Source organism: Lacerta agilis, chromosome 1, assembly GCF_009819535.1.
Source record: "Lacerta agilis isolate rLacAgi1 chromosome 1, rLacAgi1.pri, whole genome shotgun sequence".
NCBI classification, from domain to species: domain Eukaryota; kingdom Metazoa; phylum Chordata; class Lepidosauria; order Squamata; family Lacertidae; genus Lacerta; species Lacerta agilis.
The window spans coordinates 18025978-18098066 of NC_046312.1; positions in this window are offsets into that span (position 1 = coordinate 18025978).

Sequence of the window (72089 nt, forward strand, 5' to 3'; positions counted from 1 at the left end):
CGGCGGCGGCAGTCTCAGCAGCCCGGAGCCAGCCTGGTAGCGCAGTTGGCTCTGGCTGGCTTCAGGAGTTGCTCGCTGCTGTGGCGCCCGCCATTTTGCCTCACCGGAAGTCCCCATATGGTGTGTCTTGTGCCGTTGAACCAACATTCAACGCAACATTCATTCCCTACTAATAAATCTACAACACTTAAAATATAAATCTGGAGACATTAAATGAAATCCGGGGACATTCCGGGGATGGATTTTGTCTGGGGACAGATTTGTAAATCGGGGGATGGTCCCCGGGAACGGGGACATCTGGTAACCATAGCCTAAATGCCTTAGACTTATGGTTCCTGGAAGTTCTCGCAGCAGCCAACCAGATGTTCATAGGCAGCCTCAAAGAAGGACCACTTTTGACTCTGAACAAGTGGCATGCAGAAGCACATGGCCTCTGACAGGGAAGGTAAAGCATAGCCATCCTCTTTTGATGCCTTTAAAAAAATGCATTCATGGCCTCCCAGGTCCATCCATTGCCAGGTAACCTTAAATGAAAACTGCTTCCCCCTTTCATAACATCACTCATCTCTGAATACAATGTGACGAAGATGATGATAAGGACATTCATCTACCTAATTGCAACCTGTCCTCCGTCTGATGTGACAATTCGGGTTAATTTCCAAAGATACCTGCTTTCTGTATCCTGAAAAAATATCACTATATACCCAAAGCCCAAAAGGAATCTGGATCCCTCTCCCCTCCACACTGCCCACTTTTTCTCCGGGGGGGGGGATATTAACACAAATTCTTCCCTTTACAAAACCATCTTTTGATTGGTGTAAGTGAGAGCTCTTACCTTTCTGCATTCTGCTTTCCCACCTTCTATGGCAGCCTTCTCCAGCAGCGTTAACACATCTCAATTTATGAGCTCGTGTAGCAAGGGTCAATGTATTAATATGTTAATAATGCAATGCTTTGCCAATTATGCTGGGGGGTTTTATGTAGAGCCTCAATTAATTATGTTATAATATTTTGATGGCAGGCTGATGCTAGCGTTGCATAGCTGCAACGTTAAATGTTTAGGAGGATGATAGACTGGGATGCCTTAATGGCCATGTGGTTCAGTTTAAGGATTAAAAGGTGATCTGGACAGAGATAACACTTTTATGGCTGTGCTGCAATATGTTTCATTTGGGATCTGCTGTGACAGCAGGATTAAAGATTTTTGCTTATTATAAGAAGTAGCTTCCTTCCTTCCTTCAAGGCCACATTAGATGGGATGCTATTCACAAAAATGAATATTGCAATTTTTAAAATTAAAATTAATCATTGACCTGTTGTCTTCTCTTCACCACATTCCTAAAGTGGACCCCCCAAAAAAACCCATGTCCACTGAATATATCTATCTATCTATCTATCTATCTATCTATCTATCTATCTATCTATCTATCATCTATCTATGGGGGGGGTTAGTAGTCCCATCTGGGGGACGAAGCCTGGCCAATTTCAGACAAAGTGGCACAGGTTTTTTTAGTGTGTACTTTGTACCTTTTAAATGATGCTTTTCTCTTTGGGTTTGTAGGCAATTTGCATTAAAATGGGTATTTCAAATTTCAGAGGCACCCTGTGCAAGGCCAGCATTTGCCACCCCCCTCACCTCTCGCCTCCAGATCTGCTCAATTCACTACGACATAGTTATGGTGTCCTGCAGCGCCGCCTAAGCTTGGTGCCTTGTGTGGCAGCACTTCTTGCGCTGCCCTAAATCCGCCTCTGGATACGATCCTGCATAGTGCTTTTCTTCATGGATGGGCTTCTGTTCCTTCACAAGCAGCTTCCCATGCTGGGAAGCCAGTCACAGAGCAGGAGGAGCTAGCTCTGAACAGGATCTGACTCTGAGTAGTGCTGCTTCACAAGTAGCTTTCCTGCAGCAAAGCTGCTTGGACAGCATCACCACAGGATTTATGCATACCCCACAAGTGTCCTGGGAAAAACGGGGTACCTTGATTTTCCCCACGAGAGCATGGTGGTCATTTGGGGCTCTGCGATCTCGTGCAGGTCATGTGACTCAAACGGGGCACAGACAGGAAGACCCACATCCTGGTTTGGGACTGAACATGTGGAGGGCATGATTTATGCTTCCACTCGAGAGCTGTTGAGAGACACATGACCCTGAGTGAGGGTGACCATGTCAGGCAAGAAAGATCTCAGCCCTCTTTGTGTACTTTTACCCCCCCCCCACCTTCCCCACCTTCCTTCCTGATGCCCTGCCCCCTATCAGCCACATTTCACTCTGGGCCAATCCACCCTGATTTACAGTTATCCTTCCTGTGTGTAACCTCTTCTTCCGAGACCTTCTGAATTAGTCTCAGGTGAATCCAGTGCACAGCCCTAACAGGAAGTGCATGTCACTCCTGAAAGCGCTGTGATTGGAAGTAAAACGAAAGCCCGGGCAAAATCATCAAAGTCAGGTCAGAAGGAGAACCCAACCCCGTTCTGTCTGGATTTTCTGCTTGTGGAAAACTTGGGGGAATCTTACAGAAATATACTGGGGGGAAACACTAGAAGTCCTTCCAGACTCCAAAGCATTCACAAAACCTCAGCATCTGCCTGCTTCGCCTAGGACTGCCTAACCTTTTTCAGAGTCCTAGGTGGTCAAAATATATCTGATGTAGGGATGTGACTTCAGAGTTGTATCTCATCTGAAGTAAGGCAGAAAACTACAGTACTATATAGAGAGAGCAGGCATGTCCCAAAGTCCGTTTTGGGGGACTAATCTGGCCCGCTGTTCGGTTTAATCCAGCCCCTGTGGCAGTTTATTTCCTGGGGTAAAATCCTAAAAAAAAAATCCTCAACAACTTCAATCCTAAACAAAGCTCAAAAACTTTGGTTGGCCCTTTGGTCGGCCTTTACGGCCCTTCACTTCATCAAATCTGGCCCTCTTTGAAAAAAGTTTGGACACCACTGATATAGAGTCATGGGAACTTCATAAGGCACAAAGGCTTGTCTGTATTACCAGCCAATGCATCTGCAAACTGGAGTTTGCTTCTACGCAAGTATTTCTTCCTTGAGAAGTGATACTGCATATATACTCTGAGTGGGTCTGGTCTGTTTCCCCCATCACGCAATAAGGCCTAGACTCTGAAAGGGCTGCGTTCTCAGATGGGGCTTCTAGGAATGTGTGCTACAAACCCTATAAATATTTATAAGCCATTCAGTCTAAGACCTTGTAAGTTCCCGTTCTGAAGGAACACACACAATATCAGATGAAATAGACACCCTTTCCCCAGGGAATATTACCAAAGGGCTAATAAAATTAACGCCGAACCGCTGAGTTCTAATATATGTATTCTCAAGACTTATTTATAATTCAGTAAATGAAATCCAGTTGCACCCAATATAATGGATAGGACGCATGCTGTGTTTATCTCTTAAAAGGGTAGAGAATTGCTTGGAATTTAAAAACACATCCTAATTTTTTTGCTTAAGTGGTTTTAGTGATCTCATCTTTACTTTTCTGGGATAGGGGTCACATTAGTATACTCATGACCATGGCTGAACACCAAAAAGGTGATATTTTGATAAGGTGGAATAGGTAGAGCCCCATGTTCTCGTAAGGAATTAATGTTATTGAACATTACAACAGATATTGGTGACATCTACATCATACAAAGAGCATGACTGCCAACAGGAGTGAGGACCTTGTCAGCATCTAACACTTGTGCTCACAGATCTGCAACTCTTTCAAGCCAAAATCCGGGATGCCATCTTCCCAGACACCATCTTCCTGTTTTTTATTGCGAGAGCAGACAGCCATTTTGATTGCCGTGATTTCGCGTGATTTTCATCACAATGTCCCCCCGCCAAAAAAGGTGCTTTTTGGGCACAGCAGTCAAAAACATATATTTTGTGGCACCCCATGAAATCACAGTCCCTTAAAAAGCACTTGGGGGGGCACATTGTGAAATCGTTTGAGTTCACAGCAACCAAAATGTCTGCCTTTCTCTCGTGATAAAAAACAGGATGTCCTGGTTTTCCAGGATATTTGTGGGCTATGCTGCTGTGGTTGCTGATTTGCTACCAGTTCAGGTTTAAGGTATCGCTGTTAGTATATAAAGCCATAACAGCTTGGACCAGTTTACCTATGGTTGCACTCAACCTCTTTGATCAGCAGAATTGCCACTGCATGATACCTGTTCCACATTTGCCGGGAACTTGATTGTTTTGCGTTGCAGCGCTTATACTTGGAACACCCTGCCTATTGATATCAAGCACGTATTCTTTTCAGTGCCTTGCTTAAAAACTTTCTTGTTAGGAGGGGGGTGGCACTGTGTTCTAAACCACAGGAGCCTAGGGTTTGCTGATCAGAAGGTCGGCGGTTTGAATCCCTGCGACGGGGTGAGCTCTCGTTGCTTGGCCCCAGCTCCTGCCAACCTAGCAGTTTGAAAGCACGAAGTGCAAGTAGATAAATAGGTACCACTCTGGCAGGAAGGTAAACAACATTTCCGTGTGCTGCTCTGGTTCACCAGAAGCGGCTTAGTCATGCTGGCCACATGACCTGGAAGTTGAACGTCGGCTCCCTCGGCCAGTAAAGCGAGATGAGCGCCGCAACCCCAGAGTCCTCCGCGACTGGACCTAATGATTAAGCATCCCTTTACCTTTACCTTTACTCAACTGCTTAGAAATGCTGTTGTGAAGCCTCTCTCCCCATCATTCTCCCCGGACACTGAAATCCAGCTCCAGGTGTCTTCTGGCAGTTCCTCTCTGCGAGAAGTGAGGTTACAGGGAACCAGGCAGAGGGCCTTCTCGGTTGTGGTGCCTGCCCTGTGGAACGCCCCTTGTCAGATGTCAACGAAGTAAACAACTATCTGACTTTTAGAATACATCTGAAGGCAGCACTGTTTAGGGAAGTTTTAAATGTTTGACGTTTTGTCGTGTTTTTAATGTTCTGTTGGGAGCCACCCAGAGTGGCTGGGGAGGCCTGGCCAGATGGGTGGGGTATAAGTATTAAGTTGTTGTTGTGTTTTGTTCTTCTTCTTCTCCTTCTTCTTTCCTTCTTTTGATTCTTATTGCTTTAGCTTTTTGTAACCAATTTGTGGGTTGTCATTTTTTATTGATTCTTATTGTTTTCCCTTTTTGTTGTTGTGGTTGTTTAAGTGGTGCTTACTAAAACAACTAACTAAAATAAAGCAAAATGCAAATAATATACATTTAAAGTGCACTGAACATTTCTACAAGCATGCAATTCCCAGGCTCTCAAGCACATGCGACTCTTGTCATAGCAGAATTAGAAGCACCAGGAAGGACCAGCCTAGACCTCATTTCTTCCCCACTGCTGCCACAGCAAGAGGGTGAGAGCAGCAAGGGAGAAGAGAAAGGAAAGGAGAAGATACATAATGCAACCTTAGATAGAGGAGATTTACTGTGGTGTGAAAGGATAGCTGCCCTAGTGTTTGGATTACAGGTCCACTTTAGGAACATGCCAAAAATTCATATAAGAACAGGACAGCTCCAAGGCTTTTTGACACTGCAAATTCTCATGGATATGATATTTGGCCAACAAATGCTGTCATTTCTCCGTATTTAAAATCTCTGTCAAAATCAGTGCAGATTTCTAATAAGCAGCTTGTTACTTTGAGGTTGCCAGCTACCCGCCACTAGATGTGACCGATATATAATTTCTGTGCAAAGCCGGGGATTTGGGTAGGAAGAGGACCTGTGGAATTATGCAGTCAGAGGTGGATTTTCGCAGATTCTTTGAAAGCAGGACAGCCAGGGCGTCTGCTGCTTTCTGGTCATCCCTCTCAAGAATGCCGACTTTTTTCTCCTTGCAATCGCATGTATAGAATTACAGACAGATAGAGGTCAGCTTGAAGATTTGCGTTTCCATAGGACTTTCTTATCCTTCCCTTGCAGAAATTGGCTCTGAAGTGCCGCGGATACATGGGGATCCTTGTCCTTTCTGCTGTTTGATGGGTTCTGAGGCATAAAAAAACTCTGCAGCCTCTTCGTTCAAGATCCCAGGATGGATTTGAACTGCAGTTGGAGAGGTGAAAGGCCCAGATAACATGTGCAGTTGCCTTCCCCCAAAACAGCTGGAGCAGCATCCAGATCTTTTGTTCTGCATGCAGCTCAGACACACTTTATTCTAAAAAGAGGAGAAATGGGTTGCCTCACAGGCAGGGCTTCCATCCTCCTCTTTTGTCCCCCTCCCTGTTCCTCCTCCTCTCAGATAATAGCAAAGTGTCTCTAATTCAAACCAACTGAACTAATTGGTCCAAAAGAGGATGTTAACAGCCCAGTCTACTAGGCTGTGTTCAAAACAATTGTTAGCAATCAATAAATCCTGCCGGATTGTTTGATTTCATTAAAGATGTATTTGTTAACTAAGCAGCTGGCACCCAAACAGCTGCTTTGAATAGGGAGAAATTGCCATGTTCTGTTTTAGCACATTCTTTGCTATTTTCTTTGCACACTTCCGGAGACAATACCTACCATAAAATAAATAAATAAATAATAATAATAATAATAATAATATATAATAATAATATAATAAAATGACAAGGAAATTCAGACTGTCAGGGTTAGAATTATGGCAGGTCTTAAAAACAGTGTGCCAATGTCAACACTAAATTAGGCAATGGGGATAAAATTGATTTGGTTTGCATTTAAAGTCATCCCTTCCTAATTCACCTTTCTGAAGCAAACCTAAACATTGTCTTCTTTGAAATTCACACTTCCTTATTTTGCAATGCTGTTCCCCAACCAAGTAGTGTGCACAGCAATGCATATACTAGGATAAAGTGTGCGTGGAAATGCATCTATTATTAGTGAAAATAACATACAGAAACACATTGTATTAGTTGAAATTGCTTTGCAGAAATGTGCATGTTAGGCAAAATTGCATACAAACACGGGTATATTAGGAGGAATTTGCACCAAAATGCTAATGAATCTGCATGAGGACTTTTTTATTATTAAAAAATAACCACAAACTGCTGTGGAAATGTGAAGAGCTGAATTTAAGATTGGAAAAAATGAGAAATTGAGAAAACTGAAATGGGCAGCTTCACCCCTCCTTAGCTTGGATGGGGCGTTACTGGACATAACTTATGCTCAGATTGAAATGCAGTTCACAGTTTGCATTAATTTTATGATGCAAATGTATTTGACAAAACATGCTAAACAAAGCCCATTCTATCAGAAAAATGAGTATTTTAAGGGACAAAGCATACAAAATGTGTCATATACGGGAAAGTACATACACAAATGCATATTATTAATTGTGCCGGTTTCTTTGTTCGTTTGTTTCTTATCATAATCCACAATAAATGCGACTGAACATGGAAGAAAAAGCTGATCTTATCTCGGGGGGGGGGGATTCTGATGGTACAAACTCTTTTACAGTGGAATGGACCACATTGGAAGGTGAGAGGCTCGCTTGTATGTCAGAGGTTTATATGCAGAGGCAGGACGGCCCACCTATTTGTGTGAGTTTTCACAGAGATCTCACTCAGCTCAACCTCCACACCTGGCCTTTGGTTATATGTCGATGTCCAATGTCTATTGTGGTCCCTTTCTGGCAAACCATAAGGAAAATAAGACAGTAGACTTCTTTTTAAAAAGATAAAGGAAAAACCAAAACATCTCTCCCTCTCCCTCTCCCTCTCTCCCACCGCCTTAGTTGAGATTCCTGCATTGCAGGGGGTTGGACTAGATGGCCCTCAGAGTGTCTGCCAACTCTACAATTCTATTCTTCCCTCACCCTCCCTCCATGTAGGAGTTCATTTCATAGAGACAGAAAAGTTTCTGTAGAACTTTACATTCATCCCTAAGATCTTAGGCCCTGCAGTGCTGACCCCTCCTCTAACATCGTGCTCTCTTGGTAGCAAGTAAAAATTGTCGTACGACAAATGCAAAAAAGAATCTGGCGTAGATTATCTTGCTCAAAACTGCTTGACAGGGAACAGGGACTACTTGAAAGGAAAGGTGCTCTAAAGCATCCTTTTCTCTTCCTGCCACCCCCCCATCCTTTTTTCTTTCTTTTTTTGTACCTGTTTCATGACTTTTGTGGTATTGTAGGCTTTGGGGCCACATGACAGTGAAGTGCTCCAAAGCCTGCCTTTTAATATGCTCTGAAAGACAAAAGGCTTCCTGTGTGGGGCAGGGCTGGGGGTGGGAGACAAGATGGTTTATCGGTAAGGACTATGCTGAAAATGCCCTGTATCACAAAATTACTGCATTCACAGCAGCAACAGCGATCAAATAAGGTTTGGGTAAATGAAGCCTGTCCGGGTTCCATGTCATGGAGGCAATGAGAGATTTTACTTCCTTGGGTTCCATGATCACTGCAGATGGTGACAGCAGTCACAAAATTAAAAGACGCCTGCTTCTGGGAGAAAAGCAATGACAAACCTAGACAGCATCTTAAAAAGCAGAGACATCACCTTGCCGACAAAGGTCCGTATAGTTAAAGCTATGGTTTTCCCAGTAGTGATGTATGGAAGTGAGAGCTGGACCATAAAGAAGGCTGATTGCCGAAGAATTGGTGCTTTTGAATTATGGTGCTGGAGGAGACTATTGAGACTGCAAGAAGATCAAACCTATCCATTCTTAAATAAATCAGCCCTGAGTGCTCACCAGAAGGAGATCCTGAAACTGAGGCTCCAATACTTTGGCCACCTTGTGAGAAGAGAAGACTCCCTGGAAAAGACCCTGATGTTGGGAAAGATGGAGGGCACAAGGAGAAGGGGACGACAGAGGACGAAAGGTTGGACAGTGTTCTCGAAGCTACTAACATGAGTCTGACCAAACTTCGGGAGGCAGTGGAAGACAGGAGTGCCTGGCGTGCTCTGGTCCATGGGGTCATGAATGTTGGACATGACTAAATGACTAAAAACAACAACAAAGCCTTCTGGAACTCCCTTAAGAAATGTATCTAGTCAAAATCTGCTTTGTGGTTTTTTCCCTACAAACAGTATATAAATTTTATGAAATGATAACTACAACAATAATAATTTCCAAAAGGAACTGATGAAAGCAAAGAAAGCACCATTCAGAACTATGCAGTTTCTTCGGGGAGGGTCCCCATGTTGCCAACCACACCAGTGTGTTTCTAATAGTGCCCGTAGCAGACATTGGGTTGGGTTGGTGGTGCTCACCTGACCTCTAATTGGTTGTGTTGCTACTGCTTACCAGGAGGAGGTGGTGTGGCAAGTTGGCAGGGAGGCTAGCATGGTGCAAACATACTGGCAGAGCCAATCTGGTGCTCCAGTTGTTGTGTTTGCATCACACTGCCCTCAGCACCATCCTGACCCTCGCTCCCTACCCCTTGGTAAGCAACAGTGATGTGACCAACGAGGTCAGGTGAGTGCCACTGCATGCCATCAACTGTTGAGTCGTGTTGTATTTGTTCTGTTCTCAAATTTCTCAAAATTTCATCCTCTGTGAAAGAGACCTCCATTTTTCTGCCTCCTTCCCATGACTCATGAGAATTTATTTAGAATTTAGGGCAGTGTGTCATTCTGAGCTTACTTTTGAGGCAACCAAGGATAGCACATGTGCTTTTCTTTCCAGTAAATATTTTTTCCAAGCCTCCCCAGTTGATCACTCATCTCGATCTGGAAAAGTGATGGGAGGTGTTACTTCGCAGCATCTTTCTTTGAGCACGAGCACCCAGCAGAGTGCAGGCCACTGGTAATATGCTTTGTAGACTGAAAGAAGGGGCATTTACAAAGGCTCCTTGGCCACCTTAAGTATTAAGGTGCATCAAAAACCCTGTGCTCCACCCATGATAATGTCACTGACATTTTCTCTCCCCTTCAATCATTCTCAGATGCAGTTTAAATGATATAGGGAACAGTAAGCAAAAATACAGGAGAAACTTTTAGCATTGCACTAGTTTTCACTAAACCCAACAGTGATCCAAATTTGGAGGTTCCAGCTTGGATGACATGCCTGAGGAATGTCAAGGAAAGGAAACAGGATTTTGATAGGACTACATGCACTTCTAAAGCAAGTGGAGGAATTAACCAATGATATGATATGAACCATGTGTGGTTTCTGGAATGAAGGCACTATACTGTTGAATCCATGACAATCACATTATTCCAGCAATGGGAGGGGAGGAGGAACTGGACAGAATCATAAACACTTCTTTGCTTATGCAGAAAACCTTCAACCTCTAATTTCAATGAATGAGACACAAAAGACTCACCAGTCCTTCACTAGAGTTATGTATGCAATTAGATGTGCAGAGCTCCCTTTGATTTCCCTGAACTTGCATGTATACTGGAATACCAGATTATACAAGAGTTGTCACCTTTTTATCTATGGAAGATTCAGGCATTCACTCTATCAAAGGGGCAAAGTGACTGGGATACAAAGGGACATATTGAAACCACGTGAAATAGCTGATTTTTATTCCCGTTGATTTGGAGAGGAGTCAAGGTCTCAGTGGTAAGGCGTGTGCTTCACAAGAAGAAGGTCTATCACTGATCAGTTTCTACAAACCGCCTTACACTAAATCAACTAAATTATTGCAAGTGGAACAATTTCTGCTCATGTAACAGAACCCTCCCCCCATTTCCTCCTTGCACTGAGCAGAATTGGAAAAGGTGCAGTGGGGAGGAAAGGGCAATGTTATTTTGCATGAACAGAAGACATTTCACTGAAACAATGACTTAGCTGGATTCAGACTTCAATCATTCAACCCTTAAAACTTATATTTCCAGCGCTGAAGGGGAGACAGATGGAAATCTGCTTGGATGCATAATTCTGTCTCTCTTTCTCTTACACACACACACACACACACAGACATTTTTGGTCCGTAATTGTTCTGCATCTTACAGAATGAGCTCCTAAAAAGTGACGGAGATAGATCAGAACACATTCTATAAAAAAGAATTGTTTTCATTTATTTATCGTAGAAAACTAGACACCCCAACCCACATTTCCTGGCTGATGTGCTACACTGTGTTGTCACTTCAGAATTTGTCTTTCATGCATGCTGATCTGATTCAGTATGATGGGCACAATATATGTGATGCCACAATGCAGTGCATCACTTGGAAAATGGAACACATGATTACAAAGGAAGGGAAAAGCAACAAAGTCTATGACCATTTGGGGAAGCTCTTGGGAGAATACGTTTTTTCCACCCACCTGGAAAACATGACTCCATTTTTTTTAATGCATGGAACACATTTTCCAAGTGAATCTGTTAGCTACCCAACAGACGATTAGGCCATTTCACTCCAAGACTTTTCAGATAATTGATTTGGATCAGGACAGCTCAGTCTTCTCAAAGCAGAAGTCTTCAGGTTTTGAATGAATGAGGGAACACCCTGTGATGTGGGCTGCTTGTAGGAATGAGGCCAAAACCTTTGATTTGGTATTCAGGTTTTCCAGAATGAATTATACACACACACACAAGGAACTCACTGCAAGCTAAAATCAATTTCAATTTTCTTTTTTCTTGGGTTGTTGTTTTTTCAACTGTCCCACTTCCCAAACACTGAGACATGATAGCCGTTATTCTTGTGATGAGATCTGGATCATAGATCATCATCACACAGCTACTATCCCCAGGGTTTTTCTTTTCTTTTATTTTCATTGTGCATACCTTTGTAAACCAAAAAAAAAACTTTAATACAAATATTTTTAAAAAGAAAAAAAAAAAAAGAGAAAACTCCATACACAACCAAACCATTTTCAGACTGTATATAGATGTGACATCTGGGTGGTCACTGTGAGAACAGGATGCAGGATGAAATGGGCCATTGGCTTGATCCAGCAAACTGTTCCTAGGTCCTTAAAATGTCTCCTTCTTGCACATGTTTGTACATAATTCTATGATTCTGTGATTGGTTTCATTGGTCCTGAAATTTATCCCTTCTCCCAGAGGTTGCGTCTCTTTCTTCCCTCTTTCACACTATTTTTATTTGTCTGAAACAACACAACTGGGGAAGAGGAAAATGATTTTTTCCCTGTTAAGAACATGTTAAGTGCATTGGCTCCCTGCAAAATAAAGAAAATCAAGGTTATTTGGAGTTGTCTATGCTACTGAATCAGACTGCACCATCAACAAGGTGTGTTGAGGTGGATTAGAAAGTGCTCAACCTTGTATGGAGATCTGCTGCTTCAGACCTCTCCATCCTGCTTTTCTTATCTGAGAAATGAAACCAAGGTGACTACGGAAATTTTAGGTGCTCCAGTGGGGCAGGCATGGGAAGTGGGAGGTAAGCTTTTGTTTTATTACATTTACAGTGGTACCTCGGGTTACAAACACTTTGGGCTACAGACTCTGCTAACCTGAAAGTAGTACCTGGGTTAAGAATTTTACCTCAGGATGAGAACAGAAATCGCGTGGCGGCAGCAGGTGGCCCCATTAGCTAAAGTGATACCTCAGGTTAAGAACGGTTTCAGATTAAGAACAGACCTCCAGAATGAATTAAGTAGGTAACTTCAGGTACCTCTGTATTCCTTCATTCAAATTATATCCTGCCATTCCTCCCAAGGGAACTGCTTTGACAGACAGATCTAGCTTTTAATCACAGAGAATTATGTTCCCAGTGCACTCCAATCACAGTGACTTGGGGGTGGGATTTTGACTATTTAAGACACATTATTTGCACAAGTAAAATCTCTCAAGATCCACACAGGGAGTTTTAGTACAGGGAACCTTCAAATTTTATTTTATTTTATTTTATTTTATTTTAAAACCACACACGTGGAGTCTGGTCTTGCACTCCACCCATCTTTCTGAAATTTGGCAGGCTTTCATCTCTCACCATATTTGTGATTTCCATCCAGTTCTGGCAGAAAATTAAAAAAAACAGAGATATTTCTTTCTTTAAAGATTCGCTGCATGAAAACCCCTTGATGGATCTGCAGATACTCCTCTGCCTGCAAATCATCTGCCCTGAATCTTCATAATTCACTCCCCAAATCACTGAGCTTGGTGTGAAATTGGATCTGCCTGAAATTTTGCAGGGTTAATCCACTCGGAGGGTGGGGGGCACTTTTCCCACTTATGTGAAAAGGGTGAAAAGGTTATAGTCATTTTTAGATTCTCCGTTGTACATTGTGAGAGAGATGGGAAATAGGGTTCACTCCATTGACAGTTGCGACAGGCAAAACCCATCAGGCCTCCTCTTTCCTCAACTGTCACCTGGGAGCAGCCATTCCATCAGACTGCCTCAGTGGGAGTCATTGGAAGCAGGCCTCATACCACCAGCTTTGCCGAAAGCCCAGCTTCTTCAGGCACCTCCTCCTCCTGAAGTGTTCCACCTGGTCATTATAAGAACAGCTGTTTAAGAATGAGTTTGAATTTCTTTTCCTCTTCCCTCCGCGTTCCTTTTCCATTGCTTGTCATGTTTTCAAATTGCAAGCCTGTGGTTAGGGACTGTCTGTTTCAACACTCTGTGTGTAAACCACTCTGGGAGACTTTCTGGCTGAAGAGCAGGGCACAAAATGCTCTAAATAAGATAAAAAAAATGAAACTGGGTTTTGGATTTAACAGATGGGATCCATACCCAGACAAAGAATCAAACTGGAAAGATACAGAATAGATCTGAAACAGATTGAGCCGCTTCCAGATGCTACAGATACAAGGAGAACTTGTGGCCACTGCACACACCTATCAACAGGAAGTGAAGGGAGTAGGGTCGGGAGAAGAAGTGTGATTGTGTCTGCATTGCCGCTAATTCTCACCTTTGAAAGTAGTATGCCAACCAAAGCACTATTGTACTGTGAAGTTTTTGCTTCTCTGAATTTTGCAATGCAGTTCTCCAACCCAAGAACAGGCCGTTGGTCTGATCCAGAAGTCTCCTCTCATGTACTTTGCTGTCATATATTCCTTATTCAGCCAAACTTCCATCTGCCAAGCAATTTTTTTTAAAAAAATGGCCAAACTCTTTCTGATCTCCCCATCACCGGCTCTTTTGCGAATTTAATTATAATACACTACAACAGCATTGTCGGTGAAAGCATGGGGACTTTTAAAACCATGAGAAGAGAGAGGAGAGAGAGAGAGAGAGAGAGAGAGAGAGAGAGCAGTAGTTAGCCTCAGCTAAACGTAAAAAAGAAGTAAGAGGTAGAGCAATGTTAAAATTCATCCAAGGAATTAGTCTCAGTATCAAAGTAATATTCATAGGCCATTTAGAATGTCACCAGGCTTCTTAACAACGGTGATGGATGGTAACGGCTGGCGGGGATAATGTGACATGGAGAAGATGATCAGCCTATATTACATTTCTTTCTATTTCCTTATTTTTTTTCACATTTGCGGGTGAATTTGAATGTTTTTAAATGGAAGGTGCAAGCCTGTGCCAAGAAACATTTACACAAAGCTTTACATTCCCCCCCCCTCTCTCCTTCGGAAGCTGTGCCAATGGCCTCTGTCCCAAAAAGCTGTCCCGGCGTCTCTTATTCCAGTTTTGGCACAATTCTCAGCAAGGCTGGCCAATGTTGGCACATGATGGCCAGTGTTGGCACATAGTGATAACCAAGTGATGGTCATCTTCCTTTCTCTTTCTTTCTTTCTTCTTCTTTCTTTCTTTCTTTCTTTCTTCTTTCTTTCTTTCTTCCTTTCGACACATGAGAATGAAAGATGACCACATCTGTATCTGTATTAGCTTGAGGTTTGCGCCTGTGCCAAATTTTATCCTGCCTTCCCCCAACCCCAAGTGTTCTCCATCAATTAATACAGAAAGAAATCGCGTTTGAAAAGATGAAAGCAGAAAGGAAAAGTTGGTTACATTTTCATGGATTGGGCACGGGGGGGGGGCTTCCTTTCATTCTACAAATCTTCTCACTAGTGGTTTGCAATCCTGGGTGTTCTCAATTCCTTAAACACACACACACACACACCACACACACACACACACACACACACACACCATGATTTACTTGGCTGGGCTTTTATCTAGTGCAGGAAGCCAGAAGGGCTCTTTCGTCCGGTTATCACTGCTGTTCATTGTTATCTTTCACTTTTAAAGAAATCAGTCCAGAAATCTATATATTTTCAAGGAAGAACTTCCCAAACCAGGTGCTTCATTGACAGCCTTCCCAGCATTCTGTTCTCAAAGTGGCTGACCAGATACCTGTGGCATGGTCGCAAGCCAAACATGAGTGCCAACAGCATTCTGTTCACCTGTGTTTCCCAGAAAACTGGTATTCATAGTCCTACTGCTTCCAACAGTGGGCGTAGAAGATAGCCATCATGGTTAGTAGCCTTATCCTCCACAAATTTGATTAATCCTCTTTCAAAGGCATCCTGTGGGAGTGAGTTCCATAGTTTAACTATATGCTTCCATGGGCAAGTATTTTATCTGTTCTGAAACCAGTGGAACTGCAGTGCACTGTTAAATAGTTATGTGATGCTGATTTTAGTACAGACAGAAGAAAACACGGGTCCAATGGTTTCCCCACCCCCACCCCAGACTAATGTACATTGTGCCAAGTTCACAATTTGCATTTTTAGGTAAATGCTTTCAGCATGTCAGTCGGCATAAACAATACTGAGCTAGATCACCGGCTCAATCTAAGGCAGCTTCTTATGTTCCCTATCTCAGGTGTGCACCTTAAAAATGCCATGTGTGAAGTGGCTCTTAATCACTTAGCACCGGATGCTGACTCTTTCAAGGGCCTGCGGAAGTCCCTAGCCTTTCATTTCCTCTGCATGCCCCAGACTGAACCTCTGCGCAATGGAAATATTTTGTCAAGTCCTGCTGGGGCTCAGAGATTGAAATTCTGTGTTTGCATGCCAATTTTCCAGCTGATAACTTTTACAATTGTCAGGACATAAAGGCCTGAAAATGAACGCATTCCTAGATGACCTCAGTGTATAATTAGCCCATTAAAATTGTCAAGATGCTACTTTGGTTAGTTAAAAGATGTATCAAAATCATTCTGTTGCTGAATAATATGCCTTTACTTCACACAGAGAAGACAAATTTATTATTTAGCCTGTGATTAATGACAGAGGTGCCTCGACGTCGCAGCATTATATTGATACCGTCAAGTTGGCTACGGAGGCAGCTCTGAATCTTTCAGGAGCTGAACACTTTGTAGCCTTTTCCATTGGCAAATAATGGTCCAGCTCTGATGCTGCAGCTGCCAGTGACTCCTTTAAGTCTTTTGTAAGACCTATGTCTCAATGGAGGCCAGCAAGCAACTGAGTGGATGGTTCCAAAGTCAATAACCCAAGCTCAATAATCACTTCATCTCTTGCAGCTGAAGGACATGTGACAGCCAGACTCTGAGTTTTCTTGGGTCCTTGCCTGGAAGGTGGTGTTTTCCCCCTACTGTGGATAAGCTAACGTGCTCCATAGCAGCATGCTGCCATGGCTGGATCAATGTGGAGATGGCTCAGGATTTAGCTGCATACATTAGTGCTGTGCCAAAATCCACCCTCCAATTTCTAACAAACAAACAAACAAAAAACTTTGAGGAAAGAGGCTTCAGAAAGGTAGCCGTGTTGGTCTGCCATAGTCAAAACAAAATTTAAAAAATCCTTCCCATAGCACCTTAGCAACTAAGTTTGTTATTGGTATGAGCTTCATGTACATGCACACTTCAGATATCTCTAAGGTGCTACTGGAATGATTTTTTTTATTAGGCTTCAGAAAGTAAGAAGACCCTGCTGGATCAGGCCAATGGCCCATCTAGTCCAGCATCCTGATCTCACAATGGCCAACCAGGTGTATGTGGGAAACCCACAAGCAGGTTTCAAGCACAAGAGCACTGTCCCCTCCAGTGGTTACCAGCAACTGGTACTCAGAAGCATTGCTGTCTCCAACTGTGGAGGCCAAGCGTAGCCATCATGACTAGTAGCCATTGAATAGGCTTCAGTTTTTCTGCCATTTTCTCGGGTTACTTGAGAATTTCTTCAGCATTTCAGTCAATGCAGAATTCGGAGCTTGGCCTAAGGTGTTGTCTCTGTGTGTCTTTCCGGTAAATATCCCTCAAGTGCTCTGCAGCCTCCCCAGCTGCCCTGAAAAAAGACTCATGGGAGGATTTACCTCATGATGTCTTCCTCTGTACTTAATTGAGGCATGGGCCCTACAGGAAGGAAGCAGAGTGTAAGCTACTGGTGGGAAGATTTGTAGCATGAAAGCAAAATACAATCACAAACGCCTATGGGGCCTCTTCAAAGTAAGTCAAGCACAATAATATCCCAGGACCCCACCCATGAGGATTTTGCCAAAAATTTCTCTCCCCTTTGATAATTTTCAGTCATAATGTCTTTTCTCATTAATTGATGGATAATGGCTTTTTAAAGAAGATAGAAGAAAATAGCCATACAAAAACAATCTCCTTGTATCTTAGGAATATCTGAACTACTCATTGTGTGCTGTGTTTCCTTAGTTGCTTGGAGATTTTCAGCACAGAAATAAATGTCTCTAACAGGTGGCACCTGGCGTTGATGTGAAAACTCCCCAGGCAATTTTGGTGGGTTTCCTCTTTTTGGGTGATGCTTAAGTGATCCTCCTGCCTTCTCTCTCTCCCACCCTCTAGCAGAAACTATCTGTAGTCCAACTCTGGTTATCTGCAGCTAATCATGTGTAGCAGTTTCCAGTGCTCTGAACTGAGATGTGCCTCACTGTCTGCAATAGAAATTGGGCCCAATAAGAATCAAAATGTGTAGACAGAGGGCTGTCCAGATTTGCATCTGCATTGACCTCATCTGTATCACTGCATGACCTATGAATCTCCATTGCTGAACTGGGGTGACTATCCATACCAAGAAGTGGCCAATGAGCAATGGTGGAGACTCCCAACCTTGCATAGTGGGGCAGAGCTATGAAGTCACCCTCTTGGCATCAGTGCCGCTTTCCTGCACAAGGTGGGGCAAAGCAGTGGTGCTGTTAGGGCTGCCTAGGTGCACCCGTGGAGCCAATCTGGCATTTCTGCCACTGAGTCTGCTCAGCCCCAACTTGGTAGTGACACCAGTGTTGGGAGGGCAGCTCTGTCCCACTGCACTGCACCCGGGACTTTGCAGGCCTAGGATTGAGTTTCTTTTCACTTCTTTTATAATGTTGTGAGTCAAGGACCCGCCACCCACTTGAAGATAAGAAAGACACGAGGACACAATGTATTTAGGTTAATGGGCTAAAGAAGGCCACAACTTTTATTGGTTACAGCATGTGAGTGGTATTGGCTTAGGCATTGGATAAAACAAGCTATACATGACTCCACCCCACTCAGCAGGGAGTCCTTCAAGGGTTAACAACCAGAAGGTGGAACTTGTTGATGCAAATACAACTGGAAGCTTCCCCTGATGTCACCGGGGGTCGTGCCAGGGCCCTAGCCATCAGCAGGGCACCGGACAGGATCCACGACCGCCAGATCCCTTTAAACGGAATACAGAAGAAGAAGAAGAAGAAGAAGAAGAAGAAGAAGAAGAAGAAGAAGAAGAAGAGGAGGAGGAGGAGTTTGGATTTGATATCCCACTTTATCACTACCCGAAGGAGTCTCAAAGCGGCTAACATTCTCCTTTCCCTTCCTCCCCCACAACAAACACTCTGTGAGGTGAGTGGGGGTGAGAGACTTCAGAGAAGTGTGACTAGCCCAAGGTCACCCAGCAGCTGCATGTGAGGAGTGGGGACACGAACCCGTTCCCCAGATTACGAGTCTACCGCTCTTAACCACTACACCACACAGAGGAGTAGGCAATGGCCACAACCTGCCCTTCAATACACCAACACATATTCCAATGCCTAACCGCCAATACCTCAAAAGTTGTGATGATTTGCTACGAGGTAGGCGAGAAACCAAGAGGCTGGAGCCAATTTGCCAAATGGATAAAAAATTCCTACCAGGGCCCCTTGGGCAACCAATAAAAACCAACCAAAGCCCATAGCAATGTCAAAAGCACAGAAATGACCTAAAGGGAGGGTGGGTGGGTGATCCGACGAAATCCGGAAGCACAATGAGGGCTCAGCTCTGCCGCGGCCGCTTAAGTGCGGCTAAACCCTGCCCCCTAAGCCAGCCCAATTAGCTGGCTGCAGGGGCGCGGCGCGGCAGCTGGGACATCTGATGCAAGGGGCCGAAACGCCCCCCCCCCTGCCGACACGGGAACCGGCTCCCGCTCACAACTCCTCCCCTCTGGAAGGAGGAGGGGCTTTGCTGGAACTGTCAGCCAGGAATCAAGAAATTATCTCGAGCATTCTACACCTGTGACCCAACTTCTCCATCAAAAAATGCCAAGAAGTCTATCTATAAAAAATTCATACATAAATCTTTGGGGCATGTTCTGAGGCTGAATGTTCTGAAAAGAATGTGGGCCCAGAATTCTCCAGCTTGCAATAATTGTTCAGCAGAAGTTTGCTTTCTTCTACCCAAGTTGCATAAATTATTTTCATACCTATATATCTGTATGATAAATAAAATATATTCCTCTGGACTGATACTTTGTGCACATATATATATCAAGGGAGAGAAAAAGAAAGTGAGTGGGGAGCAAATGTATTCCCTCATTTTTGTGTAAAACATGGGAATGAGAGAAAATGTACACCACACACACACACACACACACACTTCCTTGAACAAATATGACCATAACAATAATTTCCATCAACAGTTTTGTGTTTCTCTCCTCCTCCTCTTCTTCTTCTTCTTTTTTTTTTTTTTTACAAACTCATAAATGCAAAGAACGCCTTCAATGATCAATGCCCTTTCCATCATCCTCATGTATATTCGATTTCAGGAACTATGCCGAGTAGCATAATGCAATAAGTGTTATTACTGGATGGCAATGGAGGTGATTAAAACTAAACATCACACAGGAGTTGGGGAGTTAACCTGAAAATAATATGAGCCCAATGCTCCAGAGAGAGAAAGCGGGAGAGAGAAAACATCATAACAGACAAGCTCTTTGGAAGTTCATTGTTCCAAGTCTGGCCACAACATTATGCAGTGTAGCTGAGAGCACCATGTCGGTTTGGGTTTTTAAAATATGTTTCTGACAGTGGCAGTCATTGTCTTTTTAGAATGCTAAAAAGTTCATCATTAGAAGGTGAGCCGCTGACTGTCCATTGAACATATTTTGACAGGGAAGGTTTAAGCTCTCATGAGAAAATAAAAATAGGCAAAGAGCTTGCTTGCGTTAGAAGTGATGTTGTTAAATATTGAGGAGCCTCCTTGGCTGTTGCTGACAGAACTGGAGAATTTACTGTTGTTGGCACCAGGGAGACCGATTCGTCATCAGATGGATGGATGGATGGCAGGCTGGTTGGCTTCTAAATTAGAAGGCTGGTGAGAATTTCAAGCAGGGGAAGACATTAATTAGCCCTTTTCAAATTCTCCCCAGGTTTAGAAATGCATAAAAACTTATGATTGAATACAGTCAAAACCAGTGGTAGGAAACTTGTGGGCCCTCAATATGCTGTTGGACCATAACTCCCATCATTCCTGAACACTGGTCATGCTTGGTGGGAGTCCAACAACCAGAGGGCTATAGGATGCCCACCCCGGTCCAAATGAATCAAAATCCAACTTTGGATATTGTCAGGGGTGTCAACAACCCTCGAGAAATGTAAGGCACAATGAAGCTTTTCCTAAAGCACTTCTGATCAAGCATTTTGCCTACTGAGAAGAGAAACATGTGGAGAAGGAAGACAGATCTCAAAAACCTTCTCATGTGGCATGCTCATTGTTGTTGGGATGTATTTGTTTGGAAAGGTTGGTACTTGTCCAACCGTGGCTTGTGAGTGACAGTAAGTTTGCCCCCCTCCCCATTTCAGGGGTGTACAGCCAACCCCTCAATGCAAGAGCCAGTGTGGTGTAGTGGTTAAGAGTGGTAGACTCGTTATCTGGGGAACCGGGTTCATGTCTCCGCTCCTCCACATGCAGCTGCTGGGTGACCTTGGGCTAGTCACACTTCTTTAAAGTCTCTCAGCCCCACTCACCCCACAGAGTGTTTGTTGTGGGGGAGGAAGGGAAAGGAGAATGTTAGCCGCTTTGAGACTCCTTTGGGTAGTGATAAAGCGGGATATCAAATCCAAACTCCTCCTCCTCCTCCTCCTCCTCCTCCTCTTCTTCTTCTTCTTCTTCTTCTTCTTCTTCTTCTTCTTCTTCTTCTTCTTCTTCTTCTTCTGTTGCATTTGGGTGAGGTGGTGGGCCAAAATGAATAAAAATGGTGGGGAGAGAGAACAGCAGAAAGTAGGAGAAATAGAGCAGCTTACAGAGGATATTGATGAATTCCAATGTACCAGAAACAGAAGTGGGAATTGCTGGTCTTCACTTATTAGTCCTATGTCCAGAATGGAAGTCAATCCAGCAAATGCAGTCCCCCCACAGAAAAGAGATAGCCCATCCTATTTTAAAGAAAGTTGGGCATTACAAGTGGCACAATGGGTCAGTGCATCTGGCTGTTAACCAGAAAGTTGGTGGTTTGAAGCCACCCAAGGAAAGCTTGGGTCAGGATTCCTGCATTGCAGAAGGTTGGACTAGACAATCCTCAGGGTCCCTTCCAACTGGTTATGAAGTATGGTTGAAACGTCATTTCAAAAGGAATGTGCTGCTGTCTACTACTTGCTTGAGGTTCACATTTGCTCTTGGTCTTCAGGAACTCTCCTGCCCAGAGTGAAATTCAAATTGAAATCAGAGATTCCTCTTTGGATGGAGCACATAAATGGAAGCCAAATAAGTTTTGATAATAGTAGCAAAATTTCTGAAGGGAATCTATGCATCCCCCATTTAGAAGAGATGCTCCATTGAAGTGCTGGTGATGGGCAGCCCCATATCTTATGGGAACACAGCCACAAGAAAGCTCTAATGAAAATAAAAGAGAGCAGCATACTTTCACGTGAATGTTCAAACTTTTCAGGAAGCTCGCTGTCAAAGAAGATGAGGAGGAAGAGGAGGAAGAGGGAGAAATCCCAGGCAAACTTAATTCAAGCCATAACTTACAGAAACTCAAATTAACCCTTGACTTGCTGTTTCCCTAGAAGAAGTGTCAGGAGTGCCCAGCTCCACTCTGGTAGTTATCTAATGAAATAATCTAACGGACTCCATATATCAAAGACCTATTGAGCAGAGTGATCATAATAACTAAGGGGGAATTACTTTCATGACTCACTTGAGACTTTGCCCCCTCATGACTTACGATCCATTTTCTCCCTAATGGAAATTATTTGTATTAATGATATACAAAGCCGTTGCCTGCTGCCTTGGCATGCTCTTTCCCTTACTGAAAAAAATAAGTGAAGGATAGGTGTACTGAATATGCATATGAGTATATATTAAGCAGGCCTGCACACATTTCATGAAAGAGAGCTATTTCGAATTCATATACCAAACCTGCATATGCTATGCCTCTCAAATGCTACCTCACGAATAGCGCTCTCTCACTTTGAAAATAAGGCTCCCCCTCTTTTTTTCCCTTTTAAAAATAAAACTGCAGCGATTTATTTAATTTGCTATATTTGTTCTTCATTATGGGATGGAAGTTAAACAAAACAAAATTTATCTTGAAAGGGAACATCAAATAACAAAGTGGCTGAACAGCAAACGATTGTGTTCGCAAGCCACTTGGTTATTTCATTTTCCCCTCAAGATGTAAAAAAATGAACCTTTTCAAAGGAAAACCATGCAATATAGTTATTTCACTATTGAAAGACCATAAATACTTTCTTTTAAAGCAATCCTTGGCTAATACGTTATCAGAAATGGTGTTATCTCTCCCTTCTATGATGTTTTTTGTGTTTTGTTTTTTTAATTTAATCCTTTTTTGCTCTCTTTAAAATGTTCCTAGCCATCGTGGCCATATGTTGTCGGGAAAGTGGAATGTATTTATTTTTTTAAAATAGAAATATCTGCTGCAGAACATGGCGGTGTAGGGTTGCCATATGTCCGGATTTTCCTGGACATGCCCTCTGTTTTTAGGCTAGCATGCCTGTCCAGGCGGATTTTTGCATTTTAAATGAAATGTCCAGGTTTTCAGGGTTTATTTATTTATTAGTGGGGCACACGCATGCCCGGTAGAACACTGTGCCCTGGAACCAGAAGTGCCGCAACGGGGTCTGGAACAACATCTGTAGCCTGCATTGGTGCCACCTCTTCTGCGGCTCCAGTGGTTGTGAGGCCCTCATGGCTAGCAACCAATGATATCCCCGTCCCATCCTCCATAAACCTGTCATCCAAGTTGGTGACCACCACTGCTTCCTGTGAGAGTGAGTTCTACAGTTGCGCCGTTCTTTTATCTGTCTTCAATCTTTCAACAAAGGCAGTGGACCTCAAGACTGGGGGGGGGGGGGGGGAGTGTGGCCCTCCAGGCCTCTCTTTCTTCCCCTTAGGACTCTCAGCAAGGCATCTCCCTCCCCAGGTCCACACACTCTCCCCAGGTCAGTCTTCTCACCTGCCTTGCTTCACACCTTCCTCAGGTGTTTTTTTTTGTGTGGCTGGAGTGCCTCCTTGAACTCCGATAACAATGCTTGCATGTCTGGATGAAGGATACAGAGGGGTGTATATGTGGCTGTTCATAGCAACTAGCCTACTATGCAAAAGTAAGGTTTATATACAGGTACGCTGTTCCACCCACTTTTGTCTCTGGCCCTGGCTGCCACTTGCATGTGGCCCCCAAAAGGTCTGTGACCCTGAGACTCAAAAGGGAGCCCCATTCCCTGCTTCTTTTTATATTTATTTCATTAAAAATTATAGAGGGTGGGGACCTCAAAGTGGTTTTAGACATTCTATTAAGTGCTTATGGTAATATATAAATTCCTGTCTCATTTTTGTCAGGGAGCGGGCCGGGGATATGACTGAAAGAATCCTACAATCAGTGTAGGATGAGAAAAAGAAACCCCTCAAAAGAAGCTAATTTTATCATTTGCTCAACAAACGGTGGTTTGAAACACAGCACTTTCTGTTAAACTGCAGGCTCCGCCCACCCCTGAACTATGCTTGTTTTTTTAAAAGTATGTCTGCAAGGAGGGGAACAAAAACAAATGGTCCACATTCCCAAGTCAGACTGGTGTGGACTTCCTTGTGGGCAGAACTTTGTATTAGAAGGGAGGGATTGCACATCAAGAGCAAAGGGCCATATGTTGTTGATTATCACAGTGATTAAAAGTGAGCTTCTTCCCCCTTCCCTACTCAAGAAGCCGCTAACCACAGGTATTTCGCAGGGGGACTCTGTGTCCTGCTTACTTCATGTGCACAAAACGAACTGTTGCGGTGCAGGGCATTTTCAGCCTGTGAAGTATTTGAAGAGCAAGCAAATAACCCTCTGAACTGTTCCAGTATTTGTGGAATGCTTTGCTCGATGAGACCAAGGTCTGCATAGCCCAGCCAGATGTCTCTGGAAGATCATGGGAAGGCTATGAAGGCAATGTGTCCCAGGGTATGGTCTGAAGGATCATAACCCTGTCAAACGTGGTCCGCAGGCAGTGAGAGAGATAACGGTCAGATCCACTGGCAGGATCCAGTTTGCCACTTTGGGTGTAGACGAAGGGCTGTTTAGAAATGTCAAGGGTCAGGTTGCTCACTGGATCAAGATGAGCTGGGCATGCATTGCCAATCCTGGCCTGACTGAACCTACCTATCAGCAGATTGTCTCGCCAGAGTGGTGCATTCTGGGTGGCTTCCAACAAAATATAAAAAATACAATAAAACATCAGACATTAAAAATTTCCCTAAACAGGGCTGCCTTCAGATGTCTTCTAAGAGTCAGATAGTTGTTTATTTCCTTGACATCTGATGGGAGGGCGTTCCACAGGGCGGGCGCCACTACCGAGAAGGCCCTCTGCCTGGTTCTGTAACTTTGCTTCTCACATTCTGGTGGTTCCCTCCCTGCGAGAAATGAGGTTACAGGGAACCAGGCAGAGGGCCTTCTTGGTGGTGGCACCCGCCCTGTTGATGGACTTCAGCTCCCTTGAGTGAGAGACAGCACAGACCATGATCAGGGATGGTGGCATTTGTCATCTTTCACCTTTTGGAGGGCCACAGCATCCCTATTCCTTTTTAAAACTGAGAGTGATACACAATTAAACAATGTGTGATAAAAAAGATGCAAAAGGACAATTTCGCAAAATCTTGCCAGTGTGAAAATTGCACATCTGTTTTTGCAGATAAGCAGCCCAGACATCAGATGCTGGTATTTGCCCAGGCTGAACAATCTCCAAGTATCAATAGGAAAATTTCACACATGCCTACTGTAAATAAGAATTGTGAGCTTATTTGACCTGAACATAAAATGATGTGGTTGTTCAAAAGTCAACCTTAATTGTAAATTGCTCTTTGAGGTCATCTTCACAAGTGCGCTTGGTTTTCTCTATCAACTACAAAGTTTTAGTTGTGGTGAAGAGAAAACTATAGCGTCACAGGAAGAAAAGATCAAAACCACACATGCTGCTTTGTCTGCATTTTTTTGTCTCTAACATGGTATAGATGGAACTTGATGCATAGTAAAGCAGAAGTTACCACATCCTCATTGCTGTCTTGTCTCCCACGTGTCTTTGCACCTTCATATGTAAGGTAGGTCAACAAAGCATCTCTTACTCTTTGCCTAGATCCTGATATCAGCAGACCTTAGCTACAGATTTTCAGGGTCGGGGAAGAAAGAGACTCAACACTGAACTGTTGTCGTTGTTGTTGTTGTTGCTGCTGCTGCTGTTGCTATTATTATTATTATTATTATTATTATTATTATTATTATTATAACTTAGACACTGCCCTACAAAAGGTTTTTTTTAAAAAAAAGGTAAAGGACCACTGGATGGTTAAGTCCAGTCAAAATTGACTATGGGTTTGTGGCACTCATCTCCACTTTCAGGTTGAAGGAGCCGCCATTTGTCCTTAGACAGATTTCTGGGTCATGTGGCCAGCATGACTAAACCGCTTCTAGCACAACAGAACACCGTGACAGAAACCAGAGCACACAGAAACACCATTTACCTTCCCGCTGCAGCGGCACCTATTTATCTACTTGCACTGGTGTGCTTTCAAACTGCTAGGTTGGCAGGAGTTGGGACAGAACAATGGGAGCTTCACCCCGTTGTGGTGATTCAAACTGCCAACCTTCTGATCAGCAAGCCTAAGAGTCTCAATGGTTTAGACCACAGCGCCACCCGCCCCCCTTTGCACTGCCCTATACCCACAATATAAAAACACAAAATACATAATCAAAATAAAAACAAATGCCACCCATCCAAAACACACACACACACACACACACACACACACACACACACACACACACTTTTAAAAAGGGCATTGGATGTCAATCAGCCAAAGGCCTGGTTAACGTTTTTGCCTGGCGGCTAAAGGTATATAAGGAAGATGGTCAAATGTTTCATGAAATGTTTCATGGACAATTAGGCCACTCACTATATTCCTGGACTGGCTGCCTGACATGACCACTTGACTCTTGCTAATGATCCTGGATTGGTGCAAGGCCAGTCTTTTAATTTTATATCTTGGGGTTTGAAGGCTTAATGAAAATGTCTCGCTGACAATATGGGAAACTTCACTTGTTATATTTCAAGGTGTTGATAGTGCTGTTGTTGTTGATCTTTAGTTGATTAGTCGTGTCCGACTCTTTCTGACCCCATGGACCAGAGCACGCCAGGCACTCTTGTCTTCCACTGCCTCCCAGAGTTTCATCAAATTCATGTTGGTCGCTTCTATAACACTGTCCAACCACCTCGTCCTCTGTCGTCCCCTTCTCCTTGTGCCCTCAATCTTACCCAACATCAGAGTATTTTCCAGAGAGTCTTCTCTTCTCGTGAGGTGGCCAAAGCATTTGAGCCTCAGCTTCATCTGAAGAAGAAGAAGAAGAAGAAGAAGAAGAAGAGGAGGAGGAGGAGGAGGAGGAGGAGGAGGAGGAGGAGGAGGAGGAGTTTGGACTTGATGTCCCACCTTTCACTTCCCTTAAGGAGTCTCAAAGCAGCTAACAATCTCCTTTCCCCTCCTCCCCCACAACAAACACTCTGTGAGGTGAGTGAGGCAGAGAGACTTCAGAGAAGTGTGACTAGCCCAAGGTCACCCAGCAGCTGCATGTGGAGGAGCGGGGAAGCGAACCCAGTTCACCAGATTACGAGTCCGCCGCTCTTAACCACTACACCACGCCGACTAAAGTTTCTTTAGTGTTGTACAGAGCTCTAAATAGCTTAGGACCCAAGAGCATTTTCCCCAGTACCTACTGGTCCATGTTCTGAGATTAGCAGGGGTGTTCCTGCTTGTAATTCCACTGGTGGGCATAGGGCAGTGGTCCAAGTCATGGCTTTCTCAGTGGTGGCACCATGACTGTGGAACTTCCTCCTCAGAAAAGCGTGGTTGTTCCCTGCACCGCAACACACTATAAGTAATTAGGCTCCAGTGAACATATATCTTTGCCCAGGAATTTGGTCCCTAAGTTTGCTCTGGATTTTACAAATTCTATAGGATGCAACTGGGATGGCCTGGTCTCTTTAACTGAAGCAGCAGGTTAGGCAAACAAGTGGGATGCAGCTGCAACATCAGAGCCTATACTTCAGGGAGGAGGGAGAACGGTGACCACCATTGGGGGGGGGAGATGGACAGTGTTTAGAGCGAATTCTGCAAAGTGACCCCCTTTTTGGATGGAGCGGGATAAGGAAAAGGGGGGGGGGAATTCGGACATCTTTTTCAGAAAAAACATAGTCTGAGAAATCCTGTCTCTGCTCACGTTCAAAATATGACACACACCCTTTCCATTCTGTAGCAGTCAGAAGTTTTCCATCTCCGTCTACCATCTTATTCTGCATAAATGCCTAGATCAATTTTCACTTGGACTTGCTTCTGAGTAAAGATGAGTCGGCTAATGCCAAAAATATGTCCCGTTCAATGCAAAAAGTTTTGATCACAAAGTGAATGATTCTCCATTTAGATATACATTGTTATGGAGTCATTTTCCTATTCTGTAGAAGAAGAAAAGAAAATTGACATTCCTCTCAGGGTAGATAATGGCAATATAGAAAGACAGATTGACAGAGAGAAAATTAAAAAATTGCTGCTGGTTTTGAGCTCCCCCCAAAATCCTTCAAATGAATGATGTTAGCATACATTCACCCAGCTGCCCTTCCACTCCCTGTGCCAAGTCTTTTGTATACAATAGAAACATGCCATTTCATTGCTCCTTGCATCTACTTTCAAGCAATTAAGTTTCTTCATTTCCATCCCAACTTTTATTTCAGCTTCAACTGTGTCCTGTAATTTGCTGAAAGAAGAAAAGAATATTTTCAGTCCACAAATCTGCTTCGGCATAAACACAGTTGCCCACCCGTGATTGTGTGGTTGAGTCGGCAATTTTCCTTTAGTGACCTTGCCGTGATCTGTGGAAATATGTATAGTGAGGCAACCTTTTCTCCTGAGCAAAGGTTGGAAATCTCACTCCATATCGACACTGACTGCCTCTTTGCTGTTTTGTTATTTATTTGTGCATTTCCTTATTAGATTAATCTTAGTGCTGGGGAGAAATTCAGTTCAGTTCATATTTTAATCAGGGCAGCCGAATTGACAATTTCTGAAATCATAGGTGAACCTAAGCACAGCTATCCTTCAAAATTAGCACTTTTCTGAATGTTTCAGTACAGCTTTCCAATGGTGGAATGTGTACTGGACATCTCACTCTCGTGTGAAGCACAGTGGGTAGGTGACTTGTGTCTGAAGATGGATGACCCGTATCAGAGCCTGGTTCATTCTCAGTTCCACGTAGGGATGAGACAAAACTTGTCCTGTTTCTTTGTTGGGTTTTAAAAGGAAAAAAATCCAAGTGGGGATTCAAATGTAAAAAATTAAAAGTACTTGTGAGTTGTTCCTGGGGGTCCAGTTGTGCTTGCCTCTGTCAATTCAAACTTTATTTGCGTAGCCGACTGGCCATATCATCTAAAAGACAAACACCAACAAAAATACAACAAATATGGTTACCAATAAAACGTTGTAACCTATTAAAACTCAAGGTAATAGCTCCTTGGAACTTAACATAAATAGTAAAATGATAATAATAATGATAATAATAAAATCCTATGTTGGGAATCCGGACTACACTGTTGTCGTTCAGATAGCAGCTCTCAATCTCATTGCTCTCTCGATAAATCTGGCAACCTTCTCTGTTATCGAGCTGTTCTGGTCGGCTAGAAGTGAAAACAATTTGGCTTCACAAGAGCGGCCCGGGATGGCAGATAGGAGTGGCATGATGGTCTCATCTCTCAGATCTTTATATAGGGGGCAGGACAAGAGTACGTGTGACACAGTCTCTACATAGCCGGATCCACAGGGGCATAGCCGGATCTCGATTGGAATTTTTTGGTATCTACCTTCAAGAACAGCTGAGGGTAACATATTTAGTCTGGTCAGTGTAAAGGCCCGCCTAAATTTTGGGATGGTTAGGTTGGACAAGTATGGTGCCCGAGATTCAAAGTGGGAGTGCCTCTGTCTTTATAAAATGCTTTTTATTATTTGAAAAAGTTTTAAGAAACATTGTCCAGCCGCTCACAGACTGGAGTCACTAGTGCGGCACCTCACACTTTGATTAAAAAGAGCAAATCTCACCATCACTTTCAAAAGGAGTTGTAAAGATAAAACAAAAGCCATGAGTTCCCCAGGACTCAGCTATCTATACAGCTGCAAATAAAATGTTTCAAGTGTGTTTTAAGTGCAATATACAATGTGACACTAGATGGCGATGGTGAGCCTTATAGAATATTCAATGTATTCTTTAAAAAACGCTTTTAAAAAAGCATTTTCAGAACGGTTTTTTTTTTATGTGTGTAGATTCCACACCAATCACCCAAATCTCTTGCTATGTGTGCCTCTTGCCTTTGTACTCTCTTTGGTCACATCCGCACCATGTATTTAAAGCACATGGCCTTCCCCCAAAGAATAATGAGAACTGTAGTTTACCCCTTCCAGAGCTACAACTCCCAGCAACTTTTAACAAAATGCAGTGCCTAGGATTCTTTGAGGGAAGTCCCTTGCTTTAAATGTATTGGGGGAGGGATGTGACCTTCGTCTGAATTAGAAGCCAAAGAATGGAACATTGAGAGGGTTTATTGCAGTCAACTGCTAGGAATCTGCCCCTGTAAAAATGCTCCGTCCTTCTCTGGCTCTTTGTGACACTCATACTTCTGTTTTTAACTAAGTAGTCAGTTATTATCACATCAGTAGCTGGTTATTACATCCCCACCTCAGTTGAGTGCTGTGCATATTCCTGTTAACCTTTCATTATAAATCAATCTCTTTAGCCCTCTAACCACTGCTTGAAACTCTCTCCAATCTCTTAATATCATTCTGGTAATAAGATGCCCAGAAATTAACCCAATAATCTCCGCCGGCTTCCCTCAATTTAGTGGGAAACAAACGACCGCCTTCCTGCGTTCTGTTTTATTAGCTTCCATTCACTTAGATCGGCAGTATGTTTTATTTCTTTGTTTCAGCAGAAACTTCATTTCTCTGAGTGGCCTGGGGAACATCTAAAACTCTTCGTCTAATGAGGAGACAAGATAAATGGAAAAATATTGGTGCAAACCACAACCGAGAGAAGCCCAAGCTTTTGAAACGATTGCAACCTCAAGCCATCTAGGTGTACTCGCACGGGAAGATTTCAGCTTGCCTGGATTATGAATCAAGCTACAATAATGGGCATTCTAGGCCAGGATATTGCTAAAAGTGATAGGAATTTGTTTTTGTATGCCACAACAGCAGCTAGAGCTTTGATAGCTAAGAATTGGAAGACAGAAGAACTACCAACAATAGAAGAATGGCAAATGAAAATGATGGACTATATGGAGCTTGTAGAAATGACCGGGAAACTCCGGGACCAGAGAGACGTCGCAGTGGAGAAAGAGTGGAAGAATTTTAAATTGTATTTAAAAGATCATTGTAGGATTGAAAGTTAGATATAACCTGAGGATAAGATAGGCTGTAGAGTAGAAGATAGATGATTAAGTTAGAAGATGATAAGGATTAAGATAAGATGTAAGTGTGAGTAATTAGGCAATGTTATAACAAAGTTAAGAGGTATGAGATAGTAATGAATTTAATGTTAAAGATAGAATAGAATTATAGGAAATTTTGGAGGTTACAAAAAAGGTATATACAAGGGACGCAGGAGGAGGAGACAGGAGGAAGTCCCACTATGATGTGAGGAAGGATCATAATAGAAATGTAATAGGTTATTTTTTGTTGTGTTTTTGTGTATGTTGTTTAGTGTAGTTATGTTTTTTTCTTTTATATATGTTTTTAGTTGAAAATTTAATAAAAATTAATTTTAAAAAATACAATAATGAACAACTTGACTGCCCTGCCTCTGAAGATGGGTCAGAAACTTCAGTTGGTACAGAATTCAGCAGCCAGGTTGCTCGCTGGGGCAAGACAGTTTGAGCATATTACACTATAAAATCATAGGGTTGGAAGGGACCACAAGGGTCATCTAGTCCAATCCCTGTAATGCTGGAATCTTTTGCTTAACATGGGGCTGAAACCCACAACCCTGAGATCAAGAGCCTCATGTTCTGTTGAAACAAAATAAAAAATTCTTTCCAGTAGCACCTTAGAGACCAACTGAGTTTGTTCTTGGTATGAGCTTTCGTGTGCATGCACACTTCTTCAGATACACAGAAGTATCTTCAGATACACAGAAGAAGTGTGCATGCACACGAAAGCTCATACCAAGAACAAACTCAGTTGGTCTCTAAGGTGCTACTGGAAAGAATTTTCTATTTTGTTTCGACTATGGCAGACCAACACGGCTACCCACCTGTAACATGTTCTGTTGAGTGAGCTATCCTAGCTCAATCCTGGCCTGACTACACTGGCTGCCAATTAGTTTCTGGGCTCAATTCAAAATTCTGGGTTTGACCTACAAAGCCTTAAACAGTCCCAATTCGCAATACCTCAAAGACCGCCTTTCCCCATACGAAGTTCATAGTCTACGTGCAGCTTGGCAAGTGAGCAATTAGTGTTTTGACTACAGGCTAGGGAGACAGAGCACAGGAGAAATTTGCCCGGAGATAAGAGGAATTTTATTATTATTATTTTGTTTCGGCTACGGCAGACCAACACGGCTACCTACCTGTAATACGAGGACCTAGTAACAGCTCGGTGATTGGCTGAGGTCTCTCATATAGCCAGCATGACCTATGACATTGTTTGGTTGGTTAGGAGTATTCTGGAGTGCTTGGAGAGTGCTGAAATTTGTGGCTGTATATAGTAACTTGTATATAGCTTGTGTGTTTACTGCCGTATATAATAAACTACAAAATCAAGTTACTAGTCGCTAGCTTTGTTCCTGATCGTCATCCTGACTGAGAAGTCTCAATCGTTGCCTAGGAAAAGCTGCACTACTCTGCTAAGTTGTGCATCACTGAAGAAGTTCAGAGGTGGAGAGACTGGTCCTAGTAGCATGCGAAAGGACTTCAGAAAGTGATCACAGGCTTCGGCGTTTTGACACCAATGCAAACCTAATGATCATCATCTGAGGACCTTCTTCACGTGCCTCCTCCACAAGAAGTCTGGAGGGTGGCAACATAAGATTGGGCTTTTTCTGCAGTAAAAAGGTAAAAGGTAAAGGACCTCTGGATGGTTAAGTCCAGTCAAAGGCGACTCTGGGGTTGCAGCGCTCATCTCGCTTTTAGGCCGAGGGAGCCAGCGTTTGTCCACAGACAGCTTTCCGGGTCATGTGGCCAGCATAACTAAACCGCTTCTAGCACAATGGGACACGATGACGGAAACCAGGGTGCACGAAAATGCCGTTTACCTTCCCGCCGCAGCGGCACTTATTTATCTACTTGCACTGGTGTGCTTTCGAACTGCTAGGTTGGCAGGATTTTTCTGCAGTGGCCCCCCATTTGTGGGATGGTCTTCCCAGAGAGACTCGCCTGGTGCTATCATTGCCTTGCCAGTTGACCGTTCCCCAGCTCAGGTCTGAGCAGAGGTAGACAAAGCTGTCACCTTTGGTTAACTTCTGTTTCTCATTTTTCTGACCTCAAGTTTAGTTCTCGACTTTTTCACATCAGTTTGTGATTTGTTTGTTTCCCTAAAGAAAATGTCACCATGAAATTTCAGCAACATTTTGGTGTGATTTTCTCCTTACGTGCATTTTTGTATGCAGTTTTGCTTAATTGCAGGGGGTTGTGCCTGATGACCCTTGGGGGGGTCCCTTCCAACTCCATAATTCTATAATTCCATGATCTGAAAGGAAGCAAACTCTTTCTGTCTCAGTGGGGCTTACATGCACAACATCAGGTTGTTGATTTATATAAATTTGCATATTGCCCATGCCTCAATATAGCTGCCTCCTTTTTCTGTTTGCTTCATGACAGAAAAAAATTGTAAGGCAAGCTACATTTCATACAGAAAAAGTGTGCAACTGCTGGAAACAAAAGACTTCCTCACTATTGTGTTTTTTTGTTTGTTTCCTGTTCCTGCAGCAGATCTGAACCAAAACAGCCTTAAAAAAACAAGCATGTTTCTATTCCCACTGATTAACATTTCATTGCATGTATGAGACTTTTCCCAGATAATCAACTGAAGTTTTACTTGGGTTTTTATTTAACTGAACCAAATGAAAGCCCAACCCTATATAAATATACTCAGAAGTAAGTTCCAGGACTGCAGGGTTAAATGTCCAACTCTGTGGGGGGAAATGCAAGCAGAATACCCCCCCCACACACACACCTTTAGCATTATGGGCCCTTTTCAGAGCCAAACATCACTGGATTTCCAGATACCAAAACAGTATCTTCACTGCACAAAAATCATCCCTCTATTTGTCAGTTTTACACCTAGCCCAGATTAGAATTGGAAACAAACTGAGTCGAGGTGAGCAAGCTACCCTGTGTCAGACATGGTTGCCCAACAATGCAAGTTGAATTGGATTTCCGCTGAAGATATGAGACTTAGATGCTAATGTGTAGTTGTACATCATTTAATTCTACGATAATTCTTTGGAAAAGCGGATTCCTCTCCCTTTGCAACAGATAGGGCCAAAAGCTTAAAGTTCCCATTTCCTTTGTTGCTGGCTATGCAGTGTTAGCGCCAAAAGGAGCAAATCACACTATCAAACCACATTGATGCATGGTGTTCGCTCACTGACGTGAATATGATGGCTGTATAGTGTGGCTGGTTCCTCTGTTGGAACTGCGCTCCTGTGGGGATATTAGCATTTGGAATTGCATAGTAAAGTCATTCTTCAGCTCTCAAGGGCATGTGTCTGAACTTGCATGGAAGATCTCATCCTTGCATTTCTCTCTCTCTCTCTCCCCCTGTGATAAATGAGCATGGTATAATGAAAATCACAATATTTTTTATTGCCAGCCGTTATCCCAGAATTTTTTATTTTTTTTATCCTGCAGGCTTCTTTCCGTGAGGTGAAAATGCGCTCTGCGCTTCATTTCAGTGTGGTCAGAATGTTATTGGAGGTTAAAGCATTCTCTTTAAAAATGAGATTTATTTATTTCTTCTTTTTTTAAAGAGACGTTTAATTAAGAGCCTAAGCTTAGCAGTGCCTTGACAATATTTCGGTGTTCAAGGTTTGGGTGCCTGGAAATGATTGTTTGAAGCTTTCCGTTCTGCACTTACTTTGAAAAGAAAAGACTAATGAGAACACACTCAAGGCTGGCTTCAGTTTAGCATGTGCTCGTTTTGAATATGTGGTGAGGTTGTCCTTTCTGTAACATTTGCCTAGTAAAGCATAGACAAAGGATTATTTCAGTTAGGCTGTAAGGAGCTGCCTTTTGCCAAGACCACTTGCTTGGCCTGGCAGCAGCTCTCCATAGGCTCAGACAACTGTCTTTCCCGTGCCCTCCAACATTTCTCCGATGAAAATAACACATTTTTCGCTCCATAAGATGCACTTTTTTCCTCCTAAAAAGTAAGGGGAAATATCTGTGCATCTTATGGAGCGATTGGCGGTCCCTGGAGCCGAATTGCCCAGGGGCCAAAAGAGGATGTGTTTTTTATTTTACAAAGAGAAAAAGGGGTGTTGAAAGGACCCCGCTCAGCAGCTGATCAGCAAGAGATCGGGAGAGAGATAAGAGTCCCCGGCTCCCTTTCAGCCCCGCCCCCTTGCCCAGGCCTCCATTGTTGAATGTGCTACAGAGGGAGGTTGTTTGTTTCCCCAGCAACATGTGACTGGCTGATTAGATTATCTGTCTGGAAACTGTAGAAACGGCTCCCTTTCCTTAAGGAGCTGTAGAAATGTGAGTTGAACCCCAGTTGGGTTAGCTTCTGTTTAATATTTACGCTTCATCTTTTATTGGTGGGTTATTTTTGAAATTGAGACCTGCAGTTTTAATTGAATTTTTAAATTTGTATTTTAATCTGTTATTTTAAATTGATCGTGTTTATGTGTTTTATTTTGCTGTGATTTTAATTGATGTTAGCCGCCCTGAGCCCGGTTTTTTGGCTGGGAAGGGCGGGGTATAAATAAAATTTTTATTTATTTATTTATTATAAAAACGGGGCTTTTCTTCTTTGCTTTTCCTCCTTTGCAAAAGAAGCTTTGCTTTTTCCCCTTTGCAAAAAAGCTCCACAAATCTGAGCTGATCCTCAAAAAACCAGGGCTTTTCCCTTTGCAAAAAAGCTGCGAAACTTTGATCTGATCCTAAAAAAAAAAAACGCTTTTCCCTTTGCAAAAAAAAAAAAGCTGCACAAATTTGAGCTGATCCGAAAAAAAACCAGGGCTTTTAGAGGAGGAAAACCAGAATTCCCCCCCCCTTTTTCCTCCTCTAAAAACGAGGTGTGCCCTATGGTCCAGTGGAGGTGTGCCCTATGGAGCGAAAAATACGGTAGGGACATCCTATTTTTCTTCGATGATGATTATACCCTGCACACCTGACTGTGTTGTCCCAGCCACTCTGGGCGGCTTCCAATATATATATAAACATAATAAAACATTAAACAACTTCCCTGTACAGAGCCCTGCATTCAGATGTCTTCTAAAGGTTGTACAGTTACTTATCTCCTTGGCTTGGGGGGGGGGGTCACAGAACTCTATACCCTTCAACATTTCTTCGATGGAAATAGGGATGTCCTAAGGAAAAAATGGGACCTTCTGGGATCAAATCAGAAATGGGGAAGGCTTCTGTAAATCCAGGACTGTCCCTGGAAAATAGGGACACTTAGAGGGTCTGCTTTCTCCTCCCCAATTTCTGATCCTTTAAATCAGATATGCATGCAGAGGATGTGACTCACCACTGAGATACACTTTCTCCCCCAAGGAACATAGGAAGCTGCCTTATATCGAGTCAGACATTTGGTCCACACAGTTTAGTATTGTCTGCAACTGACGGGCAGCACTTTTTCAGGGTTTCAGACCAGGAGTCTTTCAATCCCTGCTATCCCTGGAGATGCCAGGGATTGAACCTGGGATCTTCTGTATGTAAAGGAGCTGATCTACCTCTGAGCCACCGCCCTTCCCCTAGTGGTGTAGTAGACACTGCAATGATAGATTTCCAAAGAACAGAACGGCAGTATAGCTCTAGGCACAAGTTACTCATGTTCACGGCACAACCATGCTGCCTCCAGAGAATCCTGCAGTTTGTTAAGGGGGCTGAGAGTAGCCTCACGGGGCTACAGTTCCCCGGATTCTTTGAAGGAATCCACGACTATTCACGTGGTATAAGAGTGCTTTAAACTATGGTATTTTCACTTCACAACAGGCTGGATAATTCAGTTCTCCTGCATAGTTTTGGTGGGGGGAATATCCTATTTAACACGTGTCCTGAATATGCAGAAGAGTTTAGTCTCAAATCTGTTAATCTGGTGCTTGTTTCAGGTCCTGATCATATTAGAGGGCTGTAAAGTAATGCTTTCCGTTCAGGCGGTATCAGACTCTCCATTTCCCCCCCCCCCCTGATAATTTTGGTTTATATTCTGGCAGCAGAGCAAATGTGATTTGTTTGAGTGATTGCCTCTTGCATTTGTGTGTATATTTAATCAGCAGCAGACTTAAGCATCAGAGCAGGGCACGCATAAGTGTGTGTGTGTGTGTGTGTGTGTGTGTGTGTTTTGTAAACTTATATTGTATGAGATTGCCCCTCACATTTTCTGCAACTCAAAAACCCTCGGAGTGTTTTAAAAATCCACAGGCTTTATAGAATGATTTCTTTAAAAAATAATAAAAGTGACTTGTTTTTTTCTTTTTTTCTTTCTTAAAGACGTTGGGAACAATTCACACAGCATTACTGTTCTACAACTTTCGATCTTTCTGATGCGACTTTTGCTGAGTTAGCGCAAGCTCCACCGATTTGGGAACATAGGAAGCTTAGTTGGTACTGGTTCAAACTACAGTGGTACCTCGAGTTACAGACACTTCAGGTTACAGACGCTTCAGGTTACAGACTCCGCTAACCCAGAAATAGTACCTCGAGTTAAGAACTTTGCTTCAGGATAAGAACAGAAATTGGGCGGCGGCGGCGTGGCGGCAGCGGGAGGCCCCATTAGCTAAAGTGGTACCTCAGGTTAAGAAAAGTTTCAGGTTAAGAACAGACCTCCAGAAAGAATTAAGGTCTTAACCCGAGGTACCACTGTATAAGTCCATCTACCCTGGTATTACTGACATTAGCAGCAGCGCTTCAGGGTTTCAGGAAGAACCTGAGACCTTCTGCAAGCACAGCAGATGCTCTAGCACTGAGCTATGGGCCTTCCCTGCATCCCATTTCACCACCCAGCTCCAAGCGGTGCACCAAGCATTTTATCGCTCCTGCCACTCTCCATGCATTCTTAGTTTCGTCTCAAGCTGATTGGGTAAATGAATTTTATTCAATCTCAAGATTCATGTTCAGCCATTCAATAACCCTCCTTAATGAAATGTTTTCATTGTGACAAATAAAAAAAAGAAAAAAATCTGTAATAGGCGCTGAGATATAAAATCCCCTTTTCATAATAAGGTCACTCAGACAAATCTAGCATGAAAGAAAGCAACTGCGCTGTGAAGTCCCAACAGGAACTTGAGTTAAGGACTTGAATTGAGAAAGCTGGACGACTGTCTCACCCAGGAATTCCATTCTAGCACAAGCTTATTCACTGGAGTAGTGGAGAGCTGGTTTGCACTAGCGGTTCAGACAGAAGCTTATCGCTGACAAGCCACGGACAGTTATCTGTTTTAATGTCTTTTAGTAAGTTCCAGGAACCTCAGGCCTCTCTTTCTGGCCCACAAGTCATGCTAGTGGCTTCAAGGCTGAGCTCACCTTGTCATCAGGAGAGGCGTGGTTTTTCTTTGCATCACCCTTCTTTGCAGCCTTCTTCTTCTTTGGAGGTCTTCAAGCAGAGGCTTGAAAGCCATCTGTCAGGAATGCTTTGATGGTGTTTCCTGCTTGGCAGGGGGTTGGACTGGATGGCCCTTGTGGTCTCTTCCAACTCTATGATTCTATGATTCACAGCTGCCCTGCTTCCAGAGTTGAAAATACTCCATTAGAGGTGTTGTCTCATACATACCCTCCAATACTTCTCTGATGAAAATAAGGACGTCCCATTAAATAATATGATAACAACAACAATTTTATTATTTGTACCCTGCCCACCTGACTGGGTTGCCCCAGCTACTCTGGGCAGTTTCCAACACAGACACACACATACACACACACACACACACACAGACACTAAAACATTAAACACTAAAAAACCTTCCCTATACAGGGCTGCCCTCAGATGTCTTCCAAAGGTCATATAGTTACTTATCTCCTTGGCTCAGGGGCCACACAACTCCATACCCTCCAACATTTCTCCGATGAAAATAGGGACGTCCTAAGGAAAAGCCAAACGTTCTAGAATCCCAGGATTGCTTCTGTATATCCTATATGTACAGTAATATAGTTGAAGTGCAAGGATGTTCAGAAAGCATGGGACCCTGGAGTGGTCACAAGGAGCTGATCATCTGTTGCGATGGTGTCTTAACTCCAACTCTGTTATTTTGTTTCTCTTGGTCCTGATTATCCTTCTCAGGTTATACACCCTTCGCTGAGGAGGGAAAGATCTCAGTGGGTGCTGGCCCTTGGGTCTTGAAGTGAGCACCCTGTTGCCTTTCAACCCCCACCTGGTGTGCTGCCCATGTTGGTACGCAGGGTATGTTTAATGTGAACTCTGCAGAAAGGATAGTCCTGGTTCCTCTGGATGTCCCAGTTGAGAGGTCCTGGGTTCCAAAATTTCCTGGCTATCCAGTTCTTTCTTGCCATTGAGGATGTAGCCCAGTGTTTCCATCACTTTTGCAACCCAATTGGCTCATCTCCATCTATGTCTGAGTCCTAGTTGCTGTTTGAAGTCTGGGAAAGTAGTGTCATAGGAGAGGATGTTTATCTCTTACAGTACGTTCCATAATGTAACTGGCACAGCAAACAACCATGAAGCTGTCGCTTTCTTACCATACTACAAAGCTTCCAGGCTGATGATAATTCTTTCCAATGAAATGGAAAGGAAGAAAAGAAGAATGATACATTTGGGGTCCTGTGCACACATGTATAACTAGGATGTGAGGTTCATTAAACAAGCATAAAATGATGGTTTACAGCCAGGACAGAGCTCTAGGTGTTGTTAGACTACAACTCCAATCAACCCCAACCAGCATGGCCAATGGTCAGGGATAATAGGAGTTGTAGTCCAATGATATCTGGAGGGTCACAAGTTTCACATTCTTGTTGCATCGGATTTGCCATGAAAGTGAGTACCAGGAGGTAATCACTTTCTTATAGTACAGACAGTGTGAATGTTTTGGACAGGCCTAATGATAGCATCTGTCTAACTCTCTGTCCTTCTGTTTCAAAAGTGTCCATCAACTTAGTGGCTCTTTGCCACTGTTTAGTTTCGGAATGAAAACCATCACCCGTACATCCAGGCCTGATGTGCTGCCATAAGAAATCTCTAATTTAATAAATAGTCATAATAAAACATGCCCACCTGGTTATCACCATACAAAGTGAGCCTAAAATTTACTTTGATTTAGTACTAATCCACTGAGAGTTTCAAGCATTTGTCAGAAAGTTTAATGGAAGCTTTGAAATTCGGAGGCGACTCTTCTTTGACTTACAAATTCTCTGTGCCTCGTGGGATTCTCAGAAACTATTAACATCTTTTATTTAACGTAATAAGCTCTAAAGATAGGGATATAGCCATGAGATAATAGCCTTTGTGAAATCACTAGGAGTGCTGGGGTGAATCGATGGGTACTCAACATAATGACGAGATCATCAGCTAATGCTTCCTTTTATTGAGATTTAATATTCTAATCACTTTTCCAAGAAATCATCTTTGCATTGAAAGGCATGGGCAGCCTCAGAGTACAAATGTTAAAACAATATTATTTTACCCTTGTAGCATTGTAGATAATTAGTTTTCATAGCAGCTATACGTATTCCTACAATGCATGGCTATACATTTTTTTAAGGCTATAAGAATTTTAAAAGGGTGAATTTTTATATTTCAGTTCTCTATCAAGCAAACCTCTGTTCACTGAAGTCCTTAAAACCATCTAATTACAAGAGGAGAAATATGGTGGAGGGCTTAAGAGCCCCATCAGCATGTGGTTCAAACATGAATCTAGAAAATGGAGACTGTTAAGACAGTCAACTTGCTAAATGGCCTATGAGTCGATCCTTTGAAGTGGAAGTTATATTTATTAACAATTTTGACAATGGGAGCAGCTCGAAGGAAATGATATAGGGCTGGAATAACCACAACTATAGACCCGAGAACTTCTGAGAGATCATCTGGATTCTAACTACAGATTGTTGCAAGTTGGGAATTTAAAATGCATCACTTCACAGCTTGTGTGGGGATTTCTGAATCAGATGTAAAACTAGATCTCTTTAGTTTCAGATGTGCAAGAGGCTCTCTTACAATGAAATGCTTAATAATAACTGGTGCACACAAAACTGGGTGGATGCCAGTGTAGAGAAACGTGAAACCCCTGGAGGGGGGGGATGTAAACATTATTGGTTTTTCCTTTGCAGTTCTTCAGGTGCTTTATCCAAAGAAGAACTTCCAAATTCACCTGAAATTTCCCTTTAGCCCAAATTCAGTGATAGGTCTACCATGCCTTGACATTTAATGTTGATTCAGCTCCCAGGTCAGTAGACTCTCAGAGAAGAAGAAGAAGAAGAAGAAGAAGAAGAAGAAGAAGAAGAAGAAGAAGAAGAAGAAGAAGAAGAAGAAGAGTTTGGATTTGATATCCCGCTTTTCACTACCCGAAGGAGTCTCAAAGCGGCTAACATTCTCCTTTACCTTCCTCCCCCACAACAAACACTCTGTGAGGTGAGTGGGGCTGAGAGACTTCAGAGAAGTGTGACTAGCCCAAGGTCACCCAGCAGCTGCATGTGGAGGAGTGGAGACGCGAACCCAGTTCCCCAGATAACAAGTCTACCGCTCTTAACCACTATACCACACTGGCTTAATTCCCCCCAGTCATCTCTGCTGGCATCAAGCAAAAGGATGCACAATTGTATTTAATCACCAGAACTGAGATATTTCCTCTAAGTGTTGCAAACACTAGAGGATTTGATGTCCTTTTGGGGGTCTTCTTCTGTCCCCCATACCAGCAATTTTGGGTGGCTGAAAAGGCCCTACTTGACCTTGAAGTTCCTGGTGCTAATTCGACTGAACTGGATACTCTTCCACTACGGCAAGGATGTGGAACCTCTGAATCAATATTGGACTACAACTCCCATCAGCCCCAGCCAACACTGCCTATGGTCAAGGATCATGGGAGTTGTAGTTCAACAACTCTTGGAGGACCGTGGGTTAGACCATCACTGAAGCAAGGATTGTGAGAGAAGAGTGTAAGAAATACCTTCCTGATTCAGATGAAAAGCAAAACTGGGATTATGGGGCCTGGATGGAGATAACCAGAATATCCAAAGAACAGAGAATGGCTATCAGATGCAGCACTTAGTTCAATGCAAAATTAATGCATAAATGGTCATTGGATGTGTGGTCCCCATGGAATCAGAGGAGCTGGGGGCTGGATGCTGCCTCAGTTCCGTGAGCCAGACCCAGTATCGTCTGAGCTGGGTATTTGCAAACCACCGAAGGCATTTCCATTTTCTCCTTGGTGCAACAGAGGGTTATAAACTTAAGAAAGAAAAAGTTGTAGCAATCTTCAATCAGACTTCGGTGAGCATACCGAATCATGTTCTCTTCAGTAACTAACCTTTAAGTAATTATATATAGTTTCAAGCGTGTGTTTGTGTGCGTCCCCCAATGTGTTTCTGAGCAGATTACAAGAAACAAAGGGAAAAAAGTTGGGTTTGTGTGTTGTTTTTTATAAAATGCATCCATTTAACATATCCCCACTCCTGTCCTGTCCTCAACAAATTTTCTTTCTGTTTACTCTCAATTACAGGGTTCTCGGAGCCTAGGAACATAATCTATATGGAATGTTCTGACCACCACGGATCCTCTCCATAAGTCTCCAGCTATCTTTCTTTAGCAAGGAGAAACAAAGTCAAGCATGCCCATATGCAGACTTGGAGCCTATATTCTCCAACTATAGAGTCCATACTGCACCCTGATTAAGTTTGAGGCAGATACCAGGGAGATGTCTGGAGCCGGAAGCCCTGAAAACGTATTGATCAGTCAGCTGGGAAACCTTAGATTTGGGGCACAAATGTCCTGAGGACATCATAGAGAGGCTTAGAGGGCCGCATTCAGCCTCCAGAACTGAGGATCCCAACCCCATGGCTACTGGATCATGACTCAGAGGCCCTGCCCCAGTGTTGTCATCGGCCACCCACAAAGTTATCTTAAGGCTTCGGAGGGCAGTGAAAAAATAAGAAGTAGTAAAATGAGCTTACAGAAAATGGCTAGTTGAATTAATATAGCATGTGTGGGTTACATGAGCCTGGGGTAGGGGGAATCAAGTCTGTGAAGAGAGCAGCCTCCAAGCATTTAGTGGTCATAACAATGAAACAATGCCAGTAAAACTGAGTATGGTGTGTGTGTGTGTGTGTGTGTGTGTGTGTGTGTAACTAAATACAACTTTCAAAATCATTCCAGTTTGGCCTGTTTCTGGAATCATTTTGATGGGCCAGATGTTGTGGTAATGATGCAACAGTTACTGCCCTCTGAAGGAGAAAAAGAGAAGCTAGGAAATGTGATGGAAATGCATCAACAGAGGATGCTGGAATGCATTGATTTATTGGGCTGAGGTTTAGCTTTAGTGCATCAAACCAAAGTGAAGAGAAGGTGCTACTATCTTGACTCAAGGGATGTTCAGTTCCTGTCAGCCAATGAGGGCTTCATGGACATTCCAGTTTCCACCATGAGAAAATGCACGAGTGAGATTGTGTCCCCTCTTTCTTGTGCTTCTCGTGCAATCCCCGGTGTGGCATGTATTTTACAAAAGCTGAATTGACTTCCAGTTCCATCCTGGAAATGATTCAAGGTGTTGCTTGTTACCCTGAAAGCAGGCTTGGAGAAAAACCCATTTCAGCTGAAGGGCATATTGTGCCAGTGGTGGATGAGGCAAGAGACAAAGGTGGGTGGAACAAATGATGGGATACATTCCAGTCATGCCATGGTCAGAGGTTTTTACACCAACACACAATACACAACTCTCCCCATCCTCCATCCAGGCAAGCAAGAGGCATTGTCACATCTCAAAGAAACAATTCAGCCAGCACCTAAGGAGAATGTGGAGAAGCACCAGGGAGGATATGGTGTGTGTTTGGAGGGGGGGAGTGTGGTCCAAGTGGGGAGTGTGGCCAGGCAGAGTCCCAGAAGCAAGGCAGAGAGAAATGGAGGTTCCCCATCCCTGCCGTGAGCCTTCAATGATTTGGGCCCATAAGTACCGCTCCGGCGGGAAGGTAAATGGCATTTCCGTGCGCTGCTCTGGTTTTGCCAGAAGCGGCTTAGTCATGCTGGCCACATGACCCAGAAAAACTGTCCGTGGACAAACGTCAGCTCCCTTGGCCAGTAAAGCGAGATGAGCGCCGCAACCCCAGAGTCGTTCGTGACTGGACTTAACTGTCAGGGGTCCTTTACCTTTTTTTAACCAAAAGGGCAACCTCTCATATTATCCTGCTCACTAGGAATGCATGAATGAATGGATGGATGGATGGATACCTTTCCACTGCGTATCAGTTTTGTCAATTCCTTCCACAATTAAAATAACAAAACAAAGCATTGACATTGTATGACCTTTCCCCCAAAAGTACACATTTGTAGATATACAGTGGTACCTTGGTTTACGAACTTAATCCATTCTGGAAGTCCATTCTTAAACCGAAACTGTTCTTAAACCGAGGCACACTTTCCCTAATGAGGCTCCTGCCACTGGTGCCCTTCCACTGTTTGGCTTCCGTTCGTAGACCAGAACACTACTGCTGAGTTAATAAACTGAATAGTTCGTAAACGGCTGTTTTTAAACCGAGGTTCCACTGTATACCTTCTGTCTCCTTGTCAAGGCATTTCCCTTTATAAAACACACATTTTATACTTCTTTTTGAGGGATAAAGAAGTGAAACAGCATTTTTTTTTAAAAAAAAAGTCTGTAGGCACAGGTGGGGTTCTTTCTTGCTCTTTGAGTGTAACATGAAGATCAATGATCTCTCTTATTGTGATGAGCAAGGTGTGAATCTTGAACTCTCACAATGTTTATGTATGTATGTATGTATGCATGTCAGCAGATTTGTCTTCCCACCCTTCTATTGTAGTCAGTCACAATGTTCAGAGCAGCTAACTTTTATTTTATTTTTTAAAAAAGGAAACATTCGCAAAACATTAGCAATACAATAAAACCATAAAAACAAGAGTCAGGAGGAGTATATGAAAACAAGGATTAGTCTACCAATAAACTTATCAGCCTAGCAGGCCCAATGGCTGCCAGAGTAATGAAAAAAGGTCTTGGGCTGCAAGCCTAAACATACCTACAAATGGGCATGCTTATCAATAAACATGTATAGGATTTCTCTGTTGACTAAGGCTGCATTCACACAACAGTTTCTTCTGTTTCCCTGACATTTCGCTAACTGTTAATTTCCACTTTACAGTTTAGTTTTCACATGTAATGATGTAAAATCTACTTTTGGAAATCTAATGGAATACAAAATGGAAGTTTAGCACTCATTCCTGTGTTTCTTGTTTCCGGCGGGGGTGGGTGGGGAATCCATTTGCAGCCCCAATAACCCAGATAATGGCAAGAGTGAAATGGTGAAATTTGAAGTGGTATACTGGCCTACAGATCTTTCCTGCCATTTTCATGAGTGAATCATGGGGGAAACAGAAGCATGCATATACAGAGAAGGTGTACAAAGAGGAGTATTGAGTAACTCACAAGTGTCCTGGAAAAACTGGGACACCCCATTTTTTTCTCATGAGAGGATGGCGGTAATGTGATTTTGTTATACACCCACCAACAACATCACTGGGCAGGTGTGGATACACACACACACTTGCTGGAACCACCTTCATGTGTTTTCATATCGACACACTGCAGAGTAATGCAGAATCAATCTGCAGTTAGCTTTTGTTAATGGAACGAAACAAGTTTCTCAAGAAGCACTTCTCAGGCTTTAAAAAAAATGCAATAGATCTCAGTTCTGTGTGCACAGAAAAAACCCATCTCCATTCATTCTAAGGTAAAATGTTGTGTATACTCAGTCCTGCTATCACCCCTCCCTTCCACAAATGGCTGCAAACCCAAATCCACCATGGTTACTGTAAGGTCCTCTGTTGGTTGCTCATGGGTAAGCAGGCAAAACTCTGAGTTTTATTGTGCAAACTATGTACAGTGCAGAGCTAATAAGTTCATGTCTGTATCAAGCATTGTCAGAATCCGGGAATGGCCCCTTCCGGTTCTGACCCCAACAAAAGAACTTCGGTATACGGAAACCCCGCCTCCCATCCTTTCGTTTCACCCCTCAACGCCTTTGGGGCACCAGAAGCTGCGTGTCTCTTTCCTCGCCCCTTGAGCGAGAGGAGTGTGAAGGCTCTTCAGCATCCTCAGAGCCTTCTCCCTCCATACCCTGAAAAGCCTGCCCCTCCCCGCTCGAAGCCTCGCTGCTCCCTCGGCTGCCAGAGGAGGTGCTGCTGGCCAGGTGGGACTGGGGCTCTCTGTAGCATCCTGAGAGCCCTTCCACCACCTTGCGCTGCACCGGGGACAGTTCCCTGACAGTTACCCTTATGCCTGCCATCTGATTCTTAATCTAATTTATAAAAGAACTATTTTTAACTCTCTTTCACTTGCTCTGAGCTTTTGGGATGAGTTTAGTTAGGCAATTATAGATTTAATTTCTTTTTAAAATATATGGTAATTAAAATAATATGAGCAGGCTTATTGATTTCAGTGGTCCTTCTCAAATGGGTAACAGTCAACATGTGGAGTTTGAGAACATCTGGCCCTTGTTATTAGTAATTCTTATGAACTGAGACATGGTAACATGCAAACAAGCCATAATTTGCAACTGTCTGCCTGGGAAATGTGTAGAAAATGTGTGATGGGATGCCATTGTTCACAAGCGGTGCAAGAGAAAATAGGGTTTTCTTTTCATTTGTTTAAGGATGACCACAGCTATTGAAAGAGCGTCAACAAAAGAAAATCATTCACACACCCAGAATTACTCAGAGCCAATTTGATTTCAGAAAATAAAATAAAATAAATAAATAAAATAAAATAAAATAGGAAGAACAGCACTGTCAGATGATGGCTTAGTTACATATGCTTGAGTGTGACTTTTAAACACCACAGCAAGGCATGGGAACCTCAGTCCCAAGGACTGAATGTGGCCCCTCAGGGATCCTTGTCTGGCCCTCGGGATTCTCCCTAGGCCACATCCTTCACTTCACCCCACAGGCTCTCTGGGATTGCTCAACTAGTAGAGCATGAAACTCTTAATCTCAGGGTCATGGGTTTGAGCCCCACACTGGGCCAAAGATTCCTACATTGGAGGGGGTTGGACTAGATGACCCTCATGGTCCCTTCCAACTCTACAATTCTATGATTTCTTGAGGGCTTTCACCTGGCTGGAATGTGTCCTCCAGTTGTGATTATGCCTCTTGCTTGCCTGGATGAGGAGTCAAGGATGGATGGATGGATTGATGGATGGTGTGTAAAATCTCAGACTTTTACATAGCTGGAATGTAGCTCACTATACAAAACTAAGTGTCACCTATCCCCCCCCTGCCCCCGGCTACTATCTCCTGTGGTACCCACTACGGCCACATTCACACCCAATGTTTAAAGCACTATGATGCCACTTTAAGCAGTCCTGGCTTCACCAAAAGAATTCTGGGAGAATTCACAGAGCTACAGAATATAGAGTTCCATGAGTCGAGGGATTAATTGTTAAACCACCCTGCAAAAAAAGATGGCTCTGGGAGGAGAATAGGGAACTCCTAACAACTCTCAGCACTATTTTCCCCAGGATATTTTGGGAGAAGTTGTGATTGCTCAAAGTTGTATCATGGTGCTTTAAATACATGGTGTGAATGTGACCGACCACTGACACGAGACCCCTGAAAGTTCCCTGGAAAGTAAGGACAACTTTAACTCAAAAAGGTTCCCCCCACCACCAATATTTTTAATTATTATTATTATCATCATCTAATAATTTAGATACTGCTTAATTACTCACTTGTTTAAGCGATGTACATAAAAACAATCTGCAGAAAATGGGACAATAAAACAAGGCAACATGAAACACTACCTTCAAATGCCTGCTGGGAATAGAAAATCTTGGTCCTGCACCTGAAGTTTAGCAAAGAGGGTCGGGAGGGAGTTCTGCAGAATGGACCCATGGCACTGAATGCATGGCAGTGATTGGTGGGGTTGGGCAGCAGCATTTACCTGATCTCTCACCACTGGCATCACTGCAGCTCACTGCAGAGGGCGAGGCAGTGGAGAGGGCAGCGCAGTGCAAATGCACCAGCGGAGCTAATAGGGTTTTCCTGCTGGAGTGTTTGCACCATGAACTTGCTCTTGCCTTGCCCCTCTCCTTAGTAAGTCTCAGTGAGCTGGTGGTGGGAGGTCAGGTAAGCATCACTGCCTTGCCCAGCCCTACTGACCACTCCATTACAGCCAAAACAGCATCAACCCCTCCAAGCACTATATCACCAAAGCAACAGCCACACACTTAAGAGATACCTTGGCATGGACACTAATGTTGTCTAGGACATGATTAAATTAATCCAGAGTTCACAGCCTTGCTGATCTCTTTGCATAGCCTTGGGAAAGCATCGGTACTGGGCAACCTTGGCTTCCGTTCCCATTCGCAAAACAAAACTTATCAGTTCGCTGCTCCACAGGCTTGTTGTGCAGATGGGAGAGATGTTTCAAGGTGCTTTACGGAGAAGGGTGAAAATTAGATATATTACTGAGATCCAGAGTCTGGGTGCAGCACTCCCTCAAACAGGCCACAGAACAACCGTCGTACCAACATACCTTAGCAATCTCAAATTGCTGCGGACGTGTGTCTGTCTTGCCCTCCAACAAAGGTTTCACAAAGGCCAGAGGAATCAGAATTAGAAGCAAAGCAGAGAGAACGAATGAGGCGGGCTGGGGTGTGTGTGTGTGTGTGTGTGTGCGCGCGCGCTGTGCGCAAGCGGGCAAGGAAGAGGTACTGAAAGGGAGGGGTCTGTGACACATTGCTAGCTCAGCAGTTCTTCAGATGTGGTCTGGCATCTGGTTCATAAAGTCAAGCAAATCGGCTCATTGTAGTCATTTATACAGACATACACGCATCTATAATGTGCTGCAGATATATACATATTTCTTTCTTTCTTTTTGAGAAAAACAAATCTGTGGGCAGCAGAAGTCTTAGAGCACTGCAGCGTGGATGATCTCCAGGGATAAGGAAATAAATAAATAAAGGCCCCCAACTTAATCGCCTTTTGAGAAGGATTTTGGGCAAGAAATTCCCTTTAATTCAAGGCACTGTTTCTCTCTCTCTCTCTCTCCCCCCCCCCCTCTCTCTCTCTCTGTGTGTGTGTGTGTGTGTGTAAGACAAGGCAGCTGCGGCCATTTAAAAAGAAACTTCTGTGAGATCGAAGAAGCTGTCGGTTTCGGTTCTCCCATTTTCTCATTTCCCCCCTATCTTAAATTTGGCTCTCCACATTTCTGTGGAGCAACCTGCACAGTAAAATCCCCATACTTTTCGTTGCAAAAGTTGTTGGGCTCATCTTCTCTGACCATAGCCCAATGGCAGTGGCTGGATGCAAGTTGCACCCCAAGAACATGCAGAGTCAGAGGTTTCCCATGTCTGTCGCCAGCCAACATTACCTTAACAGGCATGGCCAAACATGGCCCTCCAGCTGTTTTGGGACTACAATTCCCATCATCCGTGACCACTGGTCCTGTTAGCTAGGGATGATGGGAGTTGTTGTCCCAAAACAGCTGGAGGGCCAAGTTTGGCCATGCCTGCCTTAGAAGAAGAGCCCTCTCTGCTTTGGCAGGTTTTCCTTCTGAATAATAATAATAATAATAATAATAGAAGAAGAAGTGTGCATGCACACGAAAGCTCATACCAGGAACAAACTCAGTTGGTCTCTAAGGTGCTACTAGAAAGAATTTTCGATTTTGTTTTGACTATGGCAGACCAACACGGCTACCCACCTGTAACTGCAATAATAATAATAATCAGGTAAGTCAAGGCAAGTTTACATGCCGTCTCAATTACACTTCCATATGCATAAATGGAAACTGAGGGACATATGTGAAATATTGAAAGGGAAAGGAAGATTATATAAGGTTGCAAGCACAGTGGGATGGAAGCACAATTACGAGAGTGTCTACATCTTTACATCCAAATCAAGTGGCACTCTGAATTGTGTGAGCGTTATTGATTTCAAAATTATTTCACCGTAACCAGGCATCGGGGGAAACACGCTGCCACCTCCTCAGCTTTTTCATGTGCAAACATGATCGTATTCTGTGTGCCGCTGAAATTCACATTCTTCAGCCTGGAAAATAAAATGGATTACAAGAGAACTGAGACATTGTGAGTGAACTGCAATACATCTCCCATGATGCCCTGAGCTTTGTGGCCTGACACGTCAGGGTGGCTGAGAAGGAAGGAGGAAAGGAAGACACAAGTTGCCCTCCTCTTCTCTTTCCGTCAATCCCCCCCCTTTCCCCCCCTTTTGCTCGAGCCACCATTTGGCAAAGGGTAACTGCAGAGAAGGGGAAGTGAAAGTTCAGGGCTCTGCAGAGAGCTCTCGGTGGGAGATTGGCAAGTACTTTGGAACTCCCTGCCTATTGAAATTTGGTCAGAGGCCTTGACTGTTTTAGATGCCTGCTACTTTTTTTTTTTAATTCTCATTTTGGCAAAACTGCCCAGACATATATTCAGTTACCTATGCTTGCTTTAAACCTTTTATTTCTGAGTTACTGCAAGGAGAGCTTCACATAACTTGCCCATCTCCTCTTAAAATGAATTAACAGCATAGCTCTCTAAGAAAAATAAGAAATAGATTGCAATAACAAATAACTACCTTTGCCTTAATTAATTGCCATGAATAAATAAATAAATACCAGAAACACACGGACACATATACACCATGGAAAATTCGAAAGCTGATAAAAGGCAGCAGCTTTGGAATTTATGGACTTTCTCCAAAAGGCCTTTAAGCTTTCCCAAGTGTTCAATGTCTCATATGCTGCGGCTCCCACATCTGAAACCAGTTAATGGCAATTTCTAGCTATCAGGGTGTTCCTTCTGCACCAAAAGGAGTAGCAAAATCTCTGCTTTAATGCATTTTGTCTCCTGTCAGTCCGCTAAAGGTCTTCAGTTGAAATATACCTGCAATCCCGTGTGTGTGTGTGTGTGTGTGTTTTGTAAAAAGTGCACTTGTCAGGACAGTCCAAAACACAGTTTAGCAAATGAAAACAACAGTTGGCACCTGGGGTGTTCAGAGCCTGAGGTCAGAGGTAGATGTTACCAAGGATGTAGAGCTTACAGAGGAAGCACAAGTCCCATGTTTTTAACACTCTGCTCCCCTCACTCCCTAACCCTGGTAGGATCTAACAAAAATGGAACACATGACATAACATCACTATGTTGCCCTCATTCCACATCACTGGCTGTCACTCGCAGAAGTGGGGAAACTCAGAAAATGATCACCTCCCACATTTCTTTCCAGCCTAAGACAGTTCTGATACCTCTAAGAGGTCTAAGAGTTTCCTGGAAACTTAAGTATATTCCATACAGTGTTGTCACAAAACATACTTCTGCATATGGTGATCAAACAATGGTTCTTGCTCTCTACTGAGAATCGTGCCCCTGTCCCCAAAATATGGCTGTGATCTGTCAGGAGACCAGGGAGTACCACAACAGGTTTATCGCTGGCTTCAAAACAACATTTGAAGAGTCTGTTGAATCAGATCAATAGTCCATCTAGTCCAGCATCCTGTTCTCACAGCGGCCAATCAGTTGCCAGTGGGAAATCTGCAAGCAGGATATTCAGAGACAGTAATGTTTCCAACTGTTGAGGCAGAGCACAGCTTCATCCTGTTTGATACACCTCCGCAAATCTCTGTCACTGTCTCCAATTTATAATTTGTGGATGGGCTGGGTAAATGGGGGGGATGGGTTATCTCTAAGACAGCCTTTTCCCATATACAGTCGTACCTTGGTTTTCAAACAGCTTAGTTCACGAACAACTTGGAACTCGAATGTCACAAACCCGGAAGCAGGTGATCCGGTTTGTAAACTTTGCCTCAGAAGCCGAACGTCCGGTGTGGCTTCCGCGGCTTCCGATCGGGTGCAGGACGCTCCTGCAACTGATCAGAAGCCACACCTTGCTTTCTGAACAGACTTCCAGTGCGCATTCTGTTCGAAAACCAAGGTACAACTGTAGTATACTCAGGTCACTGCAATCTTCAGATGGAGATAGTAGTCAGAGGTGGATTTAGGGCAGTGAGAGTGCTGTGGTCACACTGGGTGCACAGTCAAGGAGGGTGCCTTCTCAAAGCCCAGTAAGCGCTTGTCCGGCTTTGGGAAGGAGGCGTGAGGACTCTGGCATCTCCCATCAGATGTCAAGGAAATAAACTATCTGACTTTTAGAAGGCATCTGAAGGCAGCACTGTTTAGAGAAGTTTTTAATGTCTGATGTTTTATTGTATTTTAAATATTTTGTTGGAAGCCACCCAGAATGGCTGGGGAATGCCAGCCAGATGGACAGGGATTGATTGATTGATTGATTGATTGATTGATTTTCACCTGTCTAGCTGAGTCCTTACTGAAGTTTGGTTGGGCCTTTTCTGTTGTGATGGTCAGTTTCTGGAATGAAATCCCTGTGGATATAAGGAGAGTTTAATGGAAACTAGCCAGTCCCCACCTCACCTGCCTGCCTTCTTACAACCAGGTTTGAGGTACTGCTTGACAGCTTCATCGTCCTGAGTTTCATTGTTGCCCTGGTGGAACTCAGAAGAGAGGAGGATGGAGGCTAAACCAGAATCAGTTGGCACTGCCTCTCACTGGCTCTAGGCCAACCTGCTGCTTAGTCTCCCTGCCTTCTGTCCTACCAGTCTCAATGGGCTCCAGCCACACTAACTACTTTATTTGAACCCCAACATCAGATGTTTCCCTTTCCCAGTTTTTGCATGCTTTTCAACCCTGAGCCACATATGTGAATAGCTGTATCTTTGGGGGATACTGAGCAGCCCATCATAAATCCACTCCCAACACACACACACACACACACACACACACACACACACACACATCCCTACCTATCTTTCTACAGGAAGTAAAAGCTGGCTGTGTCTCAGCACTGTATTTTGTTGGGGGTTTTTTTCTGGATGTGGAAAAACCATCACAGAAGTGCCAACTTGTCATCTGTAGCTATGCTCAAATTCATTTTGCATAATGTGAATGGGATGCACAAGTAAGGAGTTCAGTGCCTCATGCTGTATTAGTGTTCTGCTCAGGGTGCTATAGACTCAAATCTCATTAAATATGGCTGTTTGAAATGACTTAGACATTGAATGGCATTGGGTCTGTATTATCAGCACTTACAGTAGGTCCAGAGGCTCATTGTCTGGGTTGTATCAATGCACAGTTAGACTACCTTTCTTCACTTATCTGAGAAAAGCTCTCACTAGTTAAAATTAGAAATGCCCTGACAGTGGATTATCTCCAGCTCCGCTCCCACCCATAGGTGAGATGGTAAAAATCCCTGCTTTTTTATGAGGTAATAATTACCAACCTTTTGGAGGAAGAAAATGGTCTGTCTTTGCATTTCAGATATAATGCACCATAGGCCTTCTCATCGTGCGATTCAGCACTCGGCGACTCGTCACAAAGAGACAAGAACAAGTGCTGTGTTGCACGGGGAATGTGAAGCCCACTCTCTCCTGTCTCCACTTTGCCAGTGAAGACTAAGGTGGCTGTTAAAGGACTGGAGGAGGGTGTACTCTCTTGCTCCCTGCAGTATCCAAATGATTACATGCCCCCACACTCCCCCCACACAAAAAAACCTCAGCCCCACAGCACTTATATTTTCAAGCGAACCATAGGAAAATTACCTCAGATGCCAGCACACAGGGCTTATTATCATAAAGCTTTTTTGAGGAATTAGAAAAGTGGTTTCTGTGCAGGTTCTGGAGAACTATGGTGCTCCTTGGAAGCTCATTAGAAGACTCTTAAGAACATAAGAGAAGTCTGCTGGATCAGGCCAGTGGCCCATCTTGTCCAGCATCCTGTTCTCACAGTGACTAACCAGATGCCTCAATGAGAAACCAGCAAGCAGGATCTGAGCACAACAGCGCTCTACCGTCCTGTGCTTTCTAGCTACTGGTATTCAGAAGCGTTACTGACTCCAGCTATGAAGGAAGAGCATTCTGCTAATAGCATTAGATATTATTCATAGAATCCTTGTCGGGGTTTGGGTGCTGGAGCTCCTCGTGCACAAACTTGGACCGCTCATGCACGAGGTACCAGTAGAGGGGAAGCGGCCAGCGTTCCACGTGCTTTTGAGCACGGGCGCCGGCCAGGTCTCACAATCTGAAGGTTGAGTAAGCCGGGTGATGACTCCGAAGGTGCATGAGTTCTTAATTGCCTTTTAGAGAAGAATGTTGCCTCGAGAAATAGAATATGCCCTGACTCTGAATAGATGGACCAACTTAAGGAAATTAAAATTTTTACTCTAAACCCTTTACTCCCTCTTTTACCCCAAAGAAAGACAGACACCGGTTATATCTTTAGTGGCCTTGGCAGAACCCGCGTAGGCTCGTCCCCTAAGCTAAGTTCTCCTAGACTCAAAGTCCCTGCGCGCCCAATCTTCCGCGAGGCTAACTAAATAAACTAAAACCGAAATATCTTCCGCAAGCCTAGCCCTAGGCTAAACCTAAAGAAACCTAACTAAAGCTAAACCGAATGATCTTCCGCGATCTAACTCTAACTAAAGGAAAAACCCATCCAACCCATCCAGCCCGCTCCCAATACCCTTAAACTAAACCCTGACTTCAACTGAAAGAACTAAAGAAGAACGGAAAAGAACGTGCCTAAGCGGGGAGCCTCAGCCTTTTATTTAGGAACAAACGTGACATCATGATCAATGCCTCAACCAATAAAATCACTGTTGCTGCCCTCCAAAAAGGCGGGAAGCAAGTTTAACGCTCATTAATAACTTTGAACATGACCGGAACTATGAAATAAAGGCGGATTAATCTCATTGGTGAACCAAACCATTCATTCTTACTTTTGCTTTCGCTTTTGCGCGTAATAATACCAAAAGTAGTTCCTGAAAACCTTATCAAACAAACAAATAAATGTGGATCCTATAGCGGATCCGTGCAGCGTATTCCGACAAATCATAGAGTTGGAAGAGACCACAAGGGCCATCCAGTTCAACCCCCTGCCAAGCAGGAAACACCATCAAAGCATTCCTGACAGATGGCTGTCAAGCCTCTGCTTAAAGACCTCCAAAGAAGGAGACTCCACCACAATCCTTGGCAGCAAATTCCACTGCCGAACAGCTCTCACTGTCAGGAAGTTCTTCCTAATCTTTAGGTGGAATCCTCTTTCTTGTAGTTTGAATCCATTGCCCCATGTCCGCTTCTCTGGAGCAGCAGAAAACAACCTTTCACCCTCCTCTATATGACATCCTTTTATATATTTGAACATGGCTATCATATCACCCCTTAACCTTCTCTTCTCCAGGCTAAACATACCCAGCTCCCTAAGCCGTTCCTCATAAGGCATCGTTTCCAGGCCTTTGACCATTTTGGTTGCCCTCTTCTGGACACGTTCCAGCTTGTCAGCATCCTTCTTGAACTGTGGTGCCCAGAACTGGACACAGTATTCCAGGTGAGGTCTGACCAGAGCAGAATATAGTGGTATTAGGACCCATCTGTCATTTCTACTTCTCCCTCCAGCATCTTCTCAAAAGAAAAGAAAAGAAAAGAAAAGAAAAGAAAAGAAAAGAAAAGAAAAGAAAAGAAAAGAAAAGAAAAGAAAAGAAAAGAAAAGAAAAGAAAAAGATGCTTCTGATAAACAGAAACTCAAGTTGGGTAGTTTTGACCACTCCTTAGATGAAGAACCATCCCCCATCATCTTCAATGTGGCTGATGGAAGTTGTGGCTTCTGCACTATGCAAACCTGGCCTGTTTTTCTTCTATCACAACTGAGTAGCACCTACCAGTAAAAATATTGCTACAGCTCTCCCTAGGAGGGCTGTATATCTAACTTCACTTGATCCAAAATTGTTAGTGGCCCGTTGACTCAGTGGCTGGGGATGACTAGTACAATTACACATTCCTGGGCAAACGCTGCCTCTAGGCAACATTCTCATGGATTGATACCTTCAAATTAGAAGTGTGTAGAAATGTAGGAAACTGCCTTATGCAGAGTCAGACTCATTGATCCATCTAGCTCAGCTTTGTCTACATTGCCTGGCTGTGGATTTCCAGGGTTTCATGCAGGGATTTGCCAAGTTTGGAACCTGGGGGCTTCTTCATGAAAAGCCAATGCTCTACACAACCTAGTTCCACTTGACCCACAGCCCTAGTCCTATAACTCGGTTAAACGAAACAGACCACACTGTAAACCGTGCCATGTTGTAAACTGGCCACCAGCCATGAGTCTCAAGTGGACATATATTTGGGAAAGTATTTTACTCTTTCCGTCTTGAAATGTCGGGTCTTGAAAATAATTGCCAAAAGAGGTGAGGAGGGTCCAAAGGGATTGCTTTGTTCATCATATCCTTTTGTCTTCAGTGGAGTCAAGCTATATATTTGTGGCAGAAAGCCAGTGCTTCTTGAATTTGATTCATATGAAAATATAGAAACGCCCGCCAACCATATTGCTTGATGTGGGTGAATTAAAAGGGTGAGCGAGAGCACATTTTCATAGCTTAGAGGACTATGAATATGCTCCCAAATGAATACACAATCTAGAAGGCTGGCTTCATTTGTAGAGAAATATCTTCAGCTTATGCATGATCATACCTTACAGATAAGTTATGTAAGAAAATTACTCCCTCTTTCTCTCTCCCTTCCTGAAACTAAGTGGATTCAGATCAATAAAAGCCAGCAATTAATAGGGTCTACTTTGCATTTCATTCCACCCTGTTCTTTCCTCCTACCAGCTTCTGTTAAAACTTCCCCTTTTGTTTTTGATCCTGTTGTGATTCATCCAAGTATTTTATTCCCACTTTTAAGTGAAGCATATGAGAGTGTTTCAGGGTGCCTAGTTCCTATAAGTGTTTAAGTATGTGGTATATCTATGATTCAAGAAGATTAATAACAGCTGAAAGGCGACATTCAACATTGCATGAGCGGACATAAGAATACCATCATCATCACTATTTAGTGAATTTGTTAGTTGCTTTATCTTGCCCAGGGCAATGCCATGCAACTTAATACCAACCAAATAAGCAAACAAAACAAACAGGCAACAGACCTCTCATAGCTACAATAAAACCAAGAGTAAAGAGAAATCTGTTTAAAATATCCCGCCCCCATCTAAAAGGCCACAGATAGTTAAAGGCCAGAGACATGATTATAGAGGAGCCCTGCTGGATCAAGCCAAAGGCTGGTCTAGTCCAGCTTCTGACAGTGTTCACAAAGAGAACCTGGGTGCAACAGCACTCTCCTGACTTGCAATTCACACATGAAGCAGCTGGCAGACTATCTCCATGCCATATACTGTCATTTAAATTCTACTCAATATTGCTCCAGAGTAGATTCCAATGTATCGTTAGCAGAGTAAAAACTTAAACACGTTTCAGGATTCCAAAAAAAACCCCCAAAAACCCCAGACCAGAGGCAATTACGTATACTGTGGTGGCCCGCTAGTCGAAAATAATTCGTTCTACGAGTGTCTTCGTAGAGCGAATTTTCCGTCTAGCGAAGCGGCAATGCAGCGCGGAGGTTTTCGCGCCGGGAAAAAAATTTTTTTTTCCGTCTTGCGAGGCAGCCCCATTGACTTTTTCGTCTTGCGGGGCAGCCTTCCACTAGCAAATGCAGTTCGTCTTGCGAGTTTTTCGTCTAGCGAGGCATTCGGCTAGCGGGGCACCACTGTATTTCATCCAGCAGAGCTTTACTGCTACTGAAGGCAAATGAGCATAATGGTCACAAATCCAATACATTCAGGATTGGCGCTGTCCATAAGAAATCCAGTTGCAGCAGACTTAACTAAAACTTGCAAAAACTTATAATAAGTCTAAACCTTAGCGCTATAGCATACTATGTACCAGAACACCACACCAGAAGGAAGAGAGATAGAAAGAGAAAGTGAAACACAGACTCCTTCTGGCCTTACTTTTATAGTCACTATGACCTTGACAGAAAGAGAGAAGAGAACCAGTTCAAACCAGCTGTGCCCAGCTTCTCTGAAAGAATAACCCAAACATTATGCTTGTTTCTTTCACACAGAGAAGCTTCCAGAACCTTTTTGAATTAATTAGAATAGGAAAGATCTCGGCACATCAGGTCAATACTTTCTACACTAAGAAATGCAAACTGACATCTCCTTCTATATACCGGCAAGCAGGCAACAACCTTGGCCAAAAAGAACACCTCCTCATTAAACAACCCCCCCCCCCAAGCCAAATAAGCCTTATTTTTAAATAATAATAATAATAATAATAATAATAATAATAATCAGAAAATCAGGAGGGGCCTGGGGTTTGGTGGCCACCAAGGGTATCTGAGGGTGTTAGGGGGCCCACAGGCACCTAATTTCACATTGAAGAACTGCTATATGGAAACATTGCAGAGAGAGTATTGCTTAACTAAACACCATATAACAGGCACTCAGTACAGTAGACTCTGGCATTATATACATTTCATTGCATTTTGTTTTATCTTTAACCCTGAAATTCAATTATTTGCTTTAAAGGGGAATTATAATTATATGATTAATCCATGCCTACAACTAACAGGGGAGGGAGGGGAATCACTTAATTTATCAGCAGTTCCTAAGGAAATTATCGCTTTTTAATTGTATAAACATCTGCAAGGACTCATAATAATTCCGGGACTTGAAAAAAAAATCAACTCATTCAATCCGAGGAAGGTGAGGTCAGGGAGACGTATTGCAAAATTATGGAACCCACTAATGTGAATTTTTCGACATCAAATGAAAACGGCACCAGTTCCTAAGGAAAAAAAAAACCCAAAGAGGTGAGATTTTTGTTAATAATAATAAAAAAGCACTTTCAACTTGTCGCTGTGACGGGCTGTAAAATGAGATGCAGTACAGATAAATGTGGCATTACACACCTGAAGGAAACGGTTTCCTTTGCGGGAGAGAAAAAATTAAGATTTAAGGTATATTCTCCCCGCCCCCTGCTGCCCCCATGTACACACAGACAGAATACAGAGAGGTGGACATGATTGAAATTTGCATTTAAATGGAAATGGTTAAAGGTAAAGGCAGAATGCTTAGAAAAATGAGAGTATCCATTTTTCTAAGAGGGATGCATACTGTTATTGTATACCATTAGGGTGTCAGAGAGCCTAAAAATGTTTAGAAATATTAGATGCTGCTACAGAACAAAGAACACCGAATGCCATTTGGAAATGACTAGACACTGTGAATGAATCTGACCAAACGGTACATCATATACAATTGTCTTTAATGCTTTCTGCTGCCATTACCTAATGGGAGACCTGTTCACTAAAGAGTAGAAGATCTATTAGGCCGCTTTCTGCTACTTTTCAAATGTAATAAAATCCAGAGTTCATTCATCACTGCATGCCGCCGATTGTTGAAGGCCTTTCTTTGCAGGATGTCACCAGACCCTAAAAACGCTTGTCTACTGCAGTCCTGGCCAACGTATCGTGAATTTTAACAGCATCAGGTGGAGAGACGGATTTATTTCCATGACATCAAAAATGAATTTCCAGAAATTAGGAAAATGTTGTATGTGGTATCGTTCAGAATTGTTTGGGTCCTTTGGCTGAATTGGGAATTCCATAACAATGACCTGTGTGTTAATCTGATGCATGAAAAAGGTCGTGGGCAGTGGGAAGGGGTGGCAGTTCTTGCCTGACCTCCTGGAACCAGCATCACTGTGGTTACTAGGAGGGAGAGGGATGAGGTGGCAAGGGAGTTCAGCATCGTGTGCTGGATTGGCTGCACGAGGGTCCCTGCACCATCCTCCCTTCTTGTAAGCCACAGTGACAGCAGGGCTGGGAAATCCGGTAAACACTGACATCTCTCTCTTCCACCCCTCAGCCGATCCTGTAAACACAAGGCAAGCACCTAGATCATGGGTTCAGGCCCAATTGCCTTCTGGATCAGGCCTGCGGATGGTCCGGGAATCGCCGCGTGGATCACCAGCGCTTGCTTTCTTTCTTTCTCACTCCCTCACATGGCATCGGCGGCGTCTCCTCCTGGCTTCTCCCCACCCTGCCTAGAGGAAGAAGGGGGCTGGGCTTTGTTGGTGCCAGCAGCAGCAGCAGCAGCGCTCGAGTGGCCACCATTTTAAGCAGCCCCTCTCTGGAGCCCTTTCACGCACCGCTCATCGTCCCCCCGTCACCGCCACCAGCCCCTGCTGCTTGCAAGACATAGGTAAGCTGCCACCAGGAGTCGTGGTGCTCTTGCACCTTTCCCCCCCAAAAAATATAGTCCGGCCCCCTGCTGAAAAAGTTTGCTAACCCCTGACCTAGATGAATAGGTGTCTTGCCAAATGCAAGGTGGTTCTTTTGTTTGGAATTCAGAAGCAATATGAAACACAAGTGGGTGAGAAGAAGTTTTTATTCCCAAATAGCAAGCAATATATGGTACATACATACTGTGGCAAAGTGACTCCCCCAGATAGCCTTGGATTGCACGGCCCTAAAGCCAATCAGTCCATGCACAAGCTTCTCCATTTCTCTACTCAAACCATCTGCTTTTATAGGTAGCCACCTCCTTTCAATGCCCCACTCTCCAATAACAATTTCCGACAAAAAAGAAGGTTCCCAGCATTGTTTTCCTAGACTGATTCAGGCAGCTGTGAGTGGGGCTTCCCCTGCTCTCAAATGGTTAGGACATCAAAATGTTGGCGTATTTAAACTGAGTAACTGCGCAACAAAGGGCATTCTGAGGAGACTGCAAAGTATAATTAGGAGTTGTTTTAATTAAAGGAAAATAACAGAAGTTACATTAACTACAAGAACGTTACAGAAACACGACCCATCCAGTGACCCACCACCCAGGGTACTGAGAGAGCTACGCAGACCTCCTTATATACCGTATCCGATTGCTGATACACCTTAAATCAATACAAACTTAACATCACCTGCTGTACTGCCCCACAGCTGCAAAACTAGGTCAGTTATTTCCTTCTTTCTTTTAAAGAGATACACCTTTCTGTGGAACAGTAATGAGCACGGCCAAACTGCGAGAGGCAGTGAAGGATAGGCGTGCCTGGTGTGCTCTGGTCCATGGGGTCACGAAGAGTCGGACACGACTGAACGACTGAACAACAACAACAACAATGAACCTTAAACTGTAAACCACTCAACACACACAAAAAAACGGTTCTTACACCATCAAAACTTAATACAAGAAGCAGGGAGGGTTGAAGGAACAGAGGCAGGAAGGGTAACCATGTTAGAAACACTACCTCCTTGATATACAATTGGTTTTCCATTTGGGTTTTCCCATACAATAGGACAGTAGCTTTGCAAAAGCCCTCTTCACATATTCCTCACCATGCATTCCTGAATGTGTGGACTAGGGAATCGGTCTGTGTCTGTTTCCCCCATCCATAACATGGCAACCTTTGCCAGCTCCTTGACTTTGCCACTTTTTCCAGTGGAAGTCTCTGAAGGGGATATCTCTGCACATCCAGATGAAATGGATGAAAACTCATTCACACAACCAGGAGTCCTACACAATCTGGACTCCTGGATGTATTTGGCTCCGCACACACAGGTGCCTTTTTTCTGCCAAATGCATGGAGGCTTAGAGGGCAGAGTCAGCGAGGATGGTGGTGATGTTGGGGGCAGGGCATTATCCATTAATGACAGGATGTGAATTTCTAATAATAGCAGCATCAGTGGATTTCCAAGCCAATCTGAATGTATCAGAGAGGTTTGCAAGACTTCATCATCCCTAGCTGGGCAAGACAGTGGTCTGTGGCTGAGCAGAGCATCCCATAGCAGGATTTGTCCTCAGCTATGGGGCTAGTTATCATTTGACTAGACACTGGGGGTGTTTTTACATAGCCTCAGTTTTTTGGCTGTAGATGACTGCTCCAACGTGGTGTAGTGGTTAAGAGCGGTAGACTCGTAATCTGGGGAACCAGGTTCGCGTCTCCACTCCTCCACATGCAGCTGCTGGGTGACCTTGGGCTAGTCACACTTCTCTGAAGTCTCTCAGCCCCACTCACCTCACAGAGTGTTTGTTGTGGGGGAGGAAGGGAAAGGAGAATGTGAGCCAGTTTGAGACTCCTTCGGGTAGTGAAAAGCGGGATATCAAATCCAAACTCTTCTTCTTCTTCTTCTTCTTCTCCATAGCCAATGAGAGTTTATGTCCCAGGACCTTCTCCTCACCATGCTGAATTGTAGCCAGAGATTCAGGGTTGGGTGTGTCACAAGTCACCTTGATCCCCAGCTAGCTCTTCAAGGCGCAGAAGAGTCTCTGAAGGGGTAAACTGAGAATTATTCTGTAGCTCAGATTTTAATACTAGCTGTAGAAAAATATTGGGAGCTTCCGGTACCTGCTTCTTTGAAATGAGTATTATTATGGGGTTGTTTCTAGGCCTTGATACTTTTCTGGATACATGTTGCATTTCAACAGGTGTTGAGCTCAGCTTCCATCTATATTGGCTGGCCACCATTTTAAGTTACCGCAAATGCATACCTCTCAACTGTTCTTGGGGAAACCTGGACATAGCATTCCCCCCCCCTCATGAGAGCTTGGCAGCCATTTTGGGAACCGCAATCTCACCCCAGAAAAGGTACTTTATTCAGAGCCACAATCTTCTGTGGGTGACGTGACCACCCAGGAGAGCATCCCGGAAGATACGCACTCCGGTTTTTGACCTGGGCATGTTTGAAGGTATGCAAATGTAATGCCTATGAAAGTATAGAACGGCAGTGTGTGACTGCTGTACTTCTAAATAAAACAGTCCAGGATTTGCCAATGTTTCTAAGGCGACATTTTTTTTGACCCCCTCACTGCTTGCAGATAGCCTGTGGATTTATTTATATATTTATCATTAAATTTACATTCTGCCTTTCCTCCCAAAAGGCACCCATGGCAATCTTAGACTTAGAGAAACGCAGAAGTACACAAAGACTATAAATACAGATAAAGACAAAAAGAGCAGTGTCAGAGCTAGAAGAGGCTATGCGGGGGGGGGGGCTCTGATCCAACTTAGGAGGGTTTATAGATAATCACACTTTTACCTCAAGATGACAGAGACAGACTCACATCTCCCTGATTTGCCTTGCTATTTAAGACCCACCCAGAGCTGATACACTCCTGTTGAGACCAACACCAGGAGAGTTTCCCTGCAGAATTCCCATTAAAATGAACAAGAAATGTTTGCAGTAGGCCGTGACCATATGGGGTTCTCCTTGTGGAGTCTCCATTTCCTGTGGCTGGTTTCAGAAGAAGTAGCGTTCTCGTCTTCCTTGGGCACTGGATCAAACCCTCAACAGCTAACTGCTGTGCAATTTTTCATACAGCTGATTATAGCTGGCACTAAGTGAAAGACTTAAGCCAGACAGATTGCTGATTTCTAAATTGGGTCATTACATATGGGGTGGGGGGAATGAAAACCCTGAAGCAAGTGAATTCACACTGATGGACCCCCCTCAAGATTTCCACATTTTTTATTTAAATGTCATGTATACCCTGCATGAAAAGCTGCACAGATCAAATGTATACATCTCCGCCATGAAAGATTCCTTTTTCATACACCTATGAGTATGCGCCTGCTATCCAAGACTTCAACTGTCTGCACTGCTAGGGACCAAAAATAAAAATTTAATTGATATAGAGCTAAGATAGAAACCTTTAATTTACCTTCTCCCAGAGCAACAGGACTTTCCCAGCTGCTATATATATATATATATATATATATATATATATATATATATATTCCCCATACAGCTTGTGCTGGTGAAAATTATCTTATCTTTAGATAAAATATTTTAGGGATTTGGGGATTTTGTATGCCTCAGGAAAAAAAAGGATGCTGTTTGTGTAAAAGATCACTGTCCTTCTTTCAAGGCAAAGTTCCCTCCTTATTGAAATGCCAATGGCACTGAAAACTGCACCGTCCCATTACCATAGCCTCTGTCATAGTTCCGAGCCACTTTTCACATACACTTCTCCACGAGAAAAGGAAGAGAGGAAAGGAAAGGAAAGGAAAGGAAAGGAAAGGAAAGGAAAGGAAAGGAAAGGAAAGGAAAGGAAAATGGATTTGTGGCAGCGTTTCACACTCCAGTAAATAGGGGGTCCTTCGAAATGGGCTACACGGCGTGCTTAGAGTGTTGGGAGCTGGGAGACCAGGGTTGAAATCCTCACTCGGCATTGGGTGACCTTGTGGCACTCACTATCCCTCTCAGCTGGCTCTACCTCAAAGGGTCATCGTGAGGACAAAATGAGGAGGGAGGGAACCAAGCATGCTGCCTTGGGGTCCTTGGAGGAAAGTGGGGACATAAATGCAACAAACAAATATTGCAATCATGAATGAATGACTTGCCTCCTTAACAAGCAGATAAATAGGTACTGCTCCAGCAGGGAGGTAAACAGTGTTTCCGTGCACTGCTCTGGTTTGGGGTGTTCCATTGCGCCAGAAGTGGCTTAGTCATGCTGGCCACATGACCCGGAGAACTGCCTGCAAACAAACGCCAGCTCCCTCGGCCTGTAAAGCAAGATGAGCGCCGCAACCCCAGAGTCGTCTGCAACTGGACCTAATGGTCAGGGGTCCCTTTACCTTTAGGCTTCTTTTAGGTTGTTAAGGTCTGACCAAACTGCGGGAGGCAGTGGAAGACAGGAGTGCCTGGTTTGCTCTGGTCCATGGGGTCACGAAGAGTCGGACACGACTAAACATCTAAACAACAACAACATGTTGTTAAGGATTCAATGGCATCACTTGCTCCCATTGTTTTATTTATTGTTGCATTTCTATCCAACCTTTCCTCCAAGAAGCTCAGGGTTCTTTTCTTCCCATTTAATAATAATAATAATAATAATAATAATAATAATAATAATAATAATAGAAGTTATTATTATTATTATTATTATTATTATTATTATTACCCCACCCATCTGACTGGGTTACCCCGGCCTCTCTGGGTGGCTTTCAGCGTAAATACCTTGAAAATAAAACACACCATGTTCTTTTCTCCCAGACGTCTGCTGGTGTTGGATATACTCACTGTTAATATGGTATTCTTGTTCCAGCTAAGTTGTTTTAGTTGTTGTTGTTTTCTGCTCCATGCTTTTAAAGCAATCTTGGTGTTCTTTCCCTGGTTTATTTATTTATTTTTTATTAAAGATTTTCTTGATTTACAAAAGTGTGTGCAATGTCTCTCTCGTATTTTTTTTACGTGTAACATTTTTACAAATCGGATTTGGTGAGGTGGTGTTGACGATGTTTCTACTTTCCTTAATATGTGCAGGGTTTGGTGTCAACGTTGTTTGTGTAGGTTCTCTGTCGTTCGCTTGTGTTTCTTTGGCGATGAGAACATTTTTGTACATCACTTATTGGCTGAAGCGGCAACCAAGATGCAGTATGAATGAAGGAGCGAATGAATGAATGAATGAACATATAAAAAGCTCAAGAAGCAAAGACAGTTAAAAACAAAACAAAAGCACCCCATTCTTCCTCCTGCTGCTTCACTGATAGCCGTTAATGTGTTTTAAAGTCTTCCAGATTGGCCTTGAGAAATCCGTTATCCTGCTCGTTGTCTCAGCAGAAAAACCCACAGGAGCTATTCATGGCAATCTAAGTTAATAAGCTGTAAACTAACTTTAGAAAAAGAAAAAGTAGGTGGGGAGAAAAGCCATGCGACCTTTGACAAAATAAATACACAAGTTACAAAGCGGCCAAATGATGTTTAGCAAAGACATCAAAGCATTGCAGTGAAAATAAGGTTGCCGTGACTTGCTTCTGAGCTCAATAGGAATGGGCATCTACCCACACTCTGCAAGGGGGTCCAAAACCAAGAACCCTGAGACTCCACCTTATTCTTGATGCCATTTGTTATCTCAAGAGGGTGGTGATGGACAATGAGCAACATGGATAAGGGGAAAGGCCATAGCTCAGTAGCAGAGAGTGCAGAAGCCCTCAGGTTCAATCCTCTGCATCTCTGAACCAGGCAGAGGGCCTTTTCAGCAGTGGAACACCCTCCCATCAGATGTTAAGTAGATAAAGAACTACACAACTTTTAGAAGACAGCTGAAGGCAGTCCTGTATTGGAAAGTTTATATATATATATATATATATATATATATATATATATATATATATATATATATATATATAATTTCCTTATGTTTTTATATGTGCTGAAAGCCGTCCAGAGTGGCTGGGTGGGGTATAAATAACAAAATTGTTATTGGTGGTGGTGGTGCTGCTGCTGCTGCTGTTGTTGTCATTATCCTCCTCACCATCTTCATCATTTCCAGGTATCACCCAAAAGCCATCTGTCAGGAATGCTTTGATGGTGTTTCCTGCTTGGCAGGGGGTTGGACTGGATGGCCCTTGTGGTCTCTTCCAACTCTATGATTCTATGATTGGCAGCAGCTGTCCAAGGTTTCAGGTAGAAGACACCCCCAACCCTACCTTGGTTTCAGCCTGGAACCTTCTGCATGCAAAGCAGATGCTCTGTCCCTGAGCCACAGCTCTTCCTCATAAGACCCTTATAGGCCCTGATAGGTTGTTGTTGTTGTTCAGTCGTTTAGTCATGTCCAACTCTTCTTGACCCTATGGACCAGAGCATGCCAGGCACTCTTGTCTTCCATTGCCTCCCACAGTTTGGTCAGACTCATGTTGGTAGCTTCAAGAACACTGTCCAAACATCTTGTCCTCTGTCGTCCCCTTCTCCTTGTGCCCTCCATCTTTCCCAACATCAGGGTCTTTTCCAGGGAGTCTTCTCTTCTCATGAGGTGGCCAAAGTATTGGAGCCTCACCTTCAGGATCTGTCCTTCCAGTGAACACTCAGGGCTGATTTCCTTAAGAATGGATAGGTTTGATCTTCTTGCAGTCCAATGGGACTCTCAAGAGTCTTCTCCAGCACCATAATTCAAAAGCATCAATTCTTCTCCGATCAGCCTTCTTTATGGCCCAGCTTTATGTTCCAGCTCCTGATAGGTGCCAGCCTTCAATTGCCCAATAGCAAGACTAGCCCTTAGAACAAAAAAGTGTTTCTGTAAATTACAGTCCGGATCCAAGTCTAATTGGCACTACATTGTGTATGTGAGACAATGTACCTTGGAGGGGAATACATATCTATACCAGATATCTACTGTGTTGCACCTCTGCAGAAAGTACACATTATACAGGATATCACTGGAGTTCAGAATGACCTGGCCAAAATACAAAGTTTCCCCCCATCTTACTATACACAGCTGTATTATGAATCAAGGGGCATATCCCTCCACCTGGTCTCCTCCAGCTCAGAATTAAATCTGAAATTCAGAGCATGAGCAGCCAGCAGCCAGGAAACTAACCTCTTTCTAGGTGGATGTCCAGAAAGTTCTTTAATGTTAAATCCATCACTGTTTCTGAAAATCTCATTGATGGCTGTGAAAGTTTAGCCTTCTTCAGAGGTGCTTCTTCACACATTCATTGAACGTGTGACGTGGAGAAACAGGGCTAATTCCAAAATGATATGCCCCACTGATTTCAGTGAATATCTGAAAGATGAGTCTGGGTGCGTCCACACATGGGCTCCTTAATGCAATTGGCAACCCTGATCATGCAAGGGTCTCAGTTGCATGGAGGAACGTCTATGCATATACCTGTAGCCGTAAGCTCCTAAGATCCTCCTTCAGACCTCCAGTGAACACCCAGGGATGTTGGGCGGGGGTGGCTTGCAAGAGAACAACAGTGAAGGGAGGGCCAAGGTGCTTAGCTCTCCCTGCCCCTCATTGTGCCCGTTGAATGCATGGGAACATTTTTGAAGAGGGTTCGTGTGAACCGCAATGTCAGCTTCTTTGTGGGACAATGTTTCTTTAAACACAAGGCCCTTATTTTCTCTCATTGATAGCTATGAACCACATGACCAGACCAGCCAAGTAAGCAGCCCAACAGCCTCTTATTGGGTGAGTATCTTCTCCATTTGGGTAAAGATGGCGAATATAATAAACTATTGCGGGTCTCTCAGAATCAGTAGCCATTTTTGCGTTTTCATTGCGTTTTCAAATATATACGAAATGGCTACTTTTATCTCAGAGGCATGACTTTTGTAAAAACTTGTTGTGCCATGTCATTGTTTGACACAGTAGATAGGTAGGGATGGACAAATTGGGCAATTTGGTGTTTTGTTTTGTTTTTCCAAATTCACTACTCCACATTTCCACATCAGTTTGCAATTTCTTTTTAAAGTCCTCATGAAAATGTATCCACATTTTTGTAAAGCAATTCTCCCTAAATTAATGCATCTTTCTACAGTATTCTGTTTTCACTATTGTATACATCTTTATGAGCACTTTACACTAGTATTTTATTTTTTGTACACATTTACTTGGTTGGACATTGCAAAATTCGGACAAGTTGAATTTCAAAGTATGGTTGTGTTTCAGTTTTCATATTGCCTTGGGAATTGTGAATTAGGGAGGTTCACCTTTAAATGTGGACTGCATCAATTTTCTCCCTATTCCTTAATGGCAAGGAATATGCATAATGCCCCATCACTGGGAATATGAAGACATTACAAACTAGAAAAGAACTCAAGGTAAACAAATGTGTGGTGTTGTTTCATTCTGTCCCTGCCCCCACTGCAAAACAAAACAAAACAAAACACTGAGGAATACCAGTTCTGAAATGAACCAAAGGGAATTCATCTGTCATTACTGTGCATGCAGATATTCCTCTGTTGGAGGAGAAGGCCATCATTGGCTACAAGCCATAATGACTATGCTATACTGCCACAGAAGTAATGCTTCTGAATACCAGTTGCTGGAAGCCATGGGGGGGGGGGGTTGTTTCCAAAAGGAATCCACTTGGCCACTGTGAGAACAGGATGCTGGTGGGCCATTGGCTTGATCCAGCCACTCTCTTCTTATGTTCTTATGTCAAATGATACAATATCCACCAACCATCCTCTCCTTTGGTAACATTGCCAGCCTTAACAAGAGAGCCAATGTCTTTCAGTGGCTGTTGTGTTGGACTTGGACGAGCGAGAATATGAGATTCAAATCCCTCCTCGACCATGAAGCTCGCTCGGTTGCCTTGGTCGAGTCACTCAGCCTAATGTACCTTGCACAGTCGTTGTGCAGCTAAAACCCCACAATGGGATCCTTTGGCGGAAGAGCAAGATTAAAACAGAACAACATCAACAACAAAAATAGCTCATCACATGGTGGAAGGAAATACATGCTCCATGTCTAAATGAGACACGACATCAATGCTGGTTCCACTATTAAAAAATAAATATGGTGGTGGCACAGACAATTGGAGCCAGGGAGACAGAAGAACGAGAACCTTCCACAAATCCTTTATGGAAAGATTTCTTTTTTAAAAATAACCAAGCAACAGTCATGACTTTTCAAGGTCTGACGTCTTGAAACACATTTAGATTGATGCAGCCGGAGCCTGGAGTTCTCTTGCTGAGTAAACAGTCAAGTGTTCTTAATAGGAATTGCAGTTTCTTGACATCTGTTGGGGAAAAGGGAATGGCGAAAGAACAATTTAGATTGAGATTGGTTTTGTTAAATGCATTTAAATTCCAAGATTAGTGGTGTTTCTTCTTTTTCAATTAGCATTTACTTGCGGAAAGGTTACAGATGAAAGGGCTGAGCAAGAGATCTTGCGGGGAGGGTGAGTTCCCAGGGCAGTTCAGAAGGCACTAAAACCACACAAGGCGTACTGGCAGAGGACTTCAGCAAACTTACTAACTTGTGTGCCAATGTGGTGCCACTGAAAATGTGCGCGATGTGAAAAGTTCACTTTTCTCCTTTCTCAAAAGAGAGAAAGAGAGAGAGAAAACTTCTGTGAAATCCTAATTGTTGCTTTTCCTCGTCAAAGGTTGTTGCAAGCAATTTGCAATTGCAATATGGTACTTCCATAGCATTTTTGCAAATAAGGATGAGTAACTAACTCACGTTCTGGGGAAGACCCCTGGTCTGAAACCCTGGAAAGCTGGTGCCAATCAGGGTACATAATATTGAGCTGAATAGACCAATTGTATGAGTTAGTACAGGCATAGGCAAACTCGGCCCTCCAGATGTTTTGGGACTACAACTCCCACCAACCCTGACCACTGGCCCTGTTAGCTAGGGATGATGGGAGCTGTAGTCCCAAAACATCTGGGCAGAGTTTGCCTAAGGCACCTCCCTATTTTGCTATGCCCCTTAGCAAGGAACTATAGCTCACTGGTAAATCACATGCTTTGCCATTGCTAATTAATTTAGACTAGAAGTGAGGAACCTTTGTTCCATGGTCCCAGCAAGAGTCCAAATTTGGCCATTTCCCCCATTCTATGCCCATCACCTGACAGGTGTAGGGCAGATGAAGATGCTGCTTCCTAGCAAAAGCAAGGTTTGTACTGGCACTAGCAATCAGCCGATTAGCAGTGCCTGCAACTCCCAGTATGTTTGCCCATTTGGGTTGATTTCAAACTGTGCATGTAAAGGAAAATGCTTGACCTGAAATTGCGGTGATATGTTTCCATGGCATTTATCACATTTCTATGCCGCTTTTCACTCACATGAATCACAAAGCAGCTCACAACCGATAAATAACAATAACACAATGGAACATCACGAACGCAATATAGATAATATGGAATGATTAGCAAAGCATCAGTAAAACAATTGCAAATCATAAAACACTATTAAAACACTTCCATCAGATGTCAAAGAAATAAACAACTATCTGATGTTTAGAAGACATCTGAAGGCAGTCCTGTTTAGGGAAGATTTTAATGACTGATGTTTTAATGTATTTTTAATCTTTTGTTGGAAGCCACCCAGAGTGACTGGGCAAACCCAACCAGATGGATAGGGTAGAAATAACAACAACAACAAATTATTATTATTATTATTATTATTATTATTATTATTATTATTATTATTATTATTAGCAAAACAACTAAAAAAAAGCTAAACAGCAAAAACATAGTACAAGATTATAAGATTCACAGACCACTACATCACTCATAATCCACCAAGCAATATTAACAACATTAACAAACTAACAACCAAAAACAAACTAAGCACTTTTGAATTCACTCACACTCTCTCTCCACCCCTATGACTCATAGTCTTCCACTCAGTTCATCAAAATACACATACCCATAATGCCCGTGGTGGCAGCTTCATTCTGAAGGCTCCTAGGGCTAGAGGGTGGGGCAAGGCAGGTGGAAGAAGCCATTGCTTGATGGTCAGTGCAAAGTCTCACTCCCCTTAGCTGTCATGTAATTGACAGGTATGGGGCCTTGTTTCCCCTATAAAAAAATGGGCTATGTGGTTGGAGGAGAGAGTGCTCAGGTGTTGCTTGATGGTTTCCCACTGGCATCTGGTTGGCCACTGTGAGAACAGGATACTGATCAATATACGTCATTGGCCTGGTCCAGCAGGGCTCTTCTGAGAGCCGGCTTACCCATAGGTGCTAGGCATAGCTGTCAACCTTTCCCCCTTTTTTTGCAGGAAATTCCCTTATTATAGCATTGGGAAACATCAGGGAGGGTTGACAGCTATGTATATAGCATTGGGGAACAGCAGGGAGGGTTGACAGCTATGGCTAGGGGTGCGGGGCACCCGGGCTCTCAGGGGTGCCAGGCCGAGAGTCCAGGGCCGAGATTTGGAGCCCGGAGATTGAAGAGCCGGGCCAGCCAACAGCTGCTGCCGAGTGGTGCAGAGCCCGTCAGAGCGCTGCAAGCTTTTCTGCAGTGGGTGCTGAGGCAGCCAGCCAGCTCCGCCCTCCTGCACACCTGGGATTTGTGGGCCGTCGAGAACCCCGCCCAGCGCATGCATGCTGCTCACACGAAGCGTGCAGCTTCCCTCCCAAGCCTCTGCGGGGATTGCTCTCCTCCTTCCACTTGCAGAGGCATGGGAGAGAGTTCCGTGCCCCCCGCCAAAAGCTCAGCAACTCTGAGCTGCCCCCCTAAAAAAGCTGGACAACCCTGGCCTGCCCCCCAATGGGTGCGCTGGACAGTTTTTTTGCACCCCGGCGCCGCATATGCCAAAGGCAGTCGTGACTCTGCTTATTTTCTTGTGATGGCCCATTGGCTGAAGATGATTGCCCATCCCTGATCATGAAGGGCTCATGATCTGTGCAAAGTTTATTGCACAAAGCATGTGCTCTGCTACTGTGACATAAGCTCGTGTGTGCCTTTTCATTTCTCTGTCCTCAGGTCGGCGTGAGAGTGTCAGGCTGCACCAAGTTCCATTAAATACCTCTGCGGACACTTAAAACTAGCTGAGATTGATTGCGCTGTTTATTGATCTCATTTATATTGTCTTGGAGATTTCACGCCCTAATGTTAATCTGATGGAGTACAGACAAAGCGGAATGGAGTGCTTCAGAAATGTGCACCTTATCACACAGACCTGTTAAAAGGCCCGCTTTAATTGGGAAGAGACCTGAATGAACCAGCAAACAACTAT